At 51.2% G+C, this 60,948-nt stretch overlaps 1 protein-coding gene across 3 annotated transcripts; it reads right to left on the bottom strand.

Annotated features, from left to right (window-relative positions):
* Window positions 1-7,394: 7,394 nt before the first annotated feature.
* STEAP3 (STEAP3 metalloreductase) lies at window positions 7,395-56,708 on the bottom strand. Of its 3 annotated transcripts, none has more exons than XM_058715492.1 (5): window positions 56,555-56,708; window positions 25,518-26,017; window positions 23,330-23,857; window positions 16,008-16,172; window positions 7,395-7,907 (listed from the first exon to the last, which is right to left on the bottom strand). In XM_058715492.1, exons 1-5 carry the CDS (start codon window positions 56,646-56,648, stop codon window positions 7,626-7,628), a joined length of 1,569 nt encoding a protein of 522 aa, XP_058571475.1. In that variant the 5' UTR covers window positions 56,649-56,708; the 3' UTR covers window positions 7,395-7,625. The 3 variants fall into 3 exon arrangements, with proteins under 3 accessions (XP_058571475.1, XP_058571477.1, XP_058571476.1); XM_058715494.1 differs by lacking the exon at window positions 56,555-56,708 and adding an exon at window positions 51,241-51,370; XM_058715493.1 differs by lacking the exon at window positions 56,555-56,708 and adding an exon at window positions 44,357-44,783.
* Window positions 56,709-60,948: the final 4,240 nt, after the last annotated feature.

The raw sequence follows: 60,948 nt of genomic DNA, 5'->3' as shown, positions 1-60,948 counted from the left end.
TATTTATTGTGATTATTGGTATAGGTGGATTTGTTTCTAACATCTGCTTTTTGTTTTTGATATCTGCTGCTTTTTCTATGCTATTTTTCTTTTCTTGCTTTTTTAAGAATTGAAATTTTTGTTTTATTTTTTTCCTCCCCTTAGGATTTGGATGTTATATTTTAAGGTTTTTAGTGGTTACCTTTGGCATTTTTCCAAGCTTAGTTAACAAAATCTGAATTAGTCCATAATTTCTCCCACTCTCAAACAGATACAAGAGTCTCAGAACATTTTAACTCAGTCATTTACTCAGTCACCTTACATGTCATTGTTGTCTAGTCTTTTAGTGTGCCTTTTAAAAAAGCACCCATGTAAGTGGACATGATTATTATTTCATATAGACATGGCTTGTTTAGATGTACCTGTATGGTCACTATTTCTTTGCTTATCATTCCTTGTTTTTTTTTGTTCCCCATTTGGGATCGTTTTCCTTCTATCTGAAGTGTACTTTTTAGTAGTTTTTGAGATCAGAACTATTGGTAAACTCTCTAATTTTTCTATATCTGAAATGTCCTTATTTTGCCTTCTTTCTTAAAGATTAGTTTTGCTCTAAGTTGACAGTTATTTCTTCTCTGCACTTTCAAGATATTAGATCACTATTTTCTGATTTCCATTGGTTAAGTTTGTTATAATTTCATAACTGCAAATAATCTGTCACTTTTCTTCAGCTGCTTTTTGAGCTTCTTAGTGTGTCTGGGTGTGGTTTCATTTTCCAAATTTGTTTTCCTGCTCGATGGCATGCATTACACTTTCTGCTTTTTTTAGGTTTCTGTCTTTCATTGCTTTTGGAAAATCCTCAGCCCTTATCTCTTTAAAATTTGCCTCTCTACCATTCTTTCATCCTGGGGCTCCATTTATTTGTATGTTAGACTTTTTATTTTAACCTTTTAACCTCTCTTTTGTATTTTTTATCTGTCTTTTTTTTTTTTTTTTTCATTCTGGGTAATTTCTTCAGCTCCAATTTAGAATTCACTAATTTTCTTCAACCTGCAGTTAAATCCATCAAATTAGGTTTGTTTCCAACAATCTTTCATTCCTGAATTTTCGTTTTTCATCCTATCAAGTCCTTTCATTGTGCCTTATTTCTTACTTATTTTTGTGATTCTATTTTTTAATCCTTTAGTTTATCATTATTCTCTATTTGATAGTTCTATTCTTTGAAGTCCTTGGGAGTTGTGTCTCTGCTGATTCTCACCTGTGGTTTGTTGATCTTAGATATGGAGCTTTCATTGGTTGGTCTGAACTGAGGTTGCTCTTCTCCAGAAAGGACTTAAATTTGCTTTTGCCAGGAGCCAAGGACAGCATTGTCTTATTTGTATGTGCATGCATGCTCTCATTTATTTTCTGCCATGGTGGTTTCTCTTACCTCCTGAGTTTAGCAGTACATTTAAAAGTATGTCTTTTGGGGCGCCTGGGTGGCTCAGTCAGTTGAGCGTCCGGCTTCGGTTCAGGTCATGATCTCGCAGTCTGTGAGTTCAAGCCCCGCGTCGGGCTCTGTGCTGACAGCTTGGAGCCTGGAGCCTGCTTCGGATTCTGTGTCTCCCTCTCTCTGCCCCTCCCCCACTCATGCTCTGTCTCTCTCTGTCAAAAATAAATAAACATTAAAAAAATTTTTTAAAAGTATGTCTTTTGTTCAGGAACTAGTTGTTGTGTAGCAGAAAGACTCCTCACGAAGTGAAAGCATTAATGAATTCTCTAGTAAGGGAACAGTTTTAACTGTTTTTATTTTCATTTAACAAAATTTTTTTTTAGCGTTTATTTATTATTGAGAGACAGACACAGAGCGTGAGCAGGGGAGGGGTAGGAGACACAGAATCTGAAGTAGGCTCCAGGCTCCGAGCTGTCAGCACAGAGCCCGACGTGGGGCTCGAACTCACAGACTGCGAGATCATGACCCGAGCCGAAGTCGGTCGCCCAACCAACTGAGCCACCCAGGTGCCCCTAGATTAGACCTTTAAAAGTAAGCTCTGCCTATGATAGAGATTATAGAAATAAGCTAGGCTTCTGGTCTGGTAAATGAAATCAACACTCAATAAACAAGGGGTTGATAATTCACTTTACGGGAGGATTGACATTGAGGCTTTTGGTTGTGAAGTGTATCAAAGGTTCCATTTGTGACTGCCCATTTCTCGACAGAGGACACAAACATGAAGCCAAAGAATTTTGCATAACTATCAGAGGTCAACCTGAACTCAGATAAAGGACCTGGAGTTACTACAGAAAGTGGTGGGGGAAAACAGAATTTAACTGGGCAAAACCTCCACTTGGCACACTTTCCAGGAAACAAAATTAGTATGTTTCACCTTAGACAAAAAAATGTTATAAACCAGTCGTTTCATTTGGTTAACCCCCTATTAAGCTTCCCTGGACAGCTCCTTTTTCACTTTATCCAACAATTATTTGTAACCTAGTTTTAAAAGACAGGCCACTCCTCCTTCTCACTGAAGCCACCTGTGCTCTTTCCATATCCTCTAGGACTTGGGATTCCCATTCTGTCTCTGTCTCTCTTGTCTTCAGCCACTCCTGTTTATCTTGTTCTTTTCCAGGAACACCCAAAACACGTTCAGATTAAAACCATGGAAAAAAAAAAAAAAAACAAGCTCTCTTTCTGTCCATTTCTCCCCAGTTACCAATCCTCTCTCTCTCCCACTTTATAACCAACTCTTGGATGAGTTGTCCAGAACTAGTCTCCATTTCCTTAGCGTCTCCGTTCCTCCCCAGTCCTCCAACACTGCATCGACATTCTCACCGTAAAGTTTCCCTATTTTCAAATTCAGTGGACACTTACTGCTCTGCATGTTGCTTCTCCACAGCATTCAATACTGTTTCAGACACTCAGTGCACGCGTGTGCATGCACACACACACACACACACACTTCCTTTATCCCTTATTTCTTTTATTTATTTTGAGAGATGCAAGCAGGGAAGGGCCAGAGGGAGGAGAGAGGGCATCCCAAGCAGGCTCCATGCTGTCAGGGAGACCCCAACATGGGGCTCGATCCCATGACCCCAAGATCACGACCTGAGCTGATATCAAGAGTGGACACTTAAGCAACTGAGCCAGCCAGGTGCCCCTCTTTAGCCCTTACTTTAAAATGTCAAAGGGACACTTGGTTGGCTCAGTCAGTTGAGCATTGGACTCTTGATTTCGGCTCGGGTCATGATCTCCTGGTTTGTGGGTTCAGGCCCCATGTCGGGTTCTGCACTGACACTGCAGAGCCTGCTTGGGATTCTCTCTCTCATAATAAATAAACTTAAAAAAATAAAAAGTCAGTTATAAAGGTCAACAATGTTGAGTATTATTGTATGTCTCCTGAAACCAATTACTGTATGATTACTCATAATAATTACTATTATCAGTATTGTATATATTAGTGTAAATTATTTTCATTTTATATAAATGTATTTTTTAATTTTTTTAACGTTTTTTATTTATTTTTGAGAGAGAGAGACAGAGTGCAAGCTGGGGAGGGCAGAGAGAGAGGGAGACACAGAGCCCGAAGCAAGCTCCAGACTCTGAGCTATCAGCACAGAGCCTGACGCAGGGCTCGAAGTCACAACCCGTGAGATCATGACGTGAGCCGAAGTCAGACGCTTAACCAACTGAGCCACCCAGGTGCCCCTCTATTTCGTTTTAATTAAGAACTTATTATATTGATTTAAAAAATATATGCATAGGCAGGTTCTATTTCTGAATTTCATTTTAGGTTAGTAAAAATAGATTTTCAAGTATTCATTAGAACAAGTTGGTGCTGGTCTGGTAAGATTGAGAATTTCTGCTCTAATGGTTCTAGCTTCCTCTTTGTAAAGACACCAGGGCAGTGACCCAGTAGAAGCAAGCTTCTGTACTTCCAAGGGCCCACGTCATTGCTTTCAGAAAAGATTCAGCTTATCAAGTAGCTGAGTGATCTTCTCTTAAACTTACGTGAGTTATTCTGGTCGTTCCTTAGTTCTTGTGTGAAACCACACAAGAACTTAATAATGGACATTCTATCACTTTTAAAGCTTAACTCTCTCACTGTGATGTATGGAAGGACACAGAGCAGAAAAGCAAAACTCTAAGCATGTGATTTGTTTTGTTGTTGAAAACTATTGTAGTGAAGTTGTTTTCTGACCATGGTTCTTTCTTTGGAAAACTCTTATCAGGGGCTCAAGGCCATCTTTCAGTCATTGTTCCCAGGAAATGGTTTTTAGCCACTGGACTGCTTTGTGCGTATGGGTTTTTTCTTCCCTATACAGTAAGCCAGTTCTGCTTCAGTAGAAAAGGTTGACTGCATGATAGGTGGCTGTTCTCTGAAGAGTTCTTGTTTTCTCGATGGACCCAGGACCGACTTGTGGGACCACCCAGGGGACATCCCACATGGAACACACAGAGCGCAAGCCTGTGGCTCTGGTGGGGTGCGCGTTTGCTCCTTCTGCCTTTCAGAGAACAGGGGTCGCAGCCACATCTGCAGTGTGCAGGGGCACAGCTCTCCAGGGCAGCCAGGGGACCAACGTCCTGGGGAAGTTGGTGACAGGGCAGAGACGCAGCACAAGGGGGACAAAGGAAGCCATCTCAGCCCTGATCCCTGAGGATCAACACCATCCAGGGCACCTGGGAGCTTATTAGAAATGCACAGGTTCGGCTTCATCCCAGATCCGTGACTCAGAGCTGCGTTTGAACAAGATCCACATGCGCTCCTGTGCACATTCTAGTTTGAGAAGCGCTGCAGCCTTCTGACAGCAGCACAGACACCGCCCCCTCCAGGAAGCCTTCCAGGAAGGGGCTTTGGATGCCCCTTTCGCATCCCCCCTCCTCTGCATCCTGCCACCGCCACCACGTTGTCACCTGGATCTCCTCCATGTCCTTCCTTGCCTGTTGCTGAAGATCTTCATGTCTACCCTTTCAGAGGTGAGCTCTAGCCCAGATCATTCTGTACTCACCTTGCATATTGCCTCAGAGCAAGCGCCAGTCTGAAGGCTCACTGAGCCAATGAGCGAATGAGTGGGCAGGTGATCGGCGGGACAGAAATAAAAGCCTGAAGTTCACAGAAGGTTAGGGGTTTATTTCTGTTGCTTCTTAGACAAGCCCTACAAGGTTTCAAACACAAAATACACAGACTATTTCAATGGCATTGATTTTAAACCTCAGACCATGGCATTTAGGACTTCTGGAGCACATTGGTTCAGGCACTTTTGTACCCAGAGGCACATAGAATTTACCAGGCTGAAAGGGAATGACCCACTCTCATGGGGGGTGCTGTTGCCAGCTGCCTGGTGAGGTAGGGAAGAGCAGCAGACACCAGATCAAGGCCCAACACACAGCCCCCCCCCCCCCCCCCCCCGCCTTTCATGAGTCGACTGTCCAGTTGGTGGGTGGCCAGGTCCCCTGCTGCACCTGTTCCCTCCTGCCACCCCCACCTCGGAACCATTTTCTTCTCTTAAGAGCACCTGCAGCAGGAGGTGGACAGGGAAGGGGAGGGAGCATGCTGGATTTTGCCGTGTGTCAGCATCTTTGGTATAAGGAAATTCCCTGGGCCCAGGGAGGAGGGTCAGAGAAGGAAGGCCACCAGTACTGCCTGGGGTTGGAGATCCTGGTGGATCCCAGTCGCCCATGTTCTCCTTGCTTCCAATCAGCAGGACACTGAAGGGCCCTCATTGTGTTAAGCAAATGCTGGAATCTGTGCTTCGCCTGCCTCCTTTTCAGCGAGCATCTCCGAGGATCACGGCACCGCTTCATGGGGGCCCATGTGGAAGGCAAACTTCTGCAGCTCAGCCTTGCAGGAGCAGAAGGAAAACATCTGCAGGAAGCAGACAACTTCGCCTGTGCCACCGTCCCTCCATCAGTCACCGGCCTAATGAGATACTCTTGCACTTGGCTTTTTTTTTTTTCCACCCCCTTTTCACTAAAGGACCCTAATGCGTTCTGCAGACATGAGCTCGTGAAGCCTCTCTGGGGGAGGCAGGGGCATCCTCTTCTCGCTGTCTCACCAGCCTTTGCTGGCTCGACCGTGCTCCTAAGATACCTGTGGCCCAGAAGACCCACACTCCCCATTTGGAGCAGAGGTCAGTGTTTGTCTCACTCATGTCTTCCGTTGGGACCCTGTCCCCTCTGTGGCTACAAGTCCTTTTTTTTTTTTTTTTTGGTGGAGAGGACAGATCATCCTGGTTCTGGGGTCGGGGGGCTCAGCCAAGAACAGCTATTTATCCACAGGGGAAATCACAGCAGTTTCAGTAGGAACCAGCAAGGGTTGGCATGGGCTTCGAGGACACGTGTCCTGCGGCCCTGGTTGGGGTCCAGCCTCTTGTGCTTTGGGGCAGCAGTCTGATGAGTTTGCAGCTTTGGTAGAAAAGACCCTCCCAACTATTCTGAGTGTAACTGACTGGGGTTGGTGATCCTTGGGGTCACCATTGCCCATGTGCTCCCTGTTTTCCCTGGAGCAGTGTGGAACTTGGAGCCAGTAAGGTTTTCTGGTAGGTTCTCTGCCTGGCAGCAGCAGAGGGCATCTGATGAGGTCCCAAGGTTTTTCCACAGGACCAGTTCAGCGGGGACAGTCCTTCGGTGCCCTGGGCGGGTCTGAGAAAAGCCTCAGCTGTGATGCTGAGGGCTGTCTGCTACATTTCCCCCTCCCCCTCGAACTGATTTCCAGAGGGCCTGCTCTGGGCCTTCCTAAGAGATATCCAAACTAATGATCTGAAAGGTGAGAAGGCACAGTGGTTTGAAGAACAGTCATCACCAACTTAAAGGAGGGAAAAAAAATTACCCTTGTTCTCAAGACGGTTCATTAGTGGCTCCTACGCGGAGGTGACTTCACACTCCCGCAGGAGAATCAATGTGTAGCCGCTGTGGTGACTTCTGACTTTCAGGAAAAAAAAAAAAAAATCTCCCCAGCTCAAGGAGGATTAGAGGGGACAGCTTCGGCCCGACCCCGCAAAGGACTCATCTTTAATTTGCTCCCAGGGCACAGACACCAGGCTCAGCCCCCAGGGTCCTAGCAACCGCCTGACCTCCTGCTGCCGCTGAAGGTGAATGAGGGAGGAGCCCACCCCCTGCTCGCTGGCGACCCTTCCACCCTGTGATCCCATGAGGCTCCAGGCAGAGCCCTTATCTGCCCCCTTTGGGCTCCAACTCGACAAAAGCCTTGGGAAAGCAGCAAAAAGGGAGTGGGACACAAATGGATGGAATCCACCAAGGTACGAGCCTCTTACTGCCTTTTCTGTGCAAAGAGTGTGTGTCTATTTCTGCAGAGATCACAACAGTGTGAGCTGCTGTTCTAACATCTGGCCCTTGCTTTTAAATCTACAAGTTGAAATCTCAGGGGCTCAACTCTTTAAGTATAAATGCAAATCCTGTTATATATATATATGTGTATATATATATATATATATATATATATATGAAATATACATGAACATATATATCATACACACACACGTGTGTGTGCCATTCTGAATGTTGCCACCTACACTGGTGTCCCAGGAATTCAGACCTCACACCACCAATGTGTGCACCATTTCACCGTCCTGCTCGATCGAGAAAAGCAGCCCCGACAGGCCCAGGGCACTGTCCTGCCTGTGTCTGGTTTCTGGGGCCAGAGGCGGGCACCTCACACGTGGCTCGTCTTCTGGGCCAGGGCGTGGTCCATCGGCAGCATAAACTTGGTGGCACCGTCCTTCTCCCAGCCCCTCCGGATTCTGGAGAGTCTGCGGCTGAAGCAGGGCAGCAGGAACAGAGCTTTGGCCAGGATAACGACACAGGGCACCAGCAGCGTGAGCGTGAAGGTGGGAGGCAGGTAGAACTTGTAATGGCTGTCTTCGAAGGCACGGGTCCAGCCGTAGGTGAGCGTGTGGAGGGTGCTCAGCACGAGGGCCACGAAGCCCAGGGTGGACTGCGGAAGAAAGGAAGGATGGAGTTAGGGCGAGGGGGACCACAGACACAGCGATCCCACCAAAGGCTCATCGGCTTGCCTGGCAGAGGGGAAGGAAGGCGGGCATTGCTTTGGTAGTCAAGACTCTGGGTTCCAGTCCCAGCCCCATGACCCCCTCTCTGCATGATCTTACTACTACTCCCTGAACTCTCTGAGCCTCAGTTTCCCCAACGGAAAAATGACAATCATGCCTCCAGCCTGCAGGTGTGTAGGGACTGACTGAATCATGAGCATCTGATAAAGTGAGGCGGTTTCTTCCCCAAACTGTGTTATTCTGGCAGCCACCAGAGGACTTCGATGGAATGCAGTTCAAAGACATTTAAAAACATTGTACTAGTTTTGCTCATATTTCAACGTATCTTAGAGTACCAGGTGTCTCCCAGCATACCAAAGCCATAGTTTCACAAATAATAATTGGCCTAAGATGAGGGGAGATAAAAAGGTGAACTGGTTTTAGGTTGATTTAAAGATAAACACAAAGTGACAAGCGTACTTGGCAGGTGGCTTTGGCACCAGTCGTGAGAGCGGCTCAGAGGCCTGCGGGCCGGGTTACCTGACGCTATTTGTGAAGCCCTAGGCTTGATGGGTGCCGGTCCCTCCCCTCCCATCCACGCCCCGACTCATGAACACCTCAGCGGGAAACCCCACTAGGGCACTCTCCTGCCTGGAAGGGGATGCGCAGAGATGGAGACTGTCACAAACCTGAACAGAAGCTGCGGCCCGTAAATAGCTGGGAAGTGCTGATCTGTAGCTCTAGCCTTGGACTCTGTGGCAGGTCAAGTTCTTGTGGACGACAAATGAGGTGTTCCAGAGTCTACTGTTGGTGGTATAGTCTCGCATGACACTGTGACCCCGGGCAAGCCACTAAATCAGCCTCAGTGGGAAGTCCGTGCTTCCCAAAGCTGGAGCTGGAGATGTGGGGGAAGCGCTGTATGGATCAGCATTCTGCAGCCCCCCAGACGAGGCCGGGGTGACGGACAGCACGGGGCACCAAGGGTTAGGGCTTCGTGGCAGGTGTGGGTGAGAGGCACTGGGCGGTACTAAGGAACCACCAAGAGATTTGGGGCAGGAGAGCCCTGTGTTCATTGCATAAGGGATGAAAATAGCAGGGACCTATCAAGCAGTGCACACATTTGCATTTTCTCCAAGGAGAGCCTGTAAGGGTTTAATTGAAATGCGGCAGTATGACGGTCCCTCAGGGTACTCTTTATGGGTTGCTTTTGAGCTTTCCACGGGGAAGCTACAATTGGGCCTCCTGGATTTCCTTCCAGCCCAGCTTGTCAGCATCGATCCAGGGGTTTGGTTGAGAGACGGTCTTGTCCGCACACCCCTCAGGCACGGCTCGAAGTGGGTCCAATTCTGCTACCGTGCCTCATTCTCGCTCCTCCCTAGCGCGGGGGGACGCCTTGCTGATATCCACTCCAGTACAGACACCAAAGATGTGACACCTCAGTATGCGAAAGAACATTGTTTGGGAGAACTGCTTACAGTACTTCTCTGAAGAAACAAACATTTTCTAATGACCAGCCACTATATGTTCATAGAGAGGTTCCCAAGCACAGCATTCTTGAGCCCTGAAAAATACTAGTTGCCGGAAGACCCCCAGTTTCTATCCTCCTAGGCATCTCTGTTTTTCCTTAGCTTTTAACCACTTCAAGGATGTCTTTATCCCATCTTTAACAATTTCCTGGCTCAACACAGCCTGTTGGGAAAAGCCATCGTTGGATCTGTGCTACTCCCCACAGTCAGGTCAAATTAAAATGGTCAGTCCCCAAAGTGGAAGGCTCCCCGCCTGCGAGTCACAGCCAAATCCTTGTCACTTCCAGATGTATCTATCAAGAACGCCAAATCTCTTAGCAACTTCTGAACCACACCAACTTTTTCTTAGTTCTGATCTACTGATATTGAAGACTGGGGTTACAAAGGTCTCCAGCACTGAGAAAATATTTGGAATTAATATCCGCAATACATAGAGAACTCCTAAACTCAACAACGGAATACCAAATGACACAGGGGCACCTGGGCGGTTCAGTTGATTAAGCGTCCGACTCTTTGATTTCGGTTCAAGTGATCTTACGGGTCGTGAGTTCGAGCCCTGCGTCAGGCTCTGTGCTGACGGTGCACAGCCTGCTTGGGATTCCCTCTCTCTCTCCTTACCCCGTTCACGCTCAAATAAACTTTAAAAAGAAAAAGAAAACCAAACAACCCAATTCAAAAATAGGCAAAGTACTTGAACAGAAGTTTCTCCAAAGAAGATCTCTGAATGGGCAATAAGCAATGGAAAAGATGTTCTGCATCACTGATCATTAGAGAAATGCAAATCCAACCACAGTATGTTGCCTCGTGCCTGTTAGAATGGCTACCATCAAAAAACCAGAAAACAAATGTTGAAAGTATATGGAGAAATGTGAGACCTCGTGCACCGTGGGTGGGAATATGAAAGGCTGCAGCTGCTATGGAAGACAGGAGGGAGGTTCCTCAATAAATTAAAAATACAATTACCATGGGCTCCAGCACTCTCACTTCTGGTATACACCCCCAAAGGACTACGAGCAGGGTCCTGAAGAGATTGGTATATACCCCATGCTGGTACCAGCACTGTGCCCGATAGCCAAAATGCAAGAGCAGCCCGAGCGTCCACCAACAGATGAATCGATAGGCAAAGTGTCATCACTCTAAACAGTGGAATATTATTCAGCCTTTAAAAAGGAAGACAGTTTTGGGGCACCTGGGTGGCTCAAGTTGGTCAAGCGCCTGACTCTTGATTTCGGCTCAGGTCACAATCTCATGGTCTGTGAGATCGAGCTCCCGCTTCAGGCTCCTCGCTGCCAGCGCTGAGCCTGCTTGGGATTCTCTCCCTCTCTCTCCCCTGTTTGTGCTCTCTCTCTCTCAAAATAAAAAAATAAATGAACATTAAAAAAAGTGAAAAGGGGGGCGCCTGGGTGGCTCAGTTGGTTAAGCGGCCGACTTCGGCTCAGGTCATGATCTCGCGGTCTGTGAGTTCGAGCCCCGCATCGGGCTCTGTGCTGACAGCTCGGAGCCTGAAGCCTGTTTCAGATTCTGTGTCTCCCTCTCTCTGACCCTCCCCTGTTCATGCTCTGTCTCTCCCTGTCTCAAAAATAAATAAAACGTTAAAAAAAAAAATTTTTTTTTTTAAATGAAAAGGAAGGTAGTTTTGACACCTGCTCTGCCATGGACGAACCCCGAGGACATGATGCTAAGTGAAATGAGCCCGTCACAAAAAGACAAATACTACATCAGGGCACTTCTGTGAGGCAGTAAAAGTCAGAGACGGTGGAGTGGTGATTGCCAGGGGCTGGGGGTGGGGGCAGTGGGGAGTTAGTGATTAATGGGGACACGGGGTCAGTGTTGCAAGATGAAAAGAGCCGTGGAGATGGATGGTGGGGAGGGTTGCACCGCAGTGTGGATGTACTTAATATCACTGAACTGAACATTTAAAACTGGTTAAGAGAGTAAATTTTGTGTTATTTCACTACAATTAAAAAAAAAAAAAATTGAGGGGGAAGGAAAAGCCCCCAACACAGACCATCAGGAATAAATCTTGAACAAGCCAGACGCCATGCTGGGGTCCCTCAACCAGCTCCCCGGCCCCAAACTGTTGCTTGCCTAACTCAGGTGGATTTACTGGGCTTTGCTCAGATGCGTGGGAAGTGCCTTTTACCCCTGAGTCTGGGACTGTGGTTTTCAGATCTGGTTACATGGTAAGATCACCTGGGGGGTTGGGGAATAATATGAATGCCCACTCTTGGCCCGGAAATGCAGACTAGATTGGTTTGGGGTGGGGCTGAGGCATCTTTAGCTTTTAGAAATTCAGTGATGATGCTCCTGTGCAGGGAGGACTAAGAACAACTAATTTAGGAGACTCTCCTCACCCAAGCCTTTCTAGCGTCAGGTCGAGAAGTACCTGTGTGCCCTCTGCCCAGGCTATTTGATTAGGGTCAACCTGGCCCTACACCTGCCTTCCACAAAGATCCACTGAGGCCTTGATGGGCCCCCACTCTGCACTGTGGGGTTGCCCCAGATGCTGCAGCAATGAGAACCCACCCAGGCCCAGGAACCTTGCCCCTGTAGCCCCAGTGAGGCTTCAGGTCTCCCTCAGTGACATGCCCCGAAGCTCCCTACCCACGTGGGCCACCACCTCCAGCTCCTAGTTTGGAGTAATGGATTGTGCTGGGCATGTGTACATGCACTGGGAGGGCCCAGAGATGCTGCTCCTGCTCATATGTCCTCATCCTTTTGCCATCCAAAATTCCATGCTGACAGATGGCAGCAAGCCCCAGCCTCAGGCTACTGGTTTACAGGGAGGGCTGAAAGTCAAAGACCAGCCAGTAACAAAGGGCCTCTTGACTTTCCAGTCCCAATGGGACGCCTGGATGATTCCAGCGAGTCTGTTCTCCTAAAACTCTCTGTCCTTGGGAACAGTCTGAAGATCCCACACACTGCTCCCATCCCAACAACGCCTGTATTCCCCAAGCTAAAGCCATTTATATTATACGTAAGCTCATTAGCAAAAAAGAAACAGCCAGATTGTCAGTGGTTTCTGCTGGTGCTCAGTTACTGTGGCACAGAGGGGCTTTGGCCAACTGCTCACAAAGCCGGGGTCAGAGCTGGTCTCTGTCATTATTTCAGGCTGGTGGCCGGAGTGGGCAAGGTCACAGGAAGCTCCCCTACCTTTGGGGCTGACCTGGGCTTCTAAGAGCAGAACCCCGATTTCTCTGTCCAGGTGGGCTGCATTGATCCAGGTATTTTGCCATCTAACAACGTCTACCTGGCTTAGTAAGAGCAGTTAGCACAGCTGAGACCAAACCAAAGCAATAACAACAGCAAACAAAATTCAAAACTTTGAAAACAGTCCTAGGAACAAAAGGATAAACACAAGTCACTGCTCTGGAGTCAACACACCGTTTTGGTGACTCTTAGCTAAATAAACCACAGACCCAGGAGGCAGGCCAAGCCCATTGAGAACCATGGCTCTCCATGGTCAGTTTTTCTTTCTTTCCTTCCTTCTTTCCTCTCTCTCTCTTTTCTTTCTTTCTTTCTTTTTTTTTTTTTAATATTTATTATTTTTGAGAGAGAGAGACAATGCAAGCTGGGGAGGGGCAGAGTGGAGGGACAGAGGATCTGAAGCAGGCTCCGTGCTGACAGCAGCCAGCCCAATGTGGGGCTCGAACTCACGAACTGTGAGATCATGACCTGATCGGACCTGAGTCAGACACTCAACTGGCCGAGCCACCCAGGCGCCCCTCCAACAGCGGTGGTTATGTGTGGCAGTGGAAGGAGATGGGAGTGCTAATCTTATGGGGAAGGTTGCAACTTACCTCAAAACTCATTCAGCCGCTACTAAATACATGTATTGTGCATTTGACGTGTCCTCAGCTCACACCTTCCCAAGGACCACAGGAGGGGGGCACAGACATAAATGGGGACACTGATGCTCTGACAGGCTAAGAAACTATCTCACGGGGCAGCCACAGTCTAGGTCAGGGGTGGTCTGGGTATCTATTTCTCCAAGGGAGTTCTGGGATTCCAAACTTTGTGATGGAAGCTTACAGGAACCATCACATTTTTCATTACTGCCCAGTACACAACCACGTATGCAAACATGACTATTGGAAAAAATATCTATCCGGGGAACATGCAAGGCACTCTGACATTCTGTAACATCCTATTTCGTTTGTAAAAAGCTGGTTGCGATCCACCAAATTGATTTCGTGACCCACCAGGGAGAATCGACCCCAGTTTGCCAACACTGCCCTGGACCATTTGGACCCCCAGGGCTGGAGTGTCTCGGCATCTCGTGAACTCAGAAATGGGTGGTTGGTAGCTTCGTCAGGGAGCGTGGCGATGTGGCCACACGCCCCAAGCATAATAGCAAAATGCTTTTTGTTTTCTTCCACATATCACCCCCACGGTGGCTCAGGACACCTCTGTAGGCATTAACCCCATCTTCTAAGAGTGTAAAGCGAGGCTTGGGGGAGGGAGCGGGTCATCGGCCCCCAGCTCGAGCTGGGACAGGGGGAGGCAGAGCTGGACCCCGGGCTCCGCGCGCTGACGGTTTGCACTCTTGGGAGACAGAGCGTTTGATTTTCTGGACGGAACGCAGGCGTTTGACTTCCACAAGTAAAACCCTGCCATTGTTACCTACCCATCTCCTGGCCTCGCAACCCCCCTGCTCTTGCAGTGACAGAGGGGCTTCCATATTTAGATTTCAACTCTTAAATATGTAAAGTCGAGCGCGGCTGCCAAGGTTCCGGGCACCTTTTGCTAACAAAATCAAATCCTCTGGCTTTCTCCGGCAGCCAGAGCCGGGGCCTGTAATCTACAGCTGCTTAACGGAGCAACTTGCTGGTGAGGGGGGCAACCCGCCATCTGTTTTAATTGTGGATGAACCCCGCACCCCAGGATACTCCAGGCAGGAACGGAAAAATCCTAGATTTGGGTGTGCACCACATGAGGATTAGCGGCAGATAAATAAAATTCCTTTCTCCCCCCTCCGATGCTGGCCTGCGTCAGCCCCGAGTACTCCTCTGGGGACCTCTGGAGATGAGCAGAGCCAGGGAGATTCAGAAACATCCACTTAAAAAACAAAACAAAACCACCACAACTTTGTTTTGTTCTAGGGTATGTAAGCGTCCCCAGTCAGGAACAATTAATTTGGATTACGTAAGAGCACTGCTCTTATGATCCCTCTGCTTATCCTGTACCATGTCCTCGCCACACAGACAGGATGTGTGACAGATTTTTTGTTAATAATGGGGGTGGATATGATAGCTGTTCTCTGCCCTGATACAGTATCGATGGCAGAACCCAGCATTAGTCAGCACCTATCCATGGAGGGGATGAGTTAATCCACCAACACATGGGGGCTGACCGCATACTTTGTGCAGAGAACAGTGGGAGATGCCAAAGAAAGATAAAAAAAAAAAAAATGTCCCCGTCTCAGTTGTCCTTTCAGTTGCAACGCGGCTATGCCTGTCTTGTTCCCTGTCACATCACAGACCTAACACGACGCCTGGCATGCAGTAGGCGCTCAATAAGTATTTGCTGAACTAATACAGGTGCAAAGACCCTGTGCCGTCAGCGGCATCTCCTCAACTGTGTTTGCTGCAGCATAAGTAACCGTTATCTGAAAAATCACAACAAAAAAACAAGACAATACAAAAAAAAAGAAAAAAACAAAAAACGGGGGAGGGAAGGGGCTAATGGTGAAATAAGTCAAAGTGGGTGTCTTGTAGACGTTACCAGAATCTCTGCTGGGTCAAAGTGCACTGTGAGGCTCTTAGGGGAAGGCAAATCTTTTCTCAAATTTATTTGACAAGAGACCTCCTTTCCTCTGGAGTTTTCAGAGGAACGGTGGTCCTTTGGGAAATGCTGTGTTTTACCCCCTATACCCTGGTGAACCTCATGTTCACCTCCTCTTTGCCCTGTGTGAATCAAGGGCCTAAAGGGGACAGCAGGGCCAGGTTGAGATGATGTTGCTGGGTGGCCGGCTAGGCTCACTCACTGGCTCACTGATCCCAGCTAGACGGGCGAGATGCTCAAGGATTGTGGAAACTGAGAATGTTTTAGCCCAGGGTTCAGTGTTCTGTCGTCTAAATTTTTCTTCTTTTTTAAAAAAAAAATTATTTACTTTTGAGAGGGATGGGGGGCAGGGGAGGGGCAAACAGAGAGGGAGAGAGACTCCCAAGCAGGCTGTGCGCTGTATCTCACCAACTGTGAGATCGTGAGCTGAGCCGAAATCAAGACCCTTAACCGACTGAGCCACCCAGGCGTCCCTATTGTCTGATTTTGTCACGCGCCTACACCCGGCTTCCCCAGATGTCATGAGGACGGAGCTTCATCTGCACCCCCTTTATCAAGAGACTTGGCTGAGCCCTCAAGGCCCCGGGAGGCCCTGGCATCTGACTGAACTGTCCTGTTGCACACATTGTGAAAGCCGAGGCGGTTCCCAGAAGGGAAGGTGCTTGCACACGAGGGTCGGGGCCAACGTAAGCTGAGGAAGTGAGCTAGGGCTCACTAGCGTAGGCAGAGCTACCTTACCTGAACGAAGCTGAACTCCCTCCAGTTAAGCGAGTTTGCAATGGATGGCAGTGAGGTGACAGCCAGCAGGGACAGTGTGCCGAGGGCCAGCACTCCCAGGGAGAGGTATATCTCCATCCTCCAGACTTCCTCCTCAATCCACAGGTGGCTCTTGTTGGCCAAGACCTAATGGAGATGGAAGAAAACCCGTGAGCGCAGTGGCAGAGGTCGGTGGCCTGGGGCGTGGGCGAGCTGGGGTTTTAGGACTGGAGACACGCCACGCTGGCTAACGTGCCCGCCACACTCAACGTGCGCCTGGTCCTGTTCAAAGTGCTTCTTAGGCATCAGCTCCCCCAATTTACAACGCCACAAGGTAGGGGTCGCTGTGATCCCCACGTTATAGATGAGGGAAAATGAGGCACGAGGATCACGTAACTATGCCAAGGTGACACACAGGGTAGTGGACGGCGGGGCTGGGATTAGGACCCGGGCAGTCTGGGTCTCGGCTTTCACAAAGCTTCCCCGGGCCCGTGAAGCAGCACAGTCACGTGAGCTAACAGCAAGGGGTCCGAGAAGTCAGTAAGACATACACACCCTTCAAACATGACCATATCACGTGGTTTTCCGGGCCCCAGATCCCCCAAAGGAAGGAAGAGCTCTGCTAGCTTGGAATCCCTTCAGCCAGATGGGTTCATGCCTCCGCTGCCTGGCTCCCCTTCCAGACTGTCTTACCCTCGACCCTTTACCTTCCTGTTCCCCCAAGCTGCCCCGGCCACTGGCTTCTGCTGAGGGCACGCACACAAAGACACGCAGAGACACTAAAGTCCTCAGCGCTTCCTGACTCAAAGTCACCAGTTACCATCTTCCACTCTGTCCCCCATTTCTGCCCAAGGAATACAGCTTTGGCTCAACCATTGTGCCAGGCAACAGGGATGGACATCCATTGCCAAGCAATGGGCACTTATGAAGCACCTGCTGTGTGCTGTGCCCTGGGCTGCCGGGAGCAAGGGTACCTGCCCTCACGGAGCTCTGGAATCCCCCGCGGAGCTCAAAGGGCACACGCATCAGGGAGGCCTACAGGGCCCAGAGACTTCTCCCTCCCAACTCCCCACGTGGAGTGCCCGCGTGCCTGCCACGCCATGAACAGCACACACGAGGAAGCTTCCATTAAGGTCCTTGCAGCAGAACCGTCATTTTCCATCTAGACCAGGTAGCAGAGTTCCTGGAAGTCAAGGTGTTCTCTGAGAAGCACCACGAAATGCCACTGCTTTCGTGCTACAGCTGCAGACCGAGGAACAGTATTTTCTGTCAGGAAATGTGACTCTGCCTCAGCCGGCAGGTCTCTGCTGTGCAAAACAGAATGACTCATACAGGTTTTTGAGACACTATTTCAGCAGGAAAGAAAAAAATAACCCAAGTCCAGTTACCAGAGACAATATTAAAAATGAATCTGGTGAGGGGTGCCTGGGTGGCTCAGCGGATTGAGCGTCCGACTTCAGCTCAGGTCATGATCTCACGGTTCGTGGGTTCGAGCCCCGCATCGGTCTCTGTGCTGACAGCTCGGAGCCCGCGTCAGATTCTGTGTCTCCCTCTCTCTCTCTGCCCCACCCCTCCTTGCTCTCTGTCTCTCAAAACTGAATAAACATTAAAAAAAATAAAATAAAATAAATCTGGTGAGCTGAGCAAAATGGCTGAAAACCTGATAGGACAAAGTTTAAAGAAACCTAGAAAATGCCATCCTCCCCCCTGCCTCCCCCGGTGCTTTTCCTGCAGTTGAGAAACACGATCGCCTCTGTTCTATTTTAGGGCCGGTTGGCTCACACTGGTGTCTTTAAGCCACTAAGGGACCAGGAGTCCGGGGACCCAGGTTCTCATCCTGACCACTAGTTGTATGTGACTGGCCAATCCCAGCTCTGGGCCTCTGTTTCTCCGCTGAGGGCTAGAAGAGGCCACGTCTGAAATCCCACCACGGTGCTTGTGTACTGAGCACGTGTCAGCATTTGCCAGAAGGGTCTGACCGCTACTACCCTGCAGAGGGCGGAGAGGTCCCCCCGCGTCATGGGCTCCGAGTCTTACTCACACCTTCGCAGTGTTGACAACTGCCACCGAGTAAAGTCATCTCCCTGTAAGTTGTTTGTTCTTCAGATACACCTCATTAGTCATTCCTTTCTGCGTTTCGGTAAAATCAGGCAGTTAATGTCATAAGTCAGAGTCTGGATGATTACACACACATACCACACTTGCTTGCAAAATGTCTTGTGTTTTTCCTCTGATATTTCCACTCTGCAGTGACTCTGCGAAGCGGAGGGGTGAGGTGGGCAGGGGAGCAATGGATGGCGAGGAACCTGCATGAGGACCCGTATCCCGGCTGTGGGATAGCCTGTGGGATTTTTTTTTTAATTTTTTTAATGTTTGAGAGATAGAGCACAAGCAGGGGAGGGGCAGAGAGAGAGGGGGAGACACAGAATCCGAAGCCAGCTCCAGCCTCTGAGCTGTCAGCACAGAAGAGCCCGACGCGGGGCTCGAACTTGCGAACCGCGAGATCACCACCTGAGCCGAAGCCAGACGCTTAATCGACTGAGCCACCCGGGCGCCCCCTAGCCTGTGGGATTCTTAACCAACCTCCTGGGCCACTGTGCTGTATCTGGTGGGCTCCCCAGTGACCAGTGTCACACACGACTGCCTGGAATATAGATTCGACAGCTCCTCATTCCCCTGGTAATTCTCCCACGTTTACTGCTAACCCAGTTGGCCACCTTGAGAATGACCAGGGTAGTGCTTGCCAGCAAGGGATGGAATGGTGGCGTTCACACGTGGGGATTCCTTTCCCTGCACGTTGAAGGCTAGATCCTGAAGGACCCAGGGGCAGGAGGACCAGTGAGGCTGTGGCTGAAGTCCCTCTCCACGTCCCAAGGGTGGGCGGTGGGTGGGAAGAGGGTGGTGCTGACCACCACCCAAACTCGGAGAAGGGGGAGGCAGGGTGTGAAAGGCAGCCTTTGGCAGTGGGAGAATGGCTTCGATCTCAAGGCTGGCGTTCCTGCCGATGCTGCCACTAGGGGGCAGTCACGAGACCCTCGGCAGTCTCTTCCTGGCTAATCGCAGTGCTGTCTCTCACTTTGTTTATTGCAGGGGAAAAAAGGATGATGTTTGTGAAATGAGTAGCCTGTGACTGACGCACAGTAGGTGGTTAGTAAAGTAAATGGCTGTGCTGTTGCTTTTAATGGCAGCGAGGCAGTTACATTACTTCTTGACCTACCTACACTCAATGTGTCCTCCTCCTAAGAGATGCCTAGTATTGGCTTCATAGTGACACGGACATGCACCGGGAATCTGTGTTAGGAACCGTGGACCTCAAGGGGTGGAAGACCCAGTCGTGGAACTGAGTGGGGGCAGAAGACAGACCTGTAAATGAGTGATTACAAAGGAGTGCATGATAATAACCCCAGAAGTGTGGACGAAATACAACAGATTACAAAGGTGGGTATGGGTGAGACAGGCAGGCAGGGGGAGCTTAACAGAGGTTGGGTGTTAAAGGAAGAATAAAAGGGGGGCACCTGGGTGGCTCAGTCGGTTGGGTGTCCGACTTCAGCTCAGGTCATGATCTTGCAGTCTGTGAGTTCGAGCCCCGCGTCGGGCTCTGTACTGACAGCTTGGAGCCTGGAGCCTGCCTCGGATTCTGTGTCTCCCTCTCTCTCTGTCCCTCCCCTGCTCATGCTCTGTCTCTCTCTCTCTCAAAAATAAATAAAAACATTTAAAAAAAAATAAAGGAAGAATAAAAGGAGCGCCTGGGTGGCTCAGTCGGTTGAGTGTCTGTCTGACTTTGGCTCAGGTGATGATCTCACAGTTTGTGAGTTTGAGCCCCGCATCGGGCTCTGTGCTGACAGCTCGGAGCCTGGAGCCTGCTTCGGATTCTGTGTCTCCCTCGCTCTCTGCCCCTCCCCAGCTCATGCTCTGTCTCTCTCTCTCTCTCTCAAAAAACAGATAAACATTAAAAAAATAAATAAATAAAGGAATAAAAGTTCGTCAGACTGTCAAGGTGTCCCAGGGTGGGGAGTCTGGGCTAGGAGGAATGAGCTCTGCCCACTCGGAGGACAACATGGGACCTGAGTGTCACAGGAGCAGCGGGGAGAGAGCACAGCTGTGCTGTGAGGAGTCTATCATTATCCCGAGGACAGTGCAGGACCATTGAGCGCTTTTCAGCAGGGACACAGCTAAGACGCAAATTTTAGACTCTCTAACAGCCTGGACTAGGTTTGGGGTGAGGGGAAGAAGAAAACAGTTGTGTGGGTTAAACATTTCCTCTTATCTCGATTTTGATCTTGAAACGCACTTCTAGGGAACCACACAAGCAAATCAGAAAGCGCTACGCAAATATTAATTATTAGGTGATACTACTTTCCACAAACACGGTCTCGGGGGCTTTCTCTACAGCTGGGATGTAGCTCTGCTTCCAAATCTGCAGACTCTGGGGATGGAAGGGACCCCTGCAGAGTCTCCCGTGTCCTGGCTAATGTGGTCCCTTTCTCCAGAGGCCCAGTAGGGCAGCCGAGGTGGTGACCGCCTGCCTGCCTGGAGGCCCCGAGAGGATGGCCCCTGAGGACAGGCTGGAAAAGCCACAGATCAGGCAAGAGCCTGGCAAGAACAGGCAAGAGGCAGAAACAGCCTCAGCCCTCAGCCCTCCATCTCAGAGCCCGGGGGCGTGGCTGATCCACAGACTATCCAGCCTCTACTCCAACAACCCCAGGTTCAGGAGACCCACCACTTCCGGGCTGCTCTGTGTCAACCCCTCACCTCCATCTAACCCCCACCCCCCCTCCTCCCCGACATACTCTGCCAGCCCTGGCTCTGCCCTCCAGAACTCTGTAGGACGATGTAAAGCCCCTTTGCATGACAGGCCTTCACCGTCTCCAAGTGATCGTGTCCTATGGGAGTGATGGTTGCCTGGCAACCTCCGTTGGGGACCTGCAGCCCTACAGGGCTGTGGACCTCGGGAAAATTACCTCGCACGCGCCCCTCTGCACTCTGGTATTTGCATGGTGGCAAAACTGGGTTAACATAATATCAAGCGGAGCCTTGGCGGGGCAGAGAATTTAGAGTGGCAATCAGAGGGTGGACGGGGGTACAGCGGGGGCAGGGGTTTACCCAGGGCTCTAGGAGGGAGGAGGCATCACCTTCTTCTCCACCCAGTGCTTGAAGCACCTGCCACCCATTGCGGGCAGCAAACACGGTGCCAGTCCCCGAGGAGCCATGCAGGGCGTCCTGCCAAGCAGGCTGGCTCATTTTAGAAGAAAATCTCATCAAAAAGCATCAAAAACATTAGCACTGGGAGGGGCCTCACGACATCAGGGCCTTGAGGACAAAAGAGGGACTGTGACTTGCTGAAGGTCAAAGTCTTTGTGCTAATGAGTGATGCTGGGGGCCAAAGAGTTTAGGACTCTGGCCTTCAGGCCTCCATGCCACCCCATGTCAGCTATGGCAAGGGACCAGACTGTCTTACTCCCTTCTGGGGCCCCAGGGCCTGGTAGAGCCGGTGCTCAGGGAATGCATGAATGACCTGAGTTCTGAAATCATTTGCTCAACTGTGAATTCGGATTTATTTTCCCCACAGGAAGCAGGAAGGGTATGAGCATGGGTCCGCAGAATGGCCGGATCTGAACCCCAGGCTGTGTGACTCTGTCAAGCTACATAACCTCTCTGTGCCTCACTTTTCTCATCCATAAAATAAGGGTAGTATATAGCCCCTGCCTTACAGGAATAAGGGTTAAATGAATTCACGGTACGTAAAGCACTTAGAATGGTACCTGGAAAATAGCACGCTCTTCTTAAGGGTTTGTGACTATTGTTTTTTTCCCTTTTTCTCATTTCTACTGGGTGTATTGCTTCTCTGCCTGAAATCTGGGGTTCTTCCTTTCCCTTAGGAAAGCCTAAGCCCACAGGCACAATGATGCCAGGTGTCTGTGGGTGGGGAAGAACCATGGCATCTGAGAAGCTGCCAGCAGGGAAGCAGGGGCCCCCAGAGGAATAAAGCTGGGATCTGTGGTTCTCTGGAAGTGGCCCAGCCTTGCCTCCAGCTCCTGCTCTGGGGAGGTGGCCGCATGGCAGGGAAGGGCCCGGCCCTGGTAAGATCCCTGTGTCCCAAGCAGCAACAGAAACTTCAGGGGCCACCTGGGCTGAAGGAAAGGTGGACGAAAAGTATCTCCCCGGCACTCGGGCCAGACTCCATTGAGTGACGAGTGGCCTACGGTGGGAAGGAACCCGTGTCCCTGGCTGGGGGCGGGGGACTGGAGGTCGAATCAAGCAGATGGGGGAAAATAAAGAAAGGCGGTGTTGCTTTATAGACCTGAGCTTGGAACTCAGAACCAGGCCCTGTGAGCTTGTAAACCAGGAGGGAGCAGCAGGGGGCCCTTTTCTGTGGGTACGGGTGCCAGCTGACCCTGCCTGTGTTGCTACCCGGCTTGGCCTGAGGGCCCCTCCATTCCCGGGGGAATCCTTCTGGCAAAAAAGCACCACGTGGGTTTCCTAAATGAATGAAATTGAGCACGCCCCTCCCGCCCCCCAAAACACCTTGCTCCTGCAGCCTTCCTCACCTCCGCTGACTGGCAACTGCATCAGTCCAGATGCTCCGGCTAAAACCCCGGAGTCATCCCTGACCACCCCACATACCCTGAAACCGACAGGCTTCCAAACTCTGTGTACTCTGGCTTCAAAATATGCTCTCAGTGCTTTCTTGCCCCCGGCTGCTCCCACCCCACTCCAAGCCCCTACGGACTCCCGTCTGGGTTCCCGTGCAGCCTCCCGACGGGTCTCTCGGCACCTGCCTTTGACCCCCTCTATAAGAGTGGTTCTCCGTGCCGCATAGACAACAGGCCATGAGTGAGACAGGTAAAACGTCAGGCAGATCACCTCCCCTACCCAGAACCCCTCGTCGGCTCCTGGTTTCACCCAGAGTCTAAGGCCAAAGCCCCTCCTTGGCCTCCGGGGCCTCCCTGGTCTGGCTTCAACATCTCAGGCCTGGCCCACCCCCCGCTGCGCTGGGCTTCCCCCAGGTTCCCCAAATGCGCCAGGAAGCTCGCCCACGGGAGGGCCTCTGTTCTCGCTACCCCCTGGGCCGGCCGCCACTGGCCACTCCCCCCTCCTTTTGTCTCTGCTCGCCTGTCGTCCCCCTCTCGGCAAGGCCTCCCCTGCCCACCTTTAAAGCGGTGCTCCACTCTACTCCCTTGCCTGGCTTTTCTCCTCAGCCTCCCCCGCCTGGTGCCGTGGCCGCCGGCTGTGGGACTCTCCCCGACCCTCGGCATCGCGCGGCGGGGCCAGAACCGGCCGAGGGCGGCTGGTGGGCGCCGTACCTGTTTGATGGCGAGGTTGACCACCTCGTAGCGGTTAACGCGGCCCAGGGGCAGGCAGAAGCTGTAGACAGCGTGCAGGGCGGCGCAGAGGAAGCTGAGGAGGCCCAGCTGCTTGCGGTGCTGCAGCCAGTGGTCCAGCCAGTCGGGGAAGCGGCGGTACTTGGTGCCCCGGCGCAGCTGCAGGGCGGCCGCCAGCACGCCGGGCAGGTACACCAGCGACAGCAGCACGTAGGCCACGCACGGCAGCGTCGTGTTGACCACGGACACTGGGAGCTTGTAGAACTTGCTCTTGCCGTCCCGCACGTAGGGCTGCAGGACGTCGCGGATGAAGTTGTAGACGTAGAAGAAGGTGAAGAGGCCCAGGGCCAGGAGGGCGGGCACCTTCCAGCCCGGGAGGAGGCGCAGGGGCATGGCCTCCACCTCCCGGGCCGAGGCCAGGGACCCCATGTCCACGGGCATGAAGCCCATGGCCCGTACCATCTCCGAGACAGCACGCTTGGCTTCCGGCTGGTCGCTGCACATGGGCACCTGTGGGGAGGCGGGGGCGGGGGGCGGGGGATCAGATCGGGTCACGGGCCCCGGGGGCGGTCGGGGCCTCCGAGAGCTTCTCGGCCAAACTCCTCACTAAGCGGCTGAGGGAACCGAGGCCAGGGAACCACAGAAGGTGTCTCTGACTCCCGGGCCAGGGTCTTTCCTCGGCCCCCTATAGCCTCCCAGCTCCCCCGCTCCAGCACGCCCCCTACGTAAAGAGAGGACCCAGGGCTCACCTGACAGTGAGCATTTCGTCCGGTTCATTGCCATCAGCAACTGCAAGCACCGTGCCCCCCTAGGCAGCCCTCCAGGGGTCCCTGGAACGGGTGCTTTGAGAACGGTGTCCTGCTCTGGGGGTCGCCCACTACTTGGGCTTTGCATGTGGCCCAGAGCGTGCAGCTGTGGTTGCAGCTGCATCCCTAGGTCCACAGTGTCCCCTTCGATGGTGTCCCTCGGCCCCCTGTGGCCCTCAGCCAGCCCATGAGCCAGCCCCAGCCTCGTGGCCCACGGCTTCCCACCATGAGCTCCCCGTGGGCAAATGTGCGCTAATGAGCGTCCTCAGATCTCTGAACACCGTGGCCTTGCTGACACTATTATGGTCGGTCTGGTCCACCAACACTGCCTCAGCCCCTACTATGGGCCAGGCTTTACACAGGCAGCCCTCAAGCCTGTAGGTTAGCACGTCCCCATTTTTCAGATGAGGAAACTAAGGTCCAGGAGCATCATTTCTCACCTCTGTACCTTTGCAGGTTGTCCCCTCAGCCTGGAATGTCCTCCCTGCTCCCTGAACCTGACAACATGAAGCGGGACCGAGCCAAAGCTGACCTTGAAGTCTACCCCAGTTCTGTTCCCTGCAGGCCCTGCCACCCAGCCCTCACCCGCTGTCCCTTGCCTATTCACATGTGGGAGTCCCATGACGCAGGCTGTAGGTAGGGTGCTTCAGTTGGGGGTAGAGAGACACCTGTGGGCTCTCCCACAGGCTGGCACAGAGCTGGGCAGAGGAGGCATCTGAGCCGGACAAATTGGTAGAGGTTCTCACACTAGAGCCAGACATCCTTCCTCCAGGAAAATGGAGGTGGCCTCTTGGCGTTTAAAACCACCTCATCTTCACAAAAGCCCCTCCTGCCAAGAACTGTATGCAGCTTTGGCCATTTCCTGGAGCCATTTTCCACCTCTAGACAAAACCTACTATTGACAATTCTGAGAAACCGACTCAGTTCTTGGAAGCTCTTGGAATCAAAGAGCTGAAGTTTGGGACTTGCCTGCTTCCTCAGAACCTGGCACATAAATGTGTTACTTTCCTAAGTCCACTCTCAGAGCAAAGTCTCTCCTCTCCTCGACTCCAAGTAGTCAAAAGAAAGCCATCAACCTCTTCCTCTTGGCCCCCTGGGAAATCAAGTTGTCATAGAAGAACGAACATGGATTTCAGATCCATATGAACTCGGTTCACACCCAGCTCTCCAGCTGGGGGACTTGGTGTAAGTAAGTTAATTGACATTCATGAGCCTCAGTTTCCTGCTCTGTAAAATGGAACTTTGCAGCGACGGGAGGCGCGCTGAGATAATGCGCGTAAAGAGCCTGGCATACCGAGGGCCCTCAACAAATGTTAGCCACTTATATTTACTGTGATGATGGTAGGTATTCCCCTGGCACCTACCTGCCTGTTCCCATCCCTCGGGCCGGACTGCAGGGTCCAGGCAGAGATGACGTTGAAGGCCTTGACCACCGTGCAGGTGGGGAAGAGGGAAGCCAGGTACTCAGCATTGGACTCGTGGTGCCGAAGGTGCTCCTGCTCTGTGGGGTTGCTCACATCCACGAGGATCTTGCCAGCCAGCTGGTCACTGAGACCGCACAGTGAGGAGTAGTGCTCCCGGAACATGGCCACAAAGATGACATCAGGGGACTCCACTGCATCCGCCTGGAAAGTCACTTGTGCGGCCGAGGGGAACAGCCCGGCCGTGCGTTTGGGGTTGCGGCTTCCCACCACCACGCTGAAGCCAGAGCTCACCAGGCGTGCGGCCAGGGAGCGGGCGAAGTCTCCGCTGCCCAGGATCCCCACCTTGGGGGCCTCACTGGGGACCTCAGCAAGGCTCCCATCACTGTCCAGCAGGTGGCGGCTGATCAGCGGCTTGTCCATCTCTCCTGACATCTTGGTGGCTGGAAAGAAAAACAGAACTTGATCAGCGGAGAGCTCCGATGACCGTCTTTCATAGCACCTTCCTCTTTCTTGTCCACTGTAACCACATGGTGGGCAAAGAATCCCCAACAGCCCTTCAGGAGTGTTAACGTGTGCCAGCACAGAGGGACAAGCTGGGTGAGACCTAGTGCCTTCCCAGGGAGGGCCCAAACTCAGGAAGAAAGGGGAGGACCTCTGCCCTCCACCCTTTGGCCTTCGTCCTGAACTGTTTCTTTGGGACAAATCTGCAAGTGTGCTGCGAGAGAAGCGTATAGAATTTCCATGAGGGGTGCCACACAGTGCCATCCTTCTTTTCAAAGGAGGATGTGACGATTACCGCCCAGAAGGGAGCCCCATCTCACCACCGCTGGGTGTTCTCTGATTACCAGGAAGGGTGACATGTTCTTGCTCTTGTTTACATTTTGCATTCTGGGTAGGCACCTCTGTGCTCTTCCTTGAGGAGAGGATGAGCAGCTTGAAGGCAGGGGGACCTCATCTTATTTGACTTTGGGTCTCCCCATTGGTCACACGGCCTGGTACAGAGATGGTGCTCAATGTTTGCTGAGTGAATGAGTGAACACTGAAATCCTGCTCTCAGGGGGTAGAACGGGAGTGAGACATGACAGTGAGTGGGGCCCTGAGATCTCCTTTACTGAGCCTGACATATGAGAGAACATGGGGGAAAACCGGACTTGGGCCAGAAGCTTCTAGTAAACTTGGATAAGGGAACATTCTGCTGTCATTGTCACCAACTTTTTTTTTTTTTAAGTTTATTGTGAGAGAAAGCGTGAGTGTGCAAGCAGGGGAGGGGCAGAGAGAGAGACAGGAGAGAGAATTCCAAGCGGGCTCCGTGGTGTCAGCGTGGAGCCCAACGCGGGGCTCGATCCCAAGAACTGTGAGATGGTGACCCGAGCCAAAATTAAGAGTCAGATGCTTACCTGACTGGGCCACCAAGCTTCCCCCGTCACCGACTTCTAACTGAAATTTGCAATTTCCCTCAAGTATGAATGTTCGTAGCAAAACACAATAGTATTAGCAGGACCTGTGAGGTTGTCACCAGTACTGGCTGGTGTCATATCCCAAGTTTAATTGTGAAAGAGTTCTTCAAATACTATTTAAGCTTTTCACTAACTTAAAATCATAGTACCTATGAGCTCCTAAACATATAAAGCAAATATTAACAGATGTGAAGGGAGAAATAGACGGCAATACAATAACGATAGGGGACTGCGCTATCCCGCTTTCAACAATGGATGCAGACAGAAAATCAGTACAGAAACTGGACTTGAACTATACTTCAGACCAAATAAACCCAACAGACACACACAGAGCGTCCCATCCAACAGCAACAGAATACAAGTTTTCTTCATATATCCACAGAATATCCTCCAGGATGGATCATATGTTAAGTCATAAAACAAGTCCTACAAATTTAAGAAGATTTAAATCATATAAAGCATCTTTTCTGTATTTTTTTAACGTTTACTTATTTTTGAGAGAGAGAGAGAGAGAGAGAGAGCGGGGAGGGGCAGAGAGAGAGAGAGAGAGAGAGACACGGAATCCCAAGCAGGCTCCAGGCTCCGAGCTGTCAGCACAGAGCTGGACACGGGGCTCGAACCCGTGAACCGTGAGATCGTGACCTGAGCCGAAGGCGGACGCTCCACCGACGGAGCCACCCGGGCGCCCCTGTTTCTTTTCTGCCCACAATGGCATGTAACTGGAAAACTGGAAGATTCACAAGAAAGTGGAAACGAAGCAATGCACTCCTGAACAACCGATGAGAAGAAATCAAAAGGGAAATCCAAAAAATCTGGAAACAAATTAAAATGGAAGCTCAGCACACCCAACTTATGGGATGCAGCGAAAGCAGCTCTAAGAGGGATGTTTGTGGCTTGATGCCACCTTATGAAAAAAGAAAGTTCTCAAACAATGTACCTTTACACCTCAAGGAACTGGAAAAAGAGTAAGAAAGTCCAAAGTTCTAGCAGGGAGAAGTAAATAATAAAATTCAGAGTAGAAACAAATAAAATAGAGGCTAGAAAAAGAATAGAAAAGATCAACAAAACTAAGACCTGTTTTTGTTTTGTTTTTTTTTTTTAAAGACAAACAAAATTGACCAAATTTTAGCTACACTAAGAAAAAATAAGAGGGGCGCCTGGGTGGCTCAGTCGGGTGAGTGTCCGACTTCGGCTCAGGTCGTGGGTGATCTTGAGGTTCCCGAGTTCGAGCCCCGTGTCAGGCTCTGTGCTGACGGCTCAGAGCCTGGAGCCTGCTTCGGATCCTGTGTCTCCTTCTCTCTCTGCCCCTCTCCCACTTGCACTCTGTCTCTCTCTCAAAAAATAAAAATAAAAATAAAAATAAAGAAAAAGAAAAAAAAAGAAAAAAGAAGACTCCAAATAAAAAAATGAAAGGTACATTGCAACTGATACCACAGAAATACCAAAGATCATAAGAGACCATATTATGAACAATTACATGACAACAAATCGGACAACCCAAAGGAAATGAATACATTCCTAAAAACTTACAATTCACTAAGACTGAATCATGAAGAAATAGAAAGTCTGAACAAGCCAATAATGAGTAAGGTGACTGAATCAGTGAAAAACAAAACAAAACAAAACAAAACAAAACAAAAAAATCACCCAATAAAGAAAAGCCCAGGACTGGCTGGCTTCCCTGGTGAATTCCACCAAGAATTTCAAGATTTAATGCTTACCCTTCTCCAACTATTCTAGGTTCATTTTATGAGGCTTGTGTTACCCTGGTACCAAAGCCAGGTAAGCACACTATAAGAAAAGAAAATTACAGGCTGATATCCTTGATGAACACAGACGAAAAAATCCTCGACAAACTACTACCCAACTAAATTTAACAGCACATTAAGATGATCCTATACTTGGGACGCCTGGGTGGCTCCGTCGGTTAAGCGTCCGACTTTGGCTCAGGTCATGATCTCGTGATCTGTGAGTTCGAGCCCCGCGTCGGGCTCTGTGCTGACGGCTCAGAGCCTGGAGCCTGTTTCAGATTCTGTGTCTCCCTCTCTCTGATCCTCCCCCGTTCATGCTCTGTCTCTCTCTGTCTCAAAAATAAATAAACATTAAAAAAAAAAAGATGATCCTATACCACCATCAAATGAGATTCATTCTTGGGACACAAAGATGGTTCAACATGCACAAACCAATAAATAAAATGTGATACCCATTAACAGAATGAAGGATAAAAATCATGTGGTCATATCAATAGATGCGAGAAAAAGCATTTGACAAAAGTAAACATCCTTTTATGATAAAAACTCTCAAAAATATTGGTATTGAAGGAGTATACCGCCACATAATAAAAATTATATATGACAACCCCATACCCAACATCATACTCAATAGTGAGAAGCTGAAGGCTTTTCCTCTAAGATCAGGAACAGGAAGGATGCCCCTCTTGCCACTTCTATTTAACGTAGTACGAGATATCTTACCCAGAGAAGTTAGGCAAGAAAAAGACAGAAAAGGCATCCATACTGGAAAGGAAGAAGTAAAATTTGTCTCTGTTTGCAGATCACATGATCCTACATATAGAAAACTCTAAAGACTCCATAAAAAAATCCTGTTAAAACTAAGAAACTAAATCTGTAAAGCTGCTGGATACAAAATCAACTTACAAAAATCAGTTGTGTTTCTTTTATTAGTTTATTTATTTATTTTGAGAGGGAGACAAGTGGGGAGGGCCAGAGAGAGAGGGAGAGAGAATCCCAAGCAGACTCCATGCTGTCAGCACAAAGCTGGAAGCATGGCTCGATCTCACCAATGGTGAGATCATGACCTGGGCTGAAATTGAGTCAGGCACTTAACCGACTGAGCCACCAGGCGCCCAAGTTATGTTTTTAAGCGCTAACAATGAGCTAGCTGAAAAAGAAATTAGGGAAACAATTCCATTTACAATACCATCGAAAAGAATAAAATACTTAGGAATAAATTTTATCAAAAGGTGAAAGATCTGTATATAGAAAACTATGAAACAAGGACGAAAGAAATTCAAGACACAAATAAACAGAAAGATAGCCTATGTTCATGGATTCAAAGAATTAATGTTGTTAAAATGTCCATAGTACCCAAAGTGATCCATAGACTTAAAGCAATCACTATCAAAATTCCAATGGCATTTTTCACAGATATAGGAAAAACAATCCTAAGATTTGTATGGAACTGCAGAAGACCCCAATAGCTAAAGCAATCTTGAGCAAGAAGGACAAAGCTGGAGGCATCACACTTCCTGACTTCAAATTACATTACAAAGCTATAGGAATCAAAACAGTGTAATACTGGCATAAAAAGACACATAGATCAATGGAATGAAATAGAGTCCAGAAATAAACCCATGCATATAAGGTCAACTAATCTTCAACTGAGGTGCCAAGAATACTCAATGGGGAAAGGACAGTCTCTTCAATAAATGGTGCTAGGAAAACTGGATATACGCATGCAAAAGAATGAAACTAGACTCTTACCTCACACCATACACAGAAACCAACCTAAAATGGATTAAGGACTTACTCAAAAAGGATGTAAAACCTGAACTGTACAACTTCTAGAAGGAAACATGGGAAAAGGCTCCTTGACATATGTCTTGGCAATGATTTTATTTTGTTTTGGTTTTTGACTTAATACCAAAGGCACACGCAACAAAAGACAAATAAGTGGGATGACATCAAACTAAAAAGCCTTTGCACAGCAAAGGAAACAAAATGAAAAGGCAACCTATGGAATAGGATAAAATATTTCTAAACCATCTATCCAACATAGGAGTAATTTCCAAAATATGTAAGAATTCATACGACTCAGTAGTAAACAAAACAGGGGCTCCTGGGTGCCCCAGTTGGTTAAGCATCTGACTTCAGCTCAGGTCATGACCTCACGGTTCGAGCCCCCCATTGGGCTCTGTGCTGACTGCTTAGAGCCTGAAGCCTGCTTGGGATTCTGTGTCTCCCCCTCTCGCCCCTCCTCTGCTTGCACTCTCTCTCTCTTTCTCAAAAATAATCATTTAAAAAAAATAGTAAACAAAATAAGACAACCTCCCCCAACAAATAATTCAATTAAAAAATGGGCAAAGAACCTGAATAGACATTTTTCTAAAGATGGCTGACTATAGGAAAAGATGTTCAACATCACTAATCATCAGGGAATGTAAATCTAAACCACAATGACATATCTCCTCAAACCTGTTACAATGACTCTTATCAAAAAGTCAAAAGATAATCAATGTTTATGAGGATGTGCAGAGAAGGGAACCCTTGTGCACTGTTGGTGGGAACGTAAATTGGTGCAGCTATTATAGACAACAGCATAGAGGCTCCTCAAGATATTAGAAATAGAAATACTATATGATCCAGCAATCCATCTTCTGGGTATTTATCCAAAGGAAACAGAATCACTATCTCAAAGAGATATCTGCACCCCATGTTTATGGCATCACTATTAACAGTAGACAAGATACGGAAACAACCTAAGAGTCCACTGATGATGAATGGATAAAGGAAATATGGTATAGATACACAATGGAATATTATTCAACCTCAACAAAGAAGGAAACCCTGACATTTGTGTCAACATGGATGAGCCTGGAGGGCATTAACGCTACCTGAAGTAAGTCAACACAGAAGGACAAATGCTGCAAGATCTCATTTATATGTAGAATCCAAAAAAGCCAAACTTAGCAGCAGAAAGTAGAATGGTCACCAAAGGCTGGGAGGTGGGGAAGTGGGGAGTTGTGGGTCAAACGGCATTCATTCTCAGTTATCAAATGAACAAATTTGAGGGATCTAATGTCTAACATGGTGACTAACGTATAGTCGTATAACCGTATATATGTATATACTGTATATGGTCATATACCATAGTCCTATAACTGTATATACGTATATACCGTATATATGCGGTATTATATACTTGAAATTTGCTGAGGGGGCCCTCCAGTGTTCCCAATGCACACAAAACAATGCTAATTATATAAAATGGTGGCTATGTTAATGACCTTGACTGTGGTAATCACATCAGCATCTATGGATAGCAAAACATCACATTGTACACCTTGAATATATACAGTTTTGTCCATCATACCTCAATAGGGGTGGGAGAAAAAAATAGCATCATAATATCAGACCTGCCACCAGAGGTTGTTATTTAGTGTACTCATAAAGAAGCATGCATAGTACTTTTGCACATTTAAACACATTTTGGGAGCTGGGTTTCACTATAATTGGTCTCCTTTGTAACCCTATGTTATTTTGTGTATGTAAGAGCATGATTCTAAGCAGAAGTTCAGAGGCTTCGCCGGCCTGTGGCTCCATGCGAATCCTCGGGCCAAGGGCTAAGAGCCACTGCCAAACCAGTGGAGCAGTGGGGATGGCTTTTAACCCTGTCTTCCCATTTTCCACAGCAGTGTCCTAGGTGAGGCATGTGTGTGTGTGTATGGTGGGTTCAAGGTCTCATGCAAGGGGGAGGCAGGGGGACCAGGGGGCTGTGCCTCGGCTCTACCGTGGACTAGCTGTGTGTCCTCGGACAAGCCCTTGTGCCTCTCTGGGCCCCAGCTTCGACCTTTGTAAATGCAGGTCACCCTCTCTGCTCTGAGATGGCAAATAATGCAATCTTAAAAGGCTTTGAAAACTGTGACCAGGACATTTGATAAGGTGGCGGCAGCAACTCCTATTTATGGGGTACCTACCACGTGCCGGACACTTCTCTAAGGCTTTCCACAGTGACAGTCCCCTAGGCCTCACAGAACCCCAGGAAGTAGGTGCGGTTAGAATTCCCAACTGGAAGAGGAGGGAACTGAGGCTCAGAGAGGTGGAGGAACGTGCTCCAGGCGGCACAGAGGGTAACAGGGAAAGTAGAAGGGAGCACAGGTCTGTCGGCCTCTGCAGCTAAGCTTCCCCAAGAGTCTTACTGCCCAGACAGAGGGCCCGCCCAGAGCTACCCCAGTGAGCGGCAGAGCTGGGACGCTGTGGCTGAGAAGAGGGGGGTGGGGTCGAAGGGGACATGCGTTGCAGCTCATGTGGGACTCATTTGCACACTCTGATGGGCACGGTCCCTCCCTGCAAAATCGGAGAGAGTTTTCTGCCTGGTTCTGGGAACAAGGATATTTTTCCAAACAGCGATGTGCTACCCTTTGTAGATGCAAGTGGGGCTCCTGATGCTCCCCGGAGAGCAGGCCTGGAGTTGCATGTCTGCTGAAGGCCACCTTCGGCACCCAACTCTGCCTGGTTCTAATTCTGTCACTCGCTAGCCGTGGCCTTGGGCCTGTGAGTGCTTCGGTCTCCCCATCTGCACAAGGGAGAGAATCACAGCACCTGCCTTAAGGGGAGGTTGTGGGAATAAGTAAGTCAATATACATAAGGCACTTAGAACAGCTGGCACTCGGTGGGTGTCGGTCAGTAGTCATAAGCAAATTCCGGTGCCGGCACTGCACCAGCAGCAGGGGTGAGGCAAAGGAAGGACTGAGAAGACCCTGCCAAAACCTCTGCAGCCCTGGGCAAGGGGGGGAGAATCGGGACAGCCCGGCGGCCTCAGGCTCCAGGGCCAGCATGGGGGAGGTGAATGTAAGCCGCTCCACGGGGACGCCCGTGTTCCCTGTGTCAGTCAGATACACGGGAACCTTCCCCAGTCACTGCACCAGCCACCTGGGGACACCAGCCCTGGCGGGGGGGGGGGGGGGGGGGGTTGGCCCTTACGGGGAGGGGGTGGGTAACCATTCTGAAGCCTCCAGATCATCTGCTAGCAATTTGGAGGGTCCCAGGTAGGTCCTTCCTGGACAGAAGAGTCCCCTTTGCTCTCTCCCCACCTCCCTCCCATCGCTGGAGTAACTACCAGGTGCTGAACACCCTTCAGAGAAGAAACGATGAGAAAGACGCGGTCCCCGCTCTCAGACTGTTTACAATCGTGTGCGTGTGCATGTGTGCGGTAGGGGACACATGAGATGTGTCCACGCCTGCCTGGACACAGAGGACCAGCGGATGGAGCCCGGGAACAGACACCACTTCCAGATGGAAGCCAGGGAGGGCATCTGCTGGCCTCCGAGGAGCCCCACATGGTTTCTACGGCCTCGTGGCACACGGAACCAACCCAAACGGGGGAGAATCGGCGACACCTAGTCTTTGAATCCTGTCCACACTGAACCCCAGATTTAGCATCCTCAGGTGGGGAGGGCTTATTTGGGGCTGGCGCTCGAGGCTCACAGCCCAGAACCTACTTGGTATTTGCTTCCTTTCCGGGAGGCCAGCAGCAGCAGGAGGGAAGCCCGGGCAGGGGGACTCGGGGTGGTCCCAGATGTGCCTGGAACTGGCCGTGGGACATCGGAGCGTCACGGAGCCTCTCAGGTTGGCTTCTCTAACCGAGCTGCCGCGCCCAGCCCCGCAGCCTACATCTTGGCCTATTAAAGGCCTCAGACTTCATGTCCTAAGGGGCCTGCTTTCAGTCATAGGCCAAATAGAAACCAAACACGGCACCCCTGAGTGCTTCTTGCCACCAAGATTCAGTCCCCAGGGACAGGAAAATGCGGGGTTGTCACCCCGCCTTGTGAAGCCTCTCATCCCGGGACAGCTCCTTCCTCTACAGTTCTGATGGTGCTGGGGTCACATCAGGACCCTGCATCATTTCCTAGCAGGGTGCCTTTGGGCCTCAGGCCCCCTCTTTTAAATGGGCGTGCTAACTGTACTTTTCTCCAAGGGATGCTGTGAAGATGAGTTAATACGTGCGAGGGCTGGGAGCCAGCTTTTCTTTTCTCTTCTTCTTTACAGTGTTTATTAATTTTTGAGAGAGAGGGAGGGGCAGAGAGAGGGGCTGCTGACAGCACAGACCCCCGAGGCAGGATTTGAACGCCCGAACCCCTGAGGTCGTGACCTGAGGCGAAGTCAAACCCTTAACCAACTGAGCCACCCAGGTGCCCCTCGGAGTCAGCTTTTCTGGCCGATGCGTGTGCTCGCATGTGTGTGTGTGCACGTGGGCATGTGTATGGACTGTTCTCTGAGGTGCTTTGTGGGCCGTGGTCGCCTCTTGGCACTCTGCCCTTCTGGTGCCCAGCACAAAGTCTGCTGCTGGCGTGAAGGCCGGCCAAGGGAGGTCAGGTGGCAGCAGGCCTAGAGGCCCCAGGGGTCCAGCGCAGCCCCTGCTGCCTGTCCGTGTGGCCCAAACGTAAGAGAGTGAGTGACTAATCCTGGCTGGGCCCTGGCTCCTGGGTTGTTCTATTTACAGATCTGGAGGAGGGAGGAGGGAGGGGATCAAATTACAGCTGGAGTGGGGGTGGCAGGCTGGGGCTCCCCAGGTGGCACACAGGCCTGCCCACCTGCCCCCCACCCCCACCCCCGGACCGAGCTGCGGACAAAACACAAAAGGGCACTGAGGCTCAGTTGTGCGGGAACTGGCACAAACTACGGGTCCCAAACACTCTGGGTGTTTGCCCAGGCTTGCCTGGTTCCTCCCACTTCCCGGCAAGGTCATGACTGGGCTGTATTTGTGGCTGGGAGCCATGCGGGCTCCCCTGCCCCCTCCTGCCCACTGTCAGGCAGGTCACTAATGGTAGCCAGTCATGGCACGGGCAGCCAGCCCTACAGCTTTTTCTGGGTGGCCAGCAACCAACCTTTCAGGCTCAAGTGGCTAGGGCAGTCCACGGCCACAAAGGGGTCAGAGTGGCGTCAGATGTGGTGGGGGGTGGGGAGGCTGGCTGAGGCACCCTTTCAGCTGGATGGAGGCGGGGTGCCTTCCACCCCTTCCTGTGCAGAGGTGGGCTTGAGCTAACATTTCTGGCCCTGGCTGGCCCTGGGCACGAGAGAGGACTATGGCACAGCTCTCGCCCTCAAGTGGCCCACAGTTATCTTCAAACTTGGTTTAAATTTTATCTGGTCAGTAAAATTAAATTTGGGATGCATTCCTATCACCGCTTTTTACTTATAAGTTAAATACATTTAAAATGTTATCATTTGTGCTGACAAATCGTCATGAGGAACACAAAAAGATGCTGAATGTCATTAGCTCCCAGGGAAACACAAATTAAAACCCTTTGGGGCGCCTGGGTGGCTCAGTTGGTTAAGCATCCAACTTCGGCTCAGGTCATGATCTTGTGGTTCGAGCCCCGCGTCGGGCTCTGTGCTGACAGCTCAGAGCCTGGAGCCTGCTTCGGATTCTGTGTCTCCCTCTCTTTCTGCCCCTCCCCTGCTTGCGCTCTTTCTCTCTCAAAAATAAACAAACATTAAAAAACAAACAAAAAAGCCACTAGACGCCACCACACACCCACCCGGACGGCTTAGTCAAAAAACAAGACAGTAAGCGTTGGTGAGGATCTCGAAGTTCTAGAAACCACCTCCAGTGTTGACGTAACAAGAATATAAAATGTGGATGCGATTCCACTCCCAGGTGTATACCCGGGAGAACTGAAAACCCACAAAAATGTGTACGCCAAGATTCCTGGTACTCACAATACCCCAAATGTTGAAACAACCCAACGTCCATCAACTGGTGGCAGGATAAATAAAACGTACTCTATCCACACGATGGAGTATTATTCAGCAACAAAAAGCAGTGAAGTCCTGATACAGGGTACAACACGCTGGATCTTGGAAACGCTATGTTAAATGAAAGAAGCCAGTCACAAAAAGGCCACTCGTATGACTCTCCACTTATGTGAAATGTCTAGACTGGGCAAGTCCATAAAGACAGAAAGTAGATTAATGGTTGCCAGGGAAAGGGCTGGGGTCGGGGGGGGGGGGAGGAATGTTAAGTGACTGCTCATTGGTACCGGGTTTCTTTTTCAAGTTATAAAACTATTCTATTTTTTTTTTAACATTTATTCATTTTTGAGAGACAGAGACACAGCGTGAGGGGAGAGGGGCAGAGAGAGAGGGAGACACAGAATCGGAAGCAGGCTCCAGGCTCTGAGCTGTCAGCACAGAGCCCCACGCAGGGCTTGAACTCACAAACCGCGAGATCATGACGTGAGCCGAAGTCGGACGCTTAACCGACTGAGCCACACAGGTGCCCTGAAACTATTCTCTTTTTAAAATTTATTTATTTATACTTGAGAGAGAGAGAGAGAGAGAGAGAGAGAGAGAGAGAGAGAGAGCGCGCGCACCAGGAGAGGGGCAGAGAGAGAGAATCCCAGGCAGGCTTTGCATAGTCAGCGTGGAGCCAATGCAGAGCTCGAACTCAACGAATCGGGAGATCATGATCTGAGCTGAAATCAAGAGCAGATTAACCAAATGAGCCACCCAGGAGCCCCAGTGATGCAACTATTCTAAAATGGATGGTGGCGAAAGTTATACAGCTCTGAGAATATATCAAAAACCACTGGGTTGTATAGTTTAAGTGGGTGAGTTGTATGCTATGTGAATTATAGCTCAATAACGTTGTTATAAAAAAAAAAAAGAGAGAGAGAAATTGAGGGGCACCTGGGTGGCTTGGTCAGTTGAGTGTCTGACTTTTGGTTTCAACTCAGGCCACAATCTCGAGGTTTGTGGGTTTGAGCCCCACCCCAGGCTCTGCGCTGACAGTGTGGTTCCTGCTTGGGATTCTGTCTCCCTCTCTCTCAAAATAACTAACTTTAAAACACATACACACAAAAAAGAAATGGAGATAGCACAGCCTGTTACTGAGGTGCGTGAACCAAGAGTACACTTGCCTTGGGTGAGAGTCCAAGAGCTTCTCATGAACTCAGTGCGTGGATTCTGTGACATTGGCATCGGTGGCTCTAAGTCATTCCCTAGTTGTTTCCCACATATCTGAGTTCCTAAGCCCCACGGCCTCTAGAAAAGTGAGGCTTATGTAGTCAGCACTATTAATTATTGTTGTGGGGGAGATGGCACCATGGGCTAGTCCACTTAGCTTCCAAGTGGCTTCCGCTCACGCAGCTGGTTCTCTGCACTCCGTGCCATGCAAGCAGACGGCCAGTCAGGGTCACAGTGCGTGGCGTGCAAGGAGGGTGCCGAGGTACGAGGCCCAGCCTTCTGGCCCCCAGGATGGGTCAACGAGCAAGGCAGATGTGCTCCAATGAGAGGGGCAGGGAAGCATCACCTGCTACTCTGCCAAACGACAGAGGGTTTATAGAAGGGCACACAGCTGGAAACTAGCACAGAGCTGCTAATCTCCTAGCATGAGGTCTCATCCGTTCCCCCAGACTCATCTCCTCCTTAATTAGGCAGAGGATCAGCCCCCAAGAGCCATCGTGGTCACTGGGAGCTTGTCCAGCCAGGCTAGGCTGGCTCCCCTGAGTGCAGCCATTAGATCGTCGGTTCAGGGAAACATCTGGGTGTTCCCGATTTACTCAGAATCAGTCACCGTAGTGAACTGCAAGGTAGGCCAGCAAGAACACAGGCGTGGAGGCGGCTGGGGTCATATTTCAGCCCCTACCACTGATTAGCTAGGCGGCCTTGACGAGTCCCGTTACCTGAGCCTCAGTTTCCTCATCTGCACGTTACCCACTTGAATGAGTTGTAGTAAAGATCACGGGGGACAAGCGAAGTGCCACAACGTGAGCCTGTTAAATTCGCTCACTCTTCATTTTGTTCCTCTCTACCTAGGATTTTTAAAAACCTTTTGTCTGTGTCAAGCAGAAATAGACGCACCTAAATCAATACGTGGCGTTCTCTGCTGAATGGAAACATTTACTCTGTAATTTTCTAAAAATGTGCCCTGAGACGACGGCCTGGAGGTTGTGCACACATTTCGCACCAAGGCAACTGCAGGGAGAGACTGGCTGCTCTTTGGGGCTCAGGGAGTGGAAGAAGAGTGGGCAGCAGAACACGGACAGGGGGGCAGCAGAGAGAGGTTGGCGGTCAGGAGTGAGGCACCAGTGTGGTTTGGGACTGGCCCCTTGAGCTCTCTGGGGACCGCTAGTCCAACATCCAGCTCCCTGCAAGGGACGGTCCTTGTGCCACTGGTGTCCCCAAGCCACCCTCCCTCACCAGGATCTCCAGCTCCTGGATCAAACCTGCACAAGCTGCCTCTCTGCCTCCACACCCCTGAGAGTAGCCCTTTCCCACTGACGGTATTGCTCTCTTTCCCGTCTCTCTTCTCCCCGGGCTCTCAGCTCCTCAGGGTTGGGAATGGAGTCAGACTCACTTTTGTAACCCCAGCAATTAGCCCAGGGCCAGGCACAAATGAGGTCACACCCGAGCTGCACCTGGGTCATCCGGAGGGCTTGTTAAAACAAACTGCTGGGAGGGGCGCCTGGCAGGGGCTCAGTCGGTTGAGCGTCCGACTTCGGCTCAGGTCACGATCTCTAAGGCTGGTGAGTTCGAGCCCCGCATCTGGCTCTGTTGCTGACAGCTAGGAGCCTAGAGCCTGCCTCGGATTCTGTGTCTCCCTCTCTCTCTCTCTCTCTCTCTCTCTCTGTCCCTTCTGCACTCATGTTCTGTCTCTCTCACTTTCAAAAATAAATAATAAAACATTAAAAAAATTAAAAAACAACACAAAACATACTGCTGGGCTCCATCCCCAGAATTTCTGCCGCGGAGGCTCCCAAGACCACACTTTGAAGACCACTTCAGAAGATGAGCATAACAGGGGCTGCACAAGGGGTGAACCACTCCAGATGTGACTTTTTTCCTGGGTTGTTAAAGTCAGGCCCAGCCCTTAGCCTGCCTCCTCCCCTAAGTCCTCCCTGTCCCCTGGGACCCCTGGTATCAGTGCTCTCTCCCCATGCTCCTCTCAGCCATGGGAGGCAGGTGCATGTGCTCCAATCCCCTGACCCGCCCAGAGCTGGGTCCTTCCAGCGGAAAGGGGATCAGGGCTGTGGCAACATTGCTCCCAGAGTCAGTGGGGCAGACTCTCCACAAGGTGCTCTCAGGGCCTCTCCCCTCCCGCACGTGGGTCATCAGGCCCATTGCGGGCTGAGGGAGAAGAGAGGGGTACCACTGGGCAACTAACTACACAGATCCTGGGTGACTCAGGTGCTCCCCAACACCCTGACTGGAGACGTCTTCCGGGAGGACTGAGTTTTCTGGATGGCCAAGAACTCAGGTGGCCTGACTTCATACCCAGGGCTCGTCCACTACCACAATTTGACAGGTGGGCCAGGAAGAAGTGTTCACTGGACCGGTTCATTACCACCCACTGCCAGCACATAGGCAGGAAGGTGGTCAGCGCTGGTTGGCAGGGGGAAGGGGGAAGTCCCCACGGTCAGCACCAAGGCCAGGGTCTTGACGCAGGGTAAATGGTAAGCCCTTAGGTTCCCATGCTACACGACCCCCGGGGGGCACCACCAATGTTGCAATCCCCGTAAACAGTAACCTCTACAGTTGTGCAGTGCACATCCTGTGCAGTTTTATGCAATGGTCCTACCAATCCTAGTCTGCAAATGGTTTGTTATTCCCTGAATACCTACTATGTACCCATGAGGTGTTCTGGCAGGAGGCCAGAAGATGGTCTAGCCTCTTGGGGCAATTAGGGGAAAAGCCAGCTACATCCTACCGTGAGGAGAAAAGTGCTTTCACGAGGGCATGCCCAGGCACTGGGGGAGCCAGGGAATGGCTTATCTCTGCCCAGTGAGGTCAGGGCGCTGGCATGCGGGGGCAGCCAGCTCCCTGAGGGCTGGTTAATCCAGCCAGGCTGGAAGCTATCAGGCGGCGGCTGCTGAATCTGCAAGCCTCAGCGTCTGGGGTTGGGTGGCTTCTTGCTTTCCAGGGACACCTGGAGCTGCAATCCCTGGGGCCAGAGGGGTCCCTTGTGGTCTGTGGCCGCCCCAACCCCCTCCCCTCGCCATTGTGTGGGTTGGCAGAATTAGAGATCAGAGCCCCCGATTACTGGGCAGAAGGAGGTGTGGAGGCAGGGAAAGGGGCAGAAGCAGCCAAGACAAATAAGGGCAGCTCCAGGGGCTTCTGCCAAGGAGCTCAGCCTGCCTCCCTGGCCTGGTTCCTGAGCTTGGTTGGGGATGCATGCTTCCCCAGCTGATGGGCCACTTTTTCAAAGAAGCTTCTGAGAGGCCCTGACTTCCAGTAGCATCTTTCTCTGGGCTCCTAAGGGCACTGGAAGTCAGCCTCCGCTCTCCAAATGCTCTGTGTGGGGCGGGTCATGCAATTACTCCCCCCACCCCTCCCCCCACCACGGGCTGGCTCCAGGCAGACCTCTGACTTCGCCAAGAACCCCTGAGAGCTCAAAAAGCTGGTCCAGGCAGCCCTGGGAGACGTCCCGGCTTCCTCCCGGATCCTAGGGGATCTTGCACTCTGGGACACACTTTGTATCTGTCACTGTCACCCCACTACAATAGGGGTCACTTCTTACTCGTTTCTGTGTCTCTAGCACCTAGACTGGGGACTGGCACCGACTAGGTGCTCAGTTAAAGTCTGCAGCTTGAATGACTTCACTGCTAGTTTCCGTGCCTGAGGGCAGAGTGTATTTAGGAGTCCTGGCTGTTCTCAGAACCTAGCGGGCCCTCCCATACCCCGGGGTGATTAAATACTACCGTAATTTCTAATCCCTACCACAGCCTGATCAGGTTGTCAGACTTGGCCAGGCATTTCACTCTTTGATAAACTTAATCACACAGAAGACTTATTATGCACAGAGGGGTTTAAACCCAACGAGACTCACACAGCTCTGGCCAAAGTGGAAAACCAAACACCAGATGTGAGCCAGAGCGGGGAACAGCCTGGTATGTGGGTACCCACGAAAGAGGGCTTCAGGGATGCTGGGTCAGTGGTTCCAGGGCCTCTGGGCTTCTGACCCAGCAGGGAACCACCATTTGGAATGGTCTGCCCAGTCTGCATGAGGCAGGGGTGTCCAGGGGCAGGTGAGGCCCAGATTTAATTTTTTGCCTGGAAAGCCCCTTCCCTCCAAATGACAAAATTCAAGGTCTGGCAGATACAATGGTGGGTACTTTCCCTTAGGAGTAGAGGGTGATGGGGTCCCTGACCACCCCTCCCATGTGCTAATGTTGATAGTAAAACGATGGGAATGCAAGCTGGTGCAGCCACTCTGGAAAACAGTATGGAGGTTCCTCAAAAAGCTAAAAATAGAACTACCCTACGACCCAGCAATTGCACTACTAGGTATTTATCTAAGGGATATAGGCGTATTGTTTCAAAAGGGTACATACACCCCCATGTTTATAGCAGCATTATCGACAAGAGCCAAAGTATGGAAAGAGCCCAAATGTCCCTCAGTGGATGAATGGATAAAGAAGATGTAGTGTACACACACACACACACACACACACACACACACACACACTGGCGTATTACTCGGCAATCAAAAAGAATGAAATCTTGCCATTTGCAACGACGTGGATGGAACTGGAGGGTATTATGCTGAGCGAAATGAGTCAGTCAGAGAAAGACAAAAATCATATGACTTCACTCACATGAGGACTTTAAGAGACAAAACAGATGAACATGAGGGAAGGGAAACAAAAATAATATAAAAACAAGGAGAGGGACAAAACAGAAGAGACTCTTAAATATGGAGAACAAACAGAGGTGTGGGAGGGGGGATGGGCTAAATGGGGAAGGGGCACTAAGGAATCTACTCCTGAAGTCATTGTTGCACTAGATGCTAACTAATTTGGATACAAATTTAAAAAAAATTAAAAAAAATGACAAAAAATGTTGATAGTAAAACTAATATAATTCATATTGAAATTCCCAGTCCGGTGAAATGAACAACAGCTTCTGTAAAACCTTTCCCATTTTATGAATCTGAAATAACAATCTATTGTTATGCAATACTTGCTATGCAAATAGAAGCAGCTTAAAGGAAGTCTTCTAGTTCCCTCTTCCCTACACATGATTGCCCCTAAAGTCACATCGGGTAGAAATTCCGGGCCTCCCCAGGGCTGTGAGGTCCACCCTCCCTTACAGGGGCAGTGGGACAGACACAGCCCAGCACCTAGCAAGGGCCTAGCACGTGGCACATTTGCAATAATCAGGCGTCAAATGAACAGCAGACATTGGGAGGTGTGGCTGGACTCACAGTGCAGAGAGATCCTGACAGCGGACTTGCACCCTTGGGGTCTGGTCTGCGAAGGCTATCATCACTTCCATTTTGCAGATGAGAAAACTGAGGTCCAGTTAAGACTTCCTTAAGGTCCCAGAGTTGGCTCTTGCCTGAGTCCCATTGAGTCCCTGCATTCAAGCTGCCTCTTGGGTGGTGAGGGCGGCCAGCTCGTGCTGGGGCATGAATAATAGCCAGTCACCTGGTCTGCATGGGGCTCTGGGGTGGTCTGCTCCCTTCCTCCCGCCTTTCCGTCTGCCCTGCTGGGCTGCCCAGACTCACACTTTCCAGCCTCTCATTCTCAGCTGTTTCTGCAAATCCGGGGCTGCCCTCTATCCTGGATTCCAAACCACCACAGCACGGGTCCCAGGCCCTCCATCTCCCTCTCCCTGAGGGGTCTGAGAGGCAAGAAGGAGGCTCCACCTGGGTCCAGGCACTCACCCCAGACCCCTCACAGCTGACCTCAGCGGGGACAGGACAGAGGAGGCCAGTCTCAAATCCGGGTTTAAAAGCTGGGTTAGAGCCGCACACGTCTTAATTGGTACATTTCTATTTTCTCTGTGGGCATTTTTCCTTGCTGATGGACTCTTACAAACATTTTACTGTTGTATTTCTTGTACTACTGCCTGGAATCGTTATTTCGACATCATAAAAAAATCATTATATTTTTAAAAGAAAGACTGAGAATTCCTACAAAAGAGAATACAAAAAGCTTGGGCAGACACACACATACACACAGGCCCATCCACACACAAATATATCTACGTGCAAGTTTAGGCTGACAGGAAAAAGAGGTTTCTCACCATACCGCTTTGCAAAGTAGAAGTGAATGAATAATTGATAGGGCTTTTTCCAAACATCTAGATTTTTAAAAATTATTCTAGAAAAATCCGGTTCGATTACTTAGAGCTGCAGTTCTGTGCTAAACCAACCCAGAAATGGTTACCAATAAGTAAAATTTACGATTCCCACTGAGCCAGCCTTCCATGGAATTGCATCATAAACACGAACATCTTTGTTTTGACCCACCAGAGTCCACAAAGCCGCCGCTCTCACTAACTGAAGGCATTGTCTGATCCACCCTCGAGCCCTTTACTCTGAGTAATGTTCCTGACTTCACGTACAGATGATAGTATTTCCCACTTTCTTTTGGCAAGAACTTCATCCATCTCACCGCACTCACCCTTCGCCGCCAGTTGCAAATGAGCGGTGCCAGAACCGAGGTCACGAAGCTTTAGTTCTTCTGACTCCCCGAGATACTGGGGCACCCGTAGCGGACCAGGGGTTGGTGGTGCTGGTGGGAGAGGCCCATGCACCACCCGTGCCACTCTGGATCTGTGCCCTAACCAGACTTACCCACAACGGGCTGATGCGACATTTGGCCAATGCCAGTATCTGACGCATGAGTCCCTTGATGGCCCCACGGGGATCCAGGCCACAGCTTCTTGCTTGGTCTCCCTCCGGTGTGCGGGCAGCCTGTCTTGGAAGTCAGGGCTCAGGCTGACCCTCACAGGCGAGGGACCTGCCGGGCTTGGACAGCTGTGCTGCTGCCCCCCTCAGCCTACACACCAGCTCCTGGCCACAGGGACTGGCCCGGGAGTGGTGACTGATGCTTGGTTACAGAGCGCGCTGGGAGAGAGCAGTTCTGGTTGATACTTCCTGTTTGGGGAGGAAACCTCACTGGTAATAATTAGTGGCTCAGACTCCAGCGTCTCTGCCACAGGAACTGAGGCAGGACAGCCAGCAGAGCCCAGGATGCATAAAATGAATAAATGTCATCCAATGCAGGGTGGGCCGCCTCTGTGTGTGTGTGTGTGTGTGTGCGTGCGTGCGTGCGTGCGCGCGCGCGCGCGAGAGAGAGAGAGAGAGAGAGAGAGAAAGAGAGAGTGTGAGTGAAAGAGTGAGAGAGAGAGAGAAAGAGAAAGAGAAAGAAAGAGAAATAAAAAGAAAGAGGTGTGTTTATTCTTCAGATTACAAAGACAAACATAATGGCTGCAGAAAGTGGCAATTTATCAATTGCTGTGGGGGTAATTTATTGCAATCACTGCAGCTGTCCTTGGGTTGTGATGGGTTTTCTCAGCATTTTGTGCCAACAAAGGCTTCATGGTCGCCTTTATTTGCCTGTCGGTACCCACGGTGTGGAGAAAGACAGACGGAAGGACCCACAGACAGAAGACAGTATTGTCCCAAGGGCAAAGCAGGGATGCGTGTGTGCCTTCCTGCCGCTGATGGCTTTTCTAGTGACCCTGGGGGCCAGGCTGACGGCCAGGCTGACGGCACAAACGGAGGTCAGAGGTTTCGAGGCTTTTTTTATCATTGACATTAATGATGCCAAGCCCAGTCTTAGGACAAGTATATGCAACTGCTTCCAACTTGTTCGAAAACTGGTGACCTTGGAAAACAGGAGCTTTGAGTCACCCTGGGCATTTGGATAACCAGAATATGCACTGCCAGGCCCCGGGCGGGTTTATTCTCTTATTACAAGCTGAACAGCGCCTGCATGGCCATCTGACTGCTGTGGCCCAGTGCCTTGTCTCCTCTACCAGAAACCTCCTGTGGGCAGGGGTATTCCTGAATCTCCCAAGTCCAGTGTCGGCCAGTGCACACCGACAGACTTCCCTTGCCTTAGCTCACTTTCCATTCCCTTCTTTCTGGTCTCTGCCACCCACCCCCCCACTTCTGCCAAAGCTTATTACCTCCACCTCACATCTTGACATCCTCTCCAGCCAAATCCCCCTTCCTTGGGGACTGAGGTCGCCTCCCAGCCCCCATAGCCCCTCAACTGTCTCTCCCGGCTCTGTGTTCACAGAGGATCTAGGTAGGCAGACCTAGGTGTGAATTCAGGTTCAGCTGTGTAAGCAGTGTGACGTTGGGCAGGTTCCTTTCCTTCTCTGTTCTGATGATTAAGCAAAACAGTGACAATGAAAGCCCCCAAACCCACATCTCAGGACGGCTTTGGTTTACACGTTTCCTGTGTTTTGCTGTGGACCGTTCACTGCATGCTGTCCCGGAATCTTCTCCCTGTGCTGCCTGGTGGTGCTGTGTATTGTCACTCAGCTTCCCACTTAGACTGTGAGCTCTCCAAGGGCAGAGACCTGGTGTCCCGCACCCCTGTGCATCCACACCGCCCTGCTCGCGGTAATTCTGCCGTGAGGCCCGTAGATGCCTGTTGGGCTGACGGGGGCTCAGGCAGTGTTCTCAAACGGTAGTGAACACGGATTGGGGTCGTAGTGAACACGGGATGGCGGGGGAGCTTAGGCTGCAGATTTCCAGGCAGTCCCAGAGGGCCCCTCTCACCCCCCCACCCCCACCCCTGCCCCGATTCAGTACTTTGGGCGGGCTCAGCACTCTCTGTCCCTATCACAGCTTCTGGGTGGTCTCTGATCCCTTTGAGGAAGCTGTACTGTCAGGAACTCACACTTTCTTTGGAAAGCAAACCCCCCAGCTGTGAGTGGACAGGAGCACGCCCCCTGTTCCCACAGGGGTCCAGGTCAGCTGTGGTTCCTGGTCTCCTGGGGTTTTCAGTGAGCCCTCAGCTGTGCCCTGAGTTCCCCCTCCCCCTTCGCCACACACAGCCATGCTAGATTAAAACATCCAAGAAGAACTGTAGCAAAGGTTACAGGAGGACGACAGGCCCAAGAGGCAATACACAACAGAGCGTTGTCAGCCTTCCAATCCAGGAACACCGCGAGGGCAGGGCTTTCCTGGCTAGAAGTTCCCAACCCCCCACACAATCCTTGGCGGCCCCACCCAGCACCGGCCTGTTTCCTTCCCTTCCAGGGCCGGCCACTACCTTATTTCTGGCCACCCTGCAGCCATCTGCAGGGACCAACCACAAAGCGCCTGGTCTTAACCTCTTGTGGCTGCCCAGCCCTGCACCCAGGTTGTTGGTGGCTGACTCACAGGGCAGTGGTGATCGACTCCCCCACCCTGCCCACTGTATCCCACGTACAGGCCTGGCTGGTCACCCAGTCCCCGCACAGGCCCCTCGGATTCCAAACGGCCCACCCTCCTGACGCCGCAGGCCACCCCATCTTTGCGCAGACTCCATCTGTAGGGCCCGTGTCCCAGCCAACACCTTCCCGCTGTGTGCCTGCATGATTCACCTTCAGAGAGACCCTCACCCGGACCGCAGGGCATACTGTCACCTCCCAAGCCCACCAGTAAAATTACAAGCCTACCTTCCCCACGGGCCTGATGGCCACACCACAAGCATCGGGGGTGACAGCACCAGAAAGGGTCAGCCACCACAGACCCCAGCACGCCGGCTTTGGGACACCGCTGTCTTCCCTGGGAACTGAGATGGCCCGTTTGCCAGCCCCCAAATCCCTTCACATTTACCCGTGATTGATTTTATTATACTCTTGGGGCTCTGTTTTTCAGTTTAAACATCTGAGCTATCCTAATCTGATAGCTCTAGAAAGCTTAGGAACGTGTGCTTCCATCCCACCTGGCTCTCATTAAGCGAAAGGGCGAGGTAGGAAGAAGTTGGTGCCTGATTGCAGGACAATTAGTGCCCACCTGTTGCACATTCTGCCAGGTGACTGTGGTCATTTATAAGGACGGACTGATTGGGAAGAGCTGAGCAGCAGGTAATTCTCCGGTGATAGGGTTCCACACCCCAGGGGGAACCTGGGGGGGGTTCTGCCCAGGGGGTTGAAGTGACAATACAGGCCTTTTTGATCCTGCATAAGTTAGCAGTGGCTGCTCCCGCCCGCCCTCTGCCGTCTCTGGTTTTGGATCCTGGCTTGCATTAGCTGTGGGACCTGGGACTCAATGATGCTGAGCCCCCTCACTTCTAATTGGAAATAAGGGGGGTGAGGGGGGCGCCTGGGTGGCTTGGTTGGTTAAGCGTATGTCTCTTGATTTCGGCTCAGGTCATGATCTCAGTTTGTGAGTTCGAGCCCCACACTGGGCTCTGCGCTGACAGTGGAGAGACTGCTTGGGATTCTCTCTCCCCCCTCTCCCTCTCCCCCTACCCTGCTCATGCTCTCTCTCGCTCTCTCAAAATAAATAAAAACTTAAAACACAAAGAAGTGGAGAGTGTGGGGTTTTGCTGGGTTAGAAATGACCATGGACACTCATCCCACCAGAAGTGGGACTCAGTCTTGAGTACCTGGCACCAAGACGGTGCTCAGTACCCTTTGTTGAGTGAATAAATGATGAGGCAGAATTTGGACAAGCAGATATACTTAGTAGTTAGGAGCCTCTCAAGTTTGGGGTGGAAAGAACGGATTGGAGTCTCGTGTTTAACTTGGGAAAGTTACATCTATCTCCTTAAGAGACTCGAAGGTTCAAATGTGCTTATGGATACGTCACGCTTGGGGCCTGACAGGTGGGGAACTGAATGTTCAGTGATGATGACTGTCATTTCAGGTGTAATCCAAGCAGTGCCCATGGCATGCCAAGGATGTGAAGGGCTGGTCTGTAGATGTCTGGGCAGGTCAGAAAGCTGGTGGGCCCAGCTGCAGAGGGCAGCAGGAGGAAATGAGAGTTCTGTAGTCCAATGTTTGGAAACCACCTAGAGAGGTTTCCCCACGCCTTGGTTCCCCTCTCCAAGTTCTGGAACCTCCACAGCCTCCTGGATTCGGAACTGGGTTGGCAAGGACAGGATATGAGTGGGAAAAGAAGCACACCCTCCCTTCAACCCCCCCCCCCCCCCCCCCCCCGGCAGGGAGGAAAGGAGCCAGCTCGGCTTTAGGTTTTAATGACTGGTTTGAAAGGCAAGCTTCCTGGTTTTAAATCAAGAGGCTCATCCTCAGTCCAGATGCTAGAAAGCAATTTCACGGAGTGCTCATCTTATGAAGCTTGGACCGCCCAGGCAAGGGAGACGTGGCCACCACACCAGTGGGGAGGGCAGGGAGGGGTAGACCCAGCCGCAGAGAGCCCAGACATCCCTGCAGACCCGGCTCCCCGGCTCCATCCCAACCTGCCTGAAAATCACCCCCAGCCACTGAAATGTTCTTTTGCAGGCCGGTCAGAGAACGAAGCAGGAGGCACAGACTTTTTCTCCCAGTCTGGAAGACACTGGCCAGGACACTAAGCAGAGAGCCTCGAGGCCTGAGCCCCGCGGCCATCTCTGAAACATAGAAGAGGATGTGGAGGCCACTCTCTGGGCTTTAGCTACCTTTTCTAGGGAACTGAGGGGGCTCGGACTAGAAGAGCAATGAGCCTAGAAGGTCTCCAGCTGATTAACACTCAAATCCTGGGGGAAGAGGGAAGGATCTGATATTTTTTGCACTCCTAAAACTCATCACTTCACACAACTAATCCCTCAGGCAGGTATTATTGTCACTGTCTTATAGAGATATCAAGTGCAGCGTCCCTTAGCAAGGTAGATGAAGAAGCAAGTGTGGAGAGCTGAGGACTTGGCCAAGGTCACATGGTGAAGAGCTGAGATTCAGACTCGGTTCCATCTGACTGCAAAGCCAGGGGCTCTCACTTACTGTGAGGCAGCTGAAGCTGCCTGACCCCCCCCCCCCCCCCCCCCCCCCCCAGGGCTCAGGTGCGCAGCTTTGGACTATAGTCCTTAACTCTCACTGTTTAATTACCTGGAGCCCTGCCCAATACTCTGATAAGCACAAGGAGGGAAGGGCCAGGGGGCAAGGAAGGGAAATGAACTGAAGAGGGCACATCTGTGATCCCAGGGTGACCACAGGTCCTGGGGAGCTCAGCAGGCTTGGGACTGGCTGTCCAACCTCCTAGTAAACAGGTGGCCTGGAATGAGCTCTGGGCTGGCTCTGAGGTCACTCCAGGCCTTCCTCCTAGATTGCCTGGCTAAGGCCACTTGCCCATCATTCAAAACCTCCTTCAGGAAAGTTTCTATACCTCACTGATGCCCCGCTAAGTCCATTTCTCCATCAGACAATGATCAAGCACATGCTCCCAGCTCCCCATCACCCCTCTCCCCATTCCCCCAGGCCACCGGGTATAGAGACAGGCACAGAGATGGGTAAGACAGTCTCAGTCCTCCAGGTGCTTCTGGCTGGGTGCAGGGTCATGCAGACTCTGATACAGTGCCGGTGGATGGGATCTAGGCATCTGTATTTTTAACAAACCATGCAGGTGGCTGAGGGGGCACACCCCTGTGAGACCCTTTTGGCCTTGTGGATATCCTGGACCCCATCACTGCATTTTTTTGGGCTTCCACCTCTGAGAACATGGCCTGTCGGTCTCACTGGCAGGCTCTGGGCTTCTAAGTCCGATAAATCTGTGTACAAATCCCTATTTCTGCAACTTGCTACCTGCGTATCTTTGCCAAATAGCCATGCTTTCTGGGGCTCAGTTTCTCCATCTGTAACAAGATGACAGTCGTGCCTTCCTGGCCTGAGGATTAACTGGGACTGTGCATGCGTAGCAAGCTGCCTGGCACAGATAAATGCACAATAAATGTCCGCTATTAATTATATCATCACTGCACTCTGATAGAAATACTTCCCTGGGGCTATTTCCAGAACCCCACTTCCCAGAGTCTGTTTCAGAGGCGGCCCTGGACACCTGGGAGGCCTTTCGGTGCCCTCTGCCACGGCTTCTTCAGGACCTGCCTACATTTTCTCCGTGGTTTCCGCCTCTTGGGCCCCAAAGACATTAGCTCAGTGTACCTTTCATCTACCCAGAGCGCCCAAAGTTCCAACCACACCCCTGTGGGCAGCCTGCCCCCACATTTCGGGGAAATAGGCAGGAGAGTTGAGTTTCCCAGGCAAGAGCTCGTGACCAGAGGCAGGCACTAGTCAGCCTGGCCCCTTTCAGTCCAAGGTCGGGCGCCCGGCCCCGGTCGGCCTGCTCCTCTGGGGCCGACAAGCGGCTGGGAGGCCTGGCGGGGAAGGTCCCGCCCACCGCTCCCCGCCCTTCCCTGAGACCCGCCGGCCGGAGCCTCAGGGACCGAGGACCCGAGCATTTGGCCGGTCCGCAAGGCTGCAACCCGGGTCCGGACGCGCGTTCTCCCTAGTCCCGCCCCGGACAGGGCGTCCCCGGGCCCAGTCTCCCGGCACCGCGCACGCGGCTGGCGTCCCCGGGGAAGGCAGGCGCGCAGTGGAGGACCGGGGATCCGGGTTCTCTGTCGCCGGGCGCACGTGGCTCGGTCCCAGCGGCCCCGGTCGCCCGCAGACGCGTGGCGGCGCCCGGCTTCGGAGCGGCAGTGGCGCAGGGGTGCAGCGGGGGCAGCCGCCGGGGCGGGGTGGGGGGTCCCAGGCAGGGCGCAGCCCACAGCCCCGCGAAACGCGGCGGAGGGGGTCACTCACCAATCCGGCGCGCCGCTCGGAGCAGCGGCGGCGGCTGAAGGTCCGCGTTGGAGGCGGTGGCTCGGCCCGGAGGCTCCTCCCCTCCCGGCGCCCCGCCCGCCCCCGGGGCCGGACCTGCGGGGGAGGTGGCCGCCCGCCAGCCCGCCCCTGCTAATCAGCCTCAGCCGCCGCCCCCAGCAGCGCAATCGGGGAGCTGCAGGGTGCTTTGGCCCTGCAGCCGGGCGGTGGTGCCCTAGGGCCCTCCGCCCGGGCCCGAAGTTCAGAGCCAGCCCGCCCCCTTCCTGATCCTCCTCCCTGCCGGGGCTCAAGTGTGCAAAACTCCCGGGCCACCACTTAACCAGGACAATGAGGGCGCGCAGAGCAGGGTGACTTCTGTGTCCCGCTTCCTTAACCGGAGGGACACCTCAAATCCATTACCATTTTATAACCGGGGGTGAGTGGTAGGTCGGGTTTGCACAGATGGTAAGAGACCAAAGTGTCAGGTTGGATCCTGCTTCCGTCATTTTTGCAGTGGAAGCAGGCAATAGAGAGAGGCCCCTTCTCAGCAAGGCAAGCAGCATCCAGGCACAATGGTCCTGGCATTTCTCTGTCCCTTGTCCACTTATTGGGCAGCCTTTTGGTCCTTGCCCCTAGTCCTCAGGTTTCAAGGCCTGGGAGCTTGTGGAGGACCCTTGGGAGGAGCTGCTGGGGACAATGGAGATTGCCTTCCTGTCTTGACTTGCTGGGCCCCCAGACAATCCCCTGCCCCTGAGAAGGGTGGCCCCCAACACTGTCTGCTGGCCTCCCTTCCCCCATGTGGGTGGCTGTAAGGCGAGAATACCTTAGGGGTATCTTTCTAGAGATGCTCCCATCTGAAGCCCTTTCTCACCTGCGACTTCACAGCAGGTGCTGCTGGTTTATTCCCCTCCCTTTACAGGTGAGAGTGCTCTGGTTAGGTGGGGTACTGTTGGCATTAAGGTCCGTCATCTGGGAGGCTGACTTGGGGGTTTCCAGACCCTGGGACTCGGTCTAGAATATGTCTGGGGGACATACTCCTTCAGCTCCTGATAAGGAGCTTCTGATTACTCCCGGGAGCCAAGCTGGGCGGGGAGATAAGCCCTGGGGAAGAGTTATCTGAGCCCCTAGGTCAGACACAAGGGGCTGAGCCCTGCAAATGGACCCCAAAGAGCACAATAGAGGGGTGAAGAGGCAGAATCGCAACCTCCTCCTGGTGGGAAGGCTGCTATGAAGGGCCTCTTCTCCCCACCCCCACCCCCCTCTGAGATCCGCCCCAGAGAGCCAGAGCCTGCCCCGCCTCCATAGTTTCCTCCTGCCTAGAATACCCTGCGTCCCTGCTCTCACTGTGAGGCCCCAAGACCCAGATCCTCTCGCACCTCCTTTTGCCCCGCCCTACCCCAAGGCAACACCCACTGAGCTCCTGCAGCAGTTCTCAAAGGTCCCTTTTCCGTTCAACACTCAGGGAATCCTGCCATACCACACAGTGTTCCATGTGCCAGGGACCCAGGTGCCCCATGCCTGGTCCCTGCTCTTGGATGGTGGGTCGCTGCTGCAGTGGGTTATAAACTTTGGGAAGATAGGAACCAGTTCCTAGCCCCCTTTGGTGACCCCCACGCACTAGGTGTTTTTTAAGTATCTGGCTGATGGCCATCTCTGAGCATCCTTCCTGCAATGCCAGCGGACGGCACGAGGAGACTGAGCTTGAGAAATGGAGGCACTCAGAGGTCTTCTGCCATTCTTGGAAGGACCCTTGGATCTGCCCAGCATCCTTCCAAGGACACTTGGTGGGGCTATTTGTGGGGCTCCCCATGAGCTGGAGAGGTGAAGGCTGGCCTGGCAGAGGGCTATAGAGGGAGGAATGTCCTAAGCATGCGCTTCCTCGGGAGAACACCCAGGGGCCTGAAAGGGTCGGGGCGTAGGTAATTGAATGCCCTTAAGTGGACAGACATCACCCACCCTGTTGGCCTTTGGCGCTTTGCTTGTCCGTCTCCCCCTGGATTGGGAGCACATTGAGTGGAAGCTTATCTGGCACGGGGTCCGGTGTGGATGAGGGTTCAAGAAATGTTTCCTGAATGTTTGGGGGTGGGGAGGCAAACTTTTGGAAGCAGATGAGCTCTGTCCTGATCTAGGGGAGAGGATGGTATGTTGGCATTGGCTGAGCACCTCCTCTGCGTCGGCCTCGTGTCTGGTCAGGCCAAGGGCAGAGCAGTCAGAGCCATCCTTGCAAGATGTTGGGCAGATCCTGTTACTTCTCTGCTCCCCCCCTCCCACTCACCCCCATCCTGCCAGGATGGCCTCCTCCCTTTTCCTCAGATAGATTCAGCAGGGTCCTCAGACAGGCCACAATCCTTGCTGTTCCCTCTGCCTGGACCCTGATTGTCCCTATGGCCCTCTCTCCCTCTCTCAGTTCCTAGCTGAAATATTATCTCAGTGAGACCTACCCCATCGTCCCATCATCCATGTACCTTGCCCTATTTCTTTCTTGTTTTTTATGTTTATTTTTAAAATTTTTTTTTAACGTTTTATTTATTTTTGAGACAGGGAGAGACAAAGCATGAACAGGGGAGGGTCAGAGAGAGGGAGACACAGAATCTGAAACAGGCTCCAGGCTCTGAGCTGTCAGCACAGAGCCCGACGCGGGGCTCGAACCCACAGACCACGAGATCATGACCTGAGCCGAAGTCGGCCGCTTAACCGACTGAGCCACCCAGGCACCCCTATGTTTATTTTTGAGAGAGAGAGAGAGAGCCTGTGCGAGCCCCAGAGCACGCATGTGAGTGGGGCAGGGGCGGAGAGAGAGGAGGACAGAGGATCTGAAGCCAGCTCTGTGCCGACAGCGGAAAGCCTGATGTGGGGCCCAGACCCACGGACTGTGAGATCATGGCCTGATCCGAAGTCGGATGCAAAGTGTTTCTTCCCTAACGTGCTATCAAACACACTTTTCCTGTTTGTTGTTCATTAACTGTCCCCTCCCACAGAAATGCGAGCCTCCCCCCCCCCCCCCTGCCCAGGGCGGGGAATTGCATCTGCCTCATTCACTGCTGCATTTCCAGTACCTCGAACAGTGCCTGGCACAGGGTTGCTGAGTGAAGGTACCCCCATTCTCACCCTTCTTCACCTCCTTCAGCATCCCTGGGAAGCTTCCCCCATGGCTCCCGAGCACCTCCTTTGCCTTCCCCAGAGCTAGCATGGTTCTGGGACAGACCTGGTATATGCACTGTTGGAAGTCTGGGCCTAGAGCTGCTACATATTCTCTTTACAGAGCCCCTGGTGTCGGCCTCCAGAGGTAGCCTTTTCCCCTGAAGACAAGGGTAGCCCTTGGGCTAGGAAGACAACAGTATCCAGGAAGAGAATCTAAGTGCATTGCCTTCTTGGGCCAGAGAGAAGAACGTTGTGCACTCTCAGCTTCTTGGATCGATCCGGCATCTGTAGGCTAGGACAGAGCCCATCCATTTCACAAAATAAACACCCTAATTGACTATGAGGAGATGACCACGAGAAGCTATGTGCCCAATGTGCTCTGACGCCTGCGGGCCAGGCCACCTGGACCTAGTCCTGCTGGGCCGGGGCTACAGACCCAGGGAGGGCGCTCCTCACCAGTGCTGTCCTCCCAGCCTCCGGGCACAGAGAGCTGCTCTCCGACGTGACTGAGGGAATGAGGCTGCAATTCGGATTTAAGTTTACAGACTGTTTCCACTTGGCACCTTATTTTGAACCAATATCGTGTGACATTGTAAGGCGCGGCTTACAGGGCACTGGGACCCCCACCCCTGCACCCCAGAACTTGGTACTCTGGTGTAAGACTGCCTTCCTTCTTCTTCTTCAGTTTATTTGTTTGTTTTGAGAGAGAGAAAGGGAGAGTGGGGGAGGGGCAGGGGGCAAGAGGGAATCCCAAGCAGGCTCCACTTTGTCAGTACAGAGCCGGATTCGGGGGCTTGATCTCACGAACCGTGAGACCGTGACCTGAGCCGAAATCAAGAGTTGCACTGAGCCACCCAGGAGCCCCGAGACTGGCCTTCTTCCAGTCTCTTCCAGACTCTTCCAGAGTCCATGTTGAAACATGGGCTTTCCCAAGAGGAAAAGCCCTCTGAGCTCAGTGAAATGAGCTGTATATCCACAGGAGATTTAACACTGGCCAGCACGAGAGTGTGGAGAAGGTTCTAAAGGCAAATGCTAATAAAAGGGGAGGGGGTTAACGACTGGGGGTGGGGTGGGCAGGAGAAACCATTCCTCTCAGGGAGTCACTAGCACTTAGTAGGTACTTAACTCTGTGTAAGATGAAGTGTCTTGGCTTGTGACTAGACCACCGATGGCCAATGAGAATGTAGGAGCATTCGGTGGGCCCAGAATGGGCCCTATGGTAGCATTACACTGCCTTTGTTGTGGGCGGGGAGGTCGCAAAGGCACACAACTGGAGAAGTCTGGGTTTTAGTTAGTCCTTGCTCCACACGTGGTGCATGTGATGGCCTGGGGGTAGGGGTGGGGGTGGGGGGTTAGAACTGCCGAGTCTCAGGCCCACCCCAGAAGTCCTGAATCAGAAGTACGTTTCAACCCGATCCGCCGGAGCTTATGGGTATGTTCAAGTTTGAGAAGGACTGGGACAAATGAAACCAGCAACTCCTTGAACACCAGGGCCAAGGCGGAGGATCAGAAACCTTGAGCAGACAACACTCTCACCCTTACTGTGCGGCACTTTAACGCCATATCCTTTGCTTTCTCAGAGTCTCTTATGAGTCATCAAATAGGCTGACGCAATCTGCTTGTGAATTTGTATAAATATGGAGTAACTGACTCTGTCCTTCACAACAATGCCTCTTATACAAAACTCCAAGAGGAGAAATGGAAGATGAGTACGCTTACTCCTTTCCAGTAACTGATCTTCTCCCTTTACCGTGGGGACCAGGATACTCAGACGCATATTCACGTATTTTCCCCTAGACCATGATTTTTTGTGTCAAGTTGACGATCAGCCGCATCGGTAAACTTTTTCGCTCGAAGCTATCCTAAGTTGCTTTTGGAAAAAGCCAATTCTGCAGGCGAAAGGAATAGGAAACATCCGTGTGCCTTAGTGGCCAGTCCTCTCTCCCCCTTGACGGCGGTCACCCTTTCATGGCAAGAGCAGGGTCATGGCACGTCCTCTACTAGAATTTTGAGGAGAGAACAGAGGAGTAGGGAGAAGGATGTGCCTTCGAACATCAGCTGGGTGTTACGGAGGAAAGAAAACCCACCCAGCTAGGGGTCACAGCCGGGGAAATCATGACAGGGGGCTCACACCATGCCCCTCCCTGCTACCTCTGTGCCCATGCACACGTCTCACCTGATTGGCAGTGCAAGGTACTGTCCTTCGTGCCAGGGGCCTCCTTGCAGGCTGGGGCGGGGGGACGCGGTTCAGCAGAGGCCTCAGTAGCCATCTCTCCATGTGTTGCTCCCTCTGCCGCTGGGTCCCCAGGTGGGGTATCTGCACTCAGCTCGCTCAGTGCGAGGGGTGGGGCAGGGAGGGGGTGTGTGGGCGGAGGAGAGAGTCAGGTGAGGCTGTTCAAGGACTGGAGTGTGGCAGCAGCTCTGCAGGGCAGAGGCGGGGTCACTGACCTTGGGCTCATCTACAAACACACTGTGGTCAGTGGCCAAGATAAGCCCTTCCCCCACCTGGGGATGTGTTTGAACCTGCTCAGTTCTGGTGCCTGGGTCTTGGCTCTCAAGGGAAGGGAAGGGAAGTGACATGTGCTGAGGTCCCACCTTGAGGCCAGCGCTGTGGCAGGTTGAAATCATTCCATGTAAGCCTCCCTGGCCCCCGCATCCCCGAATGGGATCAGCCCCATTTTTCAGATGAGGAGAGTGACCTCATGCCCAGAAGAAGCGACAGAGCTGGGATCTGAACCAGGTCTCCCTGACTCCCGCATCTTTCCACTACCTTTGCCCTGCTAAGTGGAAGGCTCCTGCGGGCCATGGCCAGCACGTCTTCGGTGACCCCCGTTAGTGCCAAGGACTGGGCCCGGCGTGGTGCAAGGGCAGAGCAGGGGCAGTCCATATAGTGTGACCAGAGGGGAGGTGAGCCACGGAGGGGGGCTCTCTCCCAGACACCCCTCACGGTGCCTGCCTTGCCCTGCCTAGGTGACATTCCATCAAGCTGTCCCCAGGCTCCACAGGGGTGGCAGCTCCATGAGTCTGTCCACTGGGGATGCGCATAGCCTCAAGCGGGTCTGTGAAGGCTGCTTCTGGCTGGCGGGGTGCCAGTGCCAGTTTCAATGACCCACCCGTGTGCAAATGTGTCATCAGAATGACCTTCAGACGTTTGCTGGTCTTTGACAGCATGCGAAAGGCAAGGGCCCTGCAGGAAAAGATAAGGGGGATAATGGCCCCAGAACTGCTGTTTGTGCCAAGGGCCAGGAGCCACAGTCAGCCTAGCCCGGGGTCTCCTGGGAGGAGGAGGGGGGCCGGGCTTGGTCTCTGGAAGCATCTGTAGGGTAAGAAAACACACTGACTTGGGTTCAAGAGTGGTCTCCCCACTGAACCTTGATCCCCTCAGCTGTAATCTAGGAGAATATACCCCCTCACGTGGTGTGAGAATTGAGAAATTACCAGAGAAATGCCTGGCACTTAGGAGGGCTTGTTAAAACACAGTCACCCAACCTGAGAGGGGAAGAAAGGGTGTTCGGGGAGAGGAAGACAGACACTGAAAAAGGCAGTTCCATGAGAAACGTGCTTCCTGTCAGGCCCCCCACTTCTGCCTTGGTAAAGTCTCCTTCCTTGTCCTGTGTCCTGTGAAAAGCGCTCAGGGAACTCTTTCTCCTCTTGAGGAAATTTGAAATGGGGTCGGTGAGCAAAGGGCTAAGAAAGAGTTCTTGAGACGTTTTGGGGGGCAAAAAGATGATTTCATTCAAAGCAGGGGAGGACAGGACCCAGGGGCAGAAAGCGCTGCCCTGGGGTTGTGAGGAGTGACTGATTGTATACTTTTAAGTTTGTGGAGGTGGGGAGAGAGATAAAATTAGTTTCTGAAGACTTTCTGTATGCTGAAAGCAGGGTCTTTGAGGACCGTGAGGATTAAGCTATTGTCAAGATAAGGTTGCTTTTAGTTTTTAATAACATGTAAACTTTAAGGCATGAAAGCAGCCACAGATTCCTGGAGGGATGTCACGAGCTGCAGGTGTCTGGGATCTATCAGTGGGCTGAAGGCCGTAAGGGATTTATTTAAACTACATTTTTCTTGCCTCTGTTTCCCTCATCATTCCCTGCCACCCCGCCTCCACCCCCCCCAACAACTTTGACCCTTAAATCTTTAAAGGTTTTTGAAGGTGGAACGTCTCACCTTCTGTGGCTTTGTCTGCTGAACAGGGGCATAGAGATGTCCCTACCTACCGGTCGAGGTTGGTCAGTTGAGAGTTTACTAGGAGTTAGGAAAGGCTAAGGCAGCTGTATCTAGAGTTGCTAGCATATGGGAGTTTTCTTGAGTAGAACTTCTTGGCTTGCAGTGAAGGAGACTTGGCACCAGGTGGAGAGACATGGAAGAAAACAGCAAAACATCATTAAAATAATAAAAAGAAGCCCAAATAAGAATCCTCTCTTAAAAAATTTTATTGAAATCCAAGTTAGTTAACAGAGTGTAATAGAATTGAGTGATTCATCACTTACATATCAACCCCAGTGCCCATCACAACTAGTGCCTTCCATGATGCCTATCCCCCCACCCAACACCCCTCCAACAACTCTCTGTGTGTTTTCTGGATTTAAGGGTCTCTTATGGTTTGCCTCCCTCTCTGTTTTTATCTTATTTTTCCTTCCCTTGTTCGTCTGTTTTGCTTCTTAAATTTCACATGAATGAGATATGATATTTATCTCTCTGACTTACTTCGCTTAGCATAATCCATTGTAGTTCCACATTGTTGCAAATGGCAACATTTCATTCTGAGTATACTCCATAGTATGTGTGTATATATATATATATATATATATATATATATATATATACACACACATACATATATATATACATATACATATATACGTATACATATATACATATATACGTATATATATATATACGTATATATGTATATGTATATATATACCACATTTTCTTTATTCATTCATCCGTTGATGGACATTTGGGCTCTTTCCATAATTTGGCTATTGTCAATGATGCAGCTATAAACATTGGGATGCATGTGCCCCTTTGTTTTTTTTGTTTAATTTTTTTTTTAATGTTTATTTATTTTTGAGACAGAGAGAGACAGAGCATGAACAGGGGAGGGTCAGAGGGAGAGAGGGAGACACAGAATCTGAAGCAGACTCCAGGCTCTGAGCCCGAGCCCGACGTGGGGCTCGAACCCACGGACCATGAGTTCATGACCTGAGCCGAAGTTGGACGCCCAACCAACTGAGCCACCCAGGCGCCCCTGCATGTGCCCCTTTGAATCAGCATTTTTGTATCCTTTGGATAATTACCTAGTAGTGCAATTGCTGAGTTGTAGAACAACTCTATTTTTAATTTTTAAAAAAATTTTTGTAATGTTTATTTTTGAGAGAGAGAGAGAGTGCATGCATGAGTGGGGGAAGGGCAGAGAGAGAGGGAGACACAGAATCCACAGCAGGCTTCAGGCTCTGAGCTGTCAACACGGAGCCCGATGCGGGGCTCGAACTCATGAACTGCAAGATCATAACCTGAGCCAACTGAGCTACCCAGGTGCCCATATTTTTAATTTTTTGGTGAACCTCCATAATGTTTTCCAGAGTGGGAGTACCAGTTTGCATTCCCACCAACAGCGCAAAAGTGTTTTCCCCTTTCTCCACATCCTTGCCAACATCTGTTGTTTCCTAAGTTATTAATTTTAGCCATTCTGACAGGTGTGAGGTGGTTTTGACTTGTATTTCCCTGATGATGAGAGATGTTGAGTATCTTCTCATGTGTCTGTTAGCAATCTGGATGTCTTTTTTGGAAAAGTGTCTATTCATGTCTTTTGCCCATTTCTTCACTGGATTATTTGTTTTTTAGGTGTTGAGTTTGATAAGTTCTTTATAGGTTTTGGATACTAACCCTTTATCTGATATGTCATTTGCAAATATCTTCTCCCACCCCGTTGGCTGCTTTTTAGCCTTGTTGGTTTTTTCCTTTGCTGTGCAGAAGCTTTTCATCTTGATGAAGTCCCAATAGTTCATTTTTGCTTTTATTTCCCTTGCTTCTGGAGACACGTCTAGTAAGAAGTTGCTGTGGCTGAGGTCAAAGAGGTTGTTGCCTGTTTTCTCCTTTAGGATTTTGATGGTTTCCTGTCTCACATTTAGGTCTTTCATCCATTGTGAGTTTATTTTTGTGTATGGTGTAAGAAAGTGGTTCAGCTTCATTCTTCTGCATGTTGCTGTCCAGTTCTCCCAGCACCATTTGCTAAAGAGACTATCTTTTTTCCATGGGATACTCTTTCCTGCTTTGTCAAAGATTAGTTGGCCATACATTTGTGGGCCCAATTCTGGGTTCTCTATTCTATTCCATTGGTTTACGTGTCTGCTTTTGCACCAGTACCATACTGTCTTGATGATTACAGCTTTGTAGTAGAGGCTAAAGTCTGGGATTGTGATGCCTCCCGCTTTGGTTTTCTTTTTCAACATTACTTTGGCTAGTTGGGGTCTTTTGTGGTTCCATACAGATTTTAGGATTGTTTGTTTTAGCTCCATGATAGGATTGCATCAAATATGTAGATTGCTTTGGGTAGTATCAAATTT

Source organism: Neofelis nebulosa, chromosome 2 (genome assembly GCF_028018385.1).
Source record: "Neofelis nebulosa isolate mNeoNeb1 chromosome 2, mNeoNeb1.pri, whole genome shotgun sequence".
Lineage (NCBI taxonomy): Eukaryota > Metazoa > Chordata > Mammalia > Carnivora > Felidae > Neofelis > Neofelis nebulosa.
The sequence above is the reverse complement of the archived record's forward strand: the minus strand, read 5'-3'. Positions and strand labels throughout refer to the sequence as shown.

Coding starts and splice junctions, on each gene's coding strand:
- STEAP3 (XM_058715492.1), bottom strand. CDS start 56,648: ATGGCTACTGAGGCCTCTGCTGAACCGCGTCCCCCCGCCCCAGCCTGC. Junction 23,858..25,517: donor CGAGGGATGGGAACAGGCAG/GTAGGTGCCAGG, acceptor GCCTCCCCACAG/GTGCCCATGTGCAGCGACCA. Junction 7,908..16,007: donor GGGAGTTCAGCTTCGTTCAG/GTAAGGTAGCTC, acceptor TTTCTTCCGCAG/TCCACCCTGGGCTTCGTGGC.